Genomic DNA, 62,752 nt, shown 5'->3' on the forward strand with positions numbered 1-62,752 from the left:
ACCCTCACAGTATCCTGCATAAGGATTCCGAGGACTCTGAATCTGTGAATTTTCAGTTTTCTCCCCATTGAGAAAATAGTCTGCCTATTTTGTTTCTTGTACCAAAGTGCATGACTACACTTTTTGACATTTGCTACTTCTCTGCCCATTCTCTTAATCTAAGACCTGCAGCCTCCAGGACACGACCTGCAGCCTCCACCTAACTTCGTATCATTTGCAAACTTGGCCACAAAGCTTTCAAACTTTTTCTTTCCACTCACATACCGCAAGTAATCACTGACAACCTATGGGATAGGAATGACTTAAAGTGGTATGTGATTGAAAGAAAAAAAGTTTGAAAAACCCCTGATGTAAATAATTGATGCACTAGCTACTAGCAGCCAACCTGACTCTGCTTCCTGCTAATCATCTACCACCGCTCTATGTTTCATGGCCTCTTGCGTCGTGGCCCCCCTCTCGACGCAAGTGAAGGTGACGGTTGTCTAAAACATGGCGCGACCCAGATTAGCTTCAGCACCCATACACGTGGTCAGTGCCCCGCTCGCCATTGGACAATCGGCGAATGCGGATTCTGACGTTCAGTTGGCGCGCGATGTACAGCGCATGCGCAGGCGGCGCCGAAACAAAGGCGGCGGAAAGTCGGCATGGCGGATAAAGACGGTAATAGTGGCGGCTTCTTACCCCCGTCCTTGGGTCTGGTCATTCCCCCGGGCCTGGCCTCACCCCTGTCCCCCTCACCGGGCCTGGTCTCACCCCCTCCCCCCAACGGCCTGCATCTCAGCACCCTTCCCACGTCCCTCACCGCGACACCCCGACCCGGCGCCTCGGCCCAGGCCCCACCGCTGGCCCCAACTCGCCACCGCCTCGGTCTCGGGGCTCTGCTCCTCTCCGGAACCCCTGGATGATTACGTGCGACAGCGCGGCCCCAGGCTACAGTCTACCCCTGTCCCAGGAAGGGCCCTGCTCAGCTCACCTCGGTGGCAGTGGTGCAACTGTGGGCTAGAGCGGGTAGTTTTGGGGGGGGTGGGGGGCAGGTGCGGAGGTGCTCGGTGGGTGGCGGGAGAACACGGGCAGGTTGGGCCAGAACGAGGCAGGTCTTGGGCGAGGGCGTTGAGTGGTTTTGGGATAGGATGTGGAGGATGAAAGCACGTTCAATAGGGGATGTCAGGCAGTGAGGGCGGGAGATGGGAATGGGGTATAATTTGTTGGAATTGGTGTGTAGTTGGGGAGAAACGGGATTGCACAGGGGAATTGGTGAGATTATGATCGGAGGGATCGTGGATTTTGTCTTTGGAGGGTTGAAACGTGTGGATGGGTTAGAAGATGTTTTCAGAGTTGTTTCGTGTGATAAACAAGAAAAGAGGCTATTCCTTTTTGGCAGCGTGAAGAAGCTGGTGTTGAAACCAGCAGTGGTTCGTGTGGGTTGGTGATCTTGTTTACAGGTCAGGAATTAAGGAAGGTTAAACTTGACTAGCGGTGTGATGGAGGAATGATGTGTGCATGTTGGTGGGGTTAGGAAGGCCATGACTTCATAGGCTTTTAGGATAGTTGAAGCTGGGTATATGAGGAGTGTAATGAATGGTTAGGTCAGGGGCAGTAGGATGTGGATAAGGAACAATAAGGTGAGTTGGGAGAGGTTGTTATTTGGTTCCATAAGGACTGAGGCAGGATGAGGGTTGGGGAATTGGGCAGTGTGAGGTGTGGCCAGTTTATGGATTGGCATGGGGTGGAATGGGTTGGGCTGGGATTATGTGGGGTGGAGGGGCACATTGGGGTGGTCATTACTGAGGGTGTAGTGAAAGGCTGTGTGGGCAAGGTTGGAGCACCTGTTTGTAGAGATTGTTGAGCTAGGTTGGGGCTTCCTGCTTCATATTGGGGAATAATTTTGTATTACAGTAGTGGTGGCCTTCCAGTTACTCTCCTGTGTATTTGTGCAGAATATGAAGATTGTTCTTTTGTTTTAGATTTTACCTTTGGTTTGTGATTGGAAATTTGTTTGAGGCAAAACTGGGAAATGGGTCCACATTAGCTCTTCTGTCCTTAAGGCCCAGTATTAGTGTTTTTACTTTGAGCAGGAGACAGGGGCAGATGAAAATTGTTCACTGTCAAAGCTTGTATTTAGTCTGTTTATAAGAATATAATTTGCCTTTTAAAGCCACTTCCCAATGTTTTAATGTTGGTAACTATTGCTTTTATTTTAATTTCTCATTGTGAATAACTGTAAAATATGAAATTGCAGACTAGCTTGTGTGACAGTTTCAGAGTGAATTTTAATCTCCCCACTTTTTCCTCCTCAGTTGGGAGAGTGGCATGTTGCTGCTATTGATACTCAACTGTTTAAACCATCAGCATGGCTCTAAGAAATGTGGATAGGAATACCACTCCAGCAGTTCTCGTTTCTCTTGCTGAGATTGATCTAATCCCTGGTGAATACTGGTCTGTTCTGGTAGTGGATACTGGGCCATAGCAACACTCTATTTTAAGGGGATATGAGAATCCATGGAAATGGATATAATGTATGCAAGGTACTCTGTAAATTTGTATCCCTGTAAGCTGCATGTACTATTGTCAGAATGTTTAGATTATTTTTCTTTAATTTTGCACCTCTAGCATCAGATGCCCATTATGATGTTACACCTGTGACGTCACACACCCACTGTTCTTCATTACTGACGGCCGCCTCACCAGTGCAGTCCACTCATCTCGACACGACGCCAGCCATTTGTCATGAATGGAAACGAGGAAAAAAAAGTACCTTGTATATATTATACACAGTAACAGCGTGTCAGGAGATGAATTAGAGACGTGCATGGGAGGCTCCATTAAATTGTGATTTTTGTTGTGGCCATCATGAAATGCCCACACTAGTCCCATTCCAGTCAAGTCCCAATACACATCTATAATTCACCTCATGATCTTGATTTTAACATTGTAAAACGTTACAAGTGTGCATTAAATGTACTTAAAATGGTTTATATGTATAAATTTTACTATGTTGTGCATCTCCCCTTAAAATTAAGTGATTTGTAAATTTATTATATGGCCCTGTCTAATTTGACTTGGAATTGAGTCAGGGTAGTAGCTTTTTAGATGTGGCCTTTGCAGAAATTCTCATGTACAGGTGTTGATACATGTCCTGTTTAATCTTTCTAATGTATACACAGACACTCCAATAGGGTTCATAACCTGTTTCTATTGGAAGCTTTTAAACACCGTTCAGGTGGTGGGCATTATTTTCTAGTCTGACATTTGTGTGTCTAGATTTTCATGATGAACTACAAAGTTGGCTTGAACTCTGCCAGATGAACTGAGGGGAGGGTGAACAGGCAGAAATTTGTGACATGCAGGTACAAATGATGTAGATTGAAGGTTTAAGCTTCTGCAAAATCAGATTGCGATAGGTATACAGAGGGTAATGATGGATGTTCCACAATGATCGGAGCTGGCACCCTTCGTATTTGTAATATATATGAATGATTTTGATGTGAAAGGCATGATCAATGATGAAAGGATTTAACATTGTGGTATGTAGTCTTCGGCTGGAGATGAATACTTGTTGATGTAATCTGAAAATGCCAGATTGGATTTAATTTAGACAAATTAGTTGAAGCATTTTGGGACTGCTAATAAGACTGGGACATACACCATGAATAGTAGGGTCTTTGAATATTGAAGTTCTGTAGCAACTACAATACTGCAGAAAGTACATGATAGTGTTCAAGAGGGTGCAGGGAAGATTCACGAGGGATGGGGCAGTTCAATTTACAATGTCCAGAGCAAAAAAAATAAACAATTGGAGGAACGCTGCAGGACAGGCAGTATCTCTGTAGAGAAATGGACAGTGGGGATTTAAGTGAAATCCTGCTTTAGGTGTGGAAAAAGGAGGGGGGACGATTTAGTAGGTGAGGAGGGGTGGATGACCGAGGCAGGTGGGGGGGGATGTTGGAGTGGGAGATGGGTTGGAGCAGATGGAGCCAGGAGGGGAAGGGCAGGATGAATGTAGAGGCAGGTGATGAAAGGAGGAGATAGGTGGAACCATGCAAGGGAACAAAGGTAGCTAGATGGAAATAGTGGGGTAGGGCAAAGGAGTGTAGACCACAAGATGGTGGGGAAGGGGGAAATAAACTGGATAATGGGCTGGAAAGAATGGTGTGTGTTTTAAGATCAAGGTGGATAATGGGGAACAGGGAGAGCAGTTACTTGATATTAGAGGATTCATTGTTCATGCCATTGAGTTGTACACTACTCAGGCAGAATATAAGGTCCTGCTTTTCAACAAGATCTTCACCAAAATCACCAATCCAGGGAGCAAACATTAATGTTAAAGTGCAGTGGGGGGGAAGAATTTTTATTCAGAGGGGCTTGTTGAATTACTGTCCATCAGAGACAGCAGGAATTAGAGGAGCAAATGTGCAGAGAGGTTGCAGATAGACTGTGTGCATATTTGGTTGCCAAGTTGTAGGAAAGATGCAAAGTTGGAAGGGGTACAGAAAAAGGGGCTAGGATTTAGAAGGGACTTGATGGGATAGCTGATGGTCATGGAATGAGTTGTCAACAAAGTGGTGGGGGCAATATTTTAACTTCATTCAGATACATGGATTGGAGGGGTACCAGCCTAATGTGGGACTAAATCGGGTGGCCACATTGTTTGGTCTGAGGGCCTGTTTCCATATAGTAAGATTTTATAATGCTTTCATAGTATCGGAAAGAATCTGGAACAGGCCTTTTGGCCCACGATGTCTGCACTCAATATGATGCTCAAGTAAAACTAAAACTGCTGCTTTCACATGATGTGTATCCTGTGTTCCTTGCATATTTGTCTGTTTGGAAGCCTATTAAATGCTACTGTTGTATCTGCTTTCACCTGGGGGGATAATCTTGTTCCATAAATCTCCTTTACTTGCCCCCACCCACTCCCACTTTAAACACATCTTCAAGTCTGTGTTATTTTCACCTTGGACAAAAAAATTCTGACTGTCTCCCCTATCTATGCTTTTTATAATTTTGTAAGCAGGTTCCCCTCACCCTCTGCTCCAGAGAAAACAACTCATCTTTGTCCAATATCTCCCATTATCTAGGCAGCACCTTTTACAAAACTGTCACATTCTTACTGCAATGGAAGACTCAAAAGTATGGCTGTAACACAGAGAGTCACCCTACTGGTCTGACTGGAAGAGAAGTCGAAGGTCACTGCTCTCCCCGCCCCACCCATGTCATTGAATGTTAGGTCTGTCTACAGCTGATACCACCTTGTGGTTGGTCACCTGGAATCAAACTAACCAGTACTTGCATCAACCCCCAGGTGCCAGGGATAAAACCTAACCATGTGTTCCAGCCACTCTCTTTGTCGTCTTGTTGATGTAACTCCCAAACCACTCCTGACTGTGGATTGTGAACAATGCTGAAGAACTAACAATTTGTGAGGTGTGTAGATAGGTTGGAGCTGTCTCGTGTACATCCACAAAGCCTCCACATTCTTACTGTAATGGAATGGCCAGAATTGCATACAATACTCAAGTTAGGGCCTAACCTAAGTTTAATGCAGCTGCAACATAACTTCCTTGTTCTCATACTCAGTGCTCCAACCAATGAATGCAAGCATACTATATGTCTTCTTTAGTGCCCTATCTACTTGTGTGACCACTTTCAAGGAGCTATGGACTGGAGCCTCCATACTCCTCTGCACATCAATACTGCAAAGAGTTCTGACATTAATTCTGTTTACATTTCCCTTACATTTGATGTCCCAAAGTACAACACATCACTCTTGTCCAGATTAAACTCCATCTGCCATTTCTGTAACTAATCCATATCTGGTGTATTCTTTAATAATCTTCTACACTGTCCACAGCTCCTCCAATCTTTGTGTCATTTTCAAATGTATGAACACATCCATCTATTTTTTTTTCATGCAAATCATTTATGTATGTCACAACAAGAATACTAACATTGATTCCTGTGGAACACCATTGGTCACCGATCTCCATCCAGTCAGAATAAAACCCTCCCTTTTCTATGGGCATCAGTGTTTGACTCTAAACTATCAGTTCTCTGGATCCCATGCATCTTTATTTTATGAAACAGCCTACCGTGGGGAACCTTGAAATATAACTAAAGTCCATGCTGACCATGTCCAGTGCCCTACCTTCATCAATTGCCTTTGTCTCCTTTTAAAAATAAACTCTAGATTTGTAAGAAAAATTTTCATGGGATTTTGGAACCAACTGCCAGAAGCAATGGTGGAAGTGCATACAAGTGTAACATTTGGACAGATGCATGGATTAGAATGGTTCAGTGTGATATGGGTGGAACCCAGGCAAACACGGCTGACTTAGTGAAGACACCTGGATGGATGGCACAGCTCCTGGATCTGAGTGTATCCCCATCCTTGCTCCATTGCATTATGGATTAGTCTATGATACGACATGACTAATAAACCTAATCGATACTAATGTCCTTTATATAGACTTTCAGAAAACATTCAACAAGGTTTTCCACAAATGACATTAACAAAATTGAGGATGTATAACTGTAGAGAGCCTACTGATATTGATTCGGGGGCAATCTATGCACTGCAAGTAGATTTTGATGATTAGTGTCACGGAATCTGATTCAGGAACTGCGCTTTGTCACATGGGTGAAGAATTGCTGGAGCTTTTCTGCACATTTATTGCCAGCATTAAGTGCTGTATTAAAGCAACGGTGGTGAGAATATCGAATAGTTCTGCAGAGGAATGTGCCCTTTGGCCTACGATGTCTGTGCTAATCATGATTACACTTAATATAGTCCCAATGGCCTGCACATCATCATCTACATCTCCATTCTCTGTCTAAGTGTCTTTATAAATGCCTCTTAAATGGCATCATGTTCTAATTAACCACTGTATTGTGTGTGGTTTTATTTTCAAAAACAAGCTTTCTTCACAAATGGTACAAACTTTCCCCCTCTCACCTTAAATCTATGCCTGCTAGCCTGTGACAATTCCACTCTAGGATTCCAATTTACCAAGTGTGCGTGGATCGTAGTAAAAACCCAATGCTAGAGAAAAGTAGGTGGTCAAACAGTGTACTTTATATAGCAAACACAAAGATACATAACCAATGTGTCGGGTTTCAACCCTTCACCAAGGTATGAAAAAATGTAGGCAGATGCCCAAACAAAATGATCTGGTGGGGGGGGGGGTGGAGGAGAGGAATGTAGTCCCAAAGGCAGGAGGTTATGGGTGATAAAGGAGGAATGGGGAGGAGGGATTGCTCTGTGAGTGGAGAGCTGGAGGAAGGGCGACAAAGGGAACAGAAAGAGAGGGAGAATGGAGAGAAGGCTAGCAGAAACTGGAGGTCAATATTAATGCCATCCAGTTGGCAAGTGCCCAGATGGAAAATTGTGCTGCACCTTGTTCTAGTTCAGCCTACCTTGAGGGACCTTGTTGAATGCTTTACTCAAGACTCAAATCCATGTATGCAGCATCCACTGGATTACCCTCATCATCTTTATCACCTTAAATATAAAATCTCATGCTTGTCTGCTATTGTCTGGATTGGAACATTTCAATTGAAAGGAGAGATTGAATGACTCTCCCTGGAAAGTTTTCCCTGGAGTTGAGGCTGAGGGGTGAGCTGATAGAGATAAGTAAAATTGAAGTGGATAGGTAGGGTAGGTTGTTTTTTTAAAAAAAATCATAGGTTTGGGATGAGAAGTAGGACCTTTTGAGGGGATCAGAGGGGCAATGCGTTCATGAGTATAGTTGGAGCCTGGAATATCGAATAAACTGTTCAAGTTTATTATCATCTGATTATACAAGTACAACTGGACAAAAATGTGTTCTTTATTTCTTGGTGCAAACACAGACATAGAGCACCTACAGACAAACGATTCATATGCAGTGCATACAGTATATACATATAAAAATGAATAAATATTGTTAAATAGTTGAATTGCAGAGTTAATATGAGCAGTTCCTGTAGTTGTTCAGCATTCTCACTGCCCATGGGAAGATGCTGTATCTCAACCTGGTGGTTCTGGCTTTGAAATTCCTGCATCTCTTTCCCGACGGAAGTAGCTGGAAGATGCTGTGTGTAAGGTGGTAGGGTCCTTAATGATTTTGTGAACCCTCATTAAACGATCCTGATAGATCACCTCAATGGTGGGGGGAAGAGAGACACCAGTATCTGCTCTGCCACTCCATGGTCCTGTGATGCAGCCGGGCAGGATACCTCGATAGACTTCCTGCAGAAATTGACTGATGAAATAATGAAGGCAGAAACTGTCACATTTAAGAAGCATCTGTATAAGTACTTAAATTGCATGATCTAAAAGCTACATACATAATGTGGAGGAATGGAGTTGACGTAATAAATACAGATGGTGGCATAACTATGATGGGTTGGAAGGTCTGTTTCAGTGCTGTTCAACTGAATAGATGGAGCTAGCTATCATCTGCTATTGGAAGGTGCTAGAATATAATATGGTATTCGTCAGGTATTTGGGTAATCAAAATACAGAGGAGTTTAGTTAGCATAGTTTTATGAAAGAAATGCTGTTTGATCAAATGCAATAAGTAATATGAATCATTGGGAAGGCACTGATGAACAGTGATCAGACGATCAAAAGTCAATAAAGTGCTGCAGAAATTTTCACTGGATGTCTGCTGGGTTGATTCTTCAAATTCATAATTTCAAATTTATTGTCCAGATTACATAGATGATATCACACTCAATCTTGAGATTCTTTTTTTTCTGCCGAGGTTAACAATTTCTATACTAGTAACTGAACAAACTGCAAATGCAGATGTAAATATAAATATAAAGTAATAAATAATGAGCATATGAGTCCTCAACTGAATATAACTATCCCCTAATGTTCTGAAGGGTTGAATAATTAGGTTACTCATTCAAGCTTGGGTGATCTTGAGGAAGCAGCACTAGATACTGGGGGAATATCAGTGATAATTAAGCAAAGTTAACAACCAGTTGCCCCCAATAGTTGAAAATTGGGAGTAATATTATCTGTGGGTCTTGAATCTTTGGAATTCTGTACTAGAGGAAGCTGTGAAAGATACCTCATTGAATAGAGATACGAAAGACTGGAGATGCTGGAATGTTGAACACAGGATCAAGCAGCATCTGTGGGGAGAAAGGAATTGTCATTTCAGGTTGAAATTCTGCATCAGGACTGAGTGGAGGGGTTAGATAACCAGTAGAAAGAGGAGAGGGGGAAATTTCAAGTGAGCCTTGCTTCTATTCCCCATGCAGCCACCTCAGAACCTCTTTTTGTTTCCTTTCCCATGCACCTTGCCCCCTCCAGCTTCTATCACCCACTTTTGTCATCCTTGGTTCCATCTACCTACAATCCAACCTTTTCAACCACTGGGTTCCATTTCCCTATCTGATTCCATCTGCCTTTAATCTACCCATTAACAATTCCCATTACTTTTTACTTATTGGACTTTAACAATAGTTGTTTTGTGTCCTTTCTTATCACCCTCCAGTTGGTGTCCACTTTCACTGTCCACTGGCTCAAGCTGTCCTTTTTCCTCCTTGCATGCTTCCACCTGTGACCCTGTCTTCCAACCACCCTTCCCCACCTGGCTCTGCCCATCATCATTCATCACCACCTCAGTCCACCGACTAGCCCCCATCTCACCCTACCAGCCTCCATAAAGCTATCGAGCTAACTGCCCTCCTCACTCAGATATCAGATTCAGAATTTTTTGTCAAGAGTACATACATATACAATCTTGAGATTCTTTTTCCTGCAGACAAGGCAGAATTAACACTTTTTGGTAGTGCAAAAAAAAACTACACAAAGCTCACTCTGTTCTGATGCAAGTTTTTGACCCAAAATATCGACAATTCCTCTCTCCCTGTGCCCTCCTCCCTTACAGATGCTGCATCATTTGAGTTCCTCAACAGTTTTTTTTAAGTTATTGAATGTATTGTTTCAATGTGGTCTATGGATGGTTCTGGGGAACAGACAAAAGACTGAAGTTAGCAAGAATCAGATAATTACAACCTTGAATGACAGAGCAGCCCTGGCCAACAGTTACTATTTCTTATGGTCTTAGTTGAAAGTTCCAAAGTACTTTTGTCAGAACTAAATTGTATTTCATCTTGCACTGATTTTGAATTTTGCTACACTTTAAAGTATCCATCAGCTGGATGAAATGCAATATAAATATAAGCAAAACACTACCTTGAGAAAAAGTTGATAGGCAATTCTTGATGTAGCAACGTGAAGAACTCACTTTTATCTGAAAACGGTCTTTGAATGCATTAGGTTGGAAATATTTGTTATCCAGATGTTGGCTTGAACAGTTTCCCAATCTTCAATTGGGATGTTTTGTTTCTTTGCTCCCAGTTTCTGTTTTAGTGTAGACAGTTAATTCCTTGTCAAGATATTGTCTGGGCAATCTGTGACAGAGGTCTAAATTGCCACCTCGTTTAGGCCAACAAGCCAGTTCCACTTTGAACGTTTCATTTTAATCTTTTAGCTGACTAAAGTCTCTATTCTTTCCACACCGTGGCTCCTCCCTCAAATAGTACAACTATTGTAAGTTATTTAGTTGCAAGGAGTGCTGTTTTCTGTGGCCAAATTGAGATTTGCAACTTGGGGTTAAACTAATGAAAGGTATGCAACATCACAAGAGAATAAACTTAATTTCAACCTCTGCTTTTTATTATGTTCTCATTATAAGTATAATGCTTTGCTCAGTTGGAAATAAATTGTGGGCCAGTGGTAGAGTAGAGGTGACATAAAGCTATAAAGTTTTTGTGTTGAAGTTTTGTTTGCTGCTCTAATGACTAGCTGTGCATTTGCAGCAGCCTTTGATGACGCTGTGGAAGAACGTGTCATTAATGAAGAATACAAGATCTGGAAGAAAAACACTCCTTTCTTGTATGACCTGGTTATGACTCATGCTCTGGAATGGCCAAGCCTGACCGCGCAGTGGCTACCTGATGTCTCTAGGTAAGGATGTGGCTTAAGGAAGAATAATTGTGTAATTTGGTACTTTCATTAAACAGACATATATCTGCACTGTGTTAAAGTAAAAACAATGCAAGAGAAACCGTGTACTTTATATTACCAACAATATAGAAATACATACCACTCCGATTATTCAAAATCCTCAGTTATCCAAAATTTTTTTGGACCTGGAGTGACACAAATTCAGCTTTGACATTTTTTTTCTGTTTATTGAGGATTTCCTTTATCTGAAAAATTTCAAACTGAAATTATGTCATTTTGCTTCCAAAAAATTTTTTAGATATCTGAGACGATCCAAAATCCTCAGTTATCCAGGAAAAAAAATTTTTGGAGCCAAAGTGATGTCACAGGTTGTAAGAATTTTGGAACAATCTCTGGGTAGGATTTTGAGTTTTTGGTGTTAGATTTACCTTATTTTGTTCAGTTTGGTTTTTTTTTGGTGATAATTAAACATTATTTTCATGCTTAAAAAGCCTTCCATTGTTGTTTAAAAACTGTTACAAGTGATTTGCTCTTGTTACTGGACTGTTTTCAAAAAATGAGCAGTTATCTGAAAATATCATTTATCAGAAGTAGGCCCAGTCCAGACCATTTCAGATAATCGATGTTTTACTGTATAACCAATGTTTTGGGCTTGAGCCCTTTATCAAGATAGGACCAAAACGTAGGCAGGTGTCTTGTTACTCACTTTCAACCCTTTTAATTATGTTTGGGATTAAAGAGTTTTTGACAGCACTAACACAGGTATAGCGATGGAAAATTCACCAGACATGGCAAATTCAAAATAATAATGTTTTTTGTTAAACTATTAATAACTTAACATTGCTTACTTATCTCTAAACTTAACTCTAAACAACCCTACTATGTGCAAATCTAAAATGTAAATGTGGGTGATAATTCAAACCCCTATTATGAAAAGTCACTCTTTAAAAGTTCAGTATCATTTTAGTCTTGCTTGAAGGTCTTAAACCTTGAAGGTTCTCAGTTCAGAAATATCAATAAAGTGCTTTTAAACATTATATCCTTTTTTTTTGAGAACAAAGAACATTTGTTGTACAACAGTGCAAAGTCGGGTGCTTCCCCTTACCCTGGGAATACACACACATACTGGGGCTCACCCAATTAAACATTATATCTTCAGGTGTCTTTTAACTCACAATTACTCGCCATTAACAATGGCGTGAAGCAAGGCTGTGTTCTCGCACCAACCCTCTTTTCAATCTTCTTCAGCATGATGCTGAACCAAGCCATGAAAGACCCCAACAATGAAGACGCTGTTTACATCCGGTACCGCACGGATGGCAGTCTCTTCAATCTGAGGCGCCTGCAAGCTCACACCAAGACACAAGAGAAACTTGTCCGTGAACTACTCTTTGCAGACGATGCCGCTTTAGTTGCCCATTCAGAGCCAGCTCTTCAGCGCTTGACGTCCTGCTTTGCGGAAACTGCCAAAATGTTTGGCCTGGAAGTCAGCCTGAAGAAAACTGAGGTCCTCCATCAGCCAGCTCCCCACCATGATTACCAGCCCCCCCACATCTCCATCGGGCACACAAAACTCAAAACGGTCAACCAGTTTACCTATCTCGGCTGCACCATTTCATCAGATGCAAGGATCGACAATGAGATAGACAACAGACTCGCCAAGGCAAACAGCGCCTTTGGAAGACTACACAAAAGAGTCTGGGAAAACAACCAACTGAAAAACCTCACAAAGATAAGCGTATACAGAGCCGTTGTCATACCCACACTCCTGTTCGGCTCCGAATCATGGGTCATCTACCGGCACCACCTACGGCTCCTAGAACGCTTCCACCAGCGTTGTCTCCGCTCCATCCTCAACATCCATTGGAGCGCTTACATCCCTAACGTCGAAGTACTCGAGATGGCAGAGGTCGACAGCATCGAGTCCACGCTGCTGAAGATCCAGCTGCGCTGGATGGGTCACGTCTCCAGAATGGAGGACCATCGCCTTCCCAAGATCGTGTTATATGGCGAGCTCTCCACTGGCCACCGTGACAGAGGTGCACCAAAGAAAAGGTACAAGGACTGCCTAAAGAAATCTCTTGGTGCCTGCCACATTGACCACCGCCAGTGGGCTGATAACGCCTCAAACCGTGCATCTTGGCGCCTCACAGTTTGGCGGGCAGCAACCTCCTTTGAAGAAGACCGCAGAGCCCACCTCACTGACAAAAGGCAAAGGAGGAAAAACCCAACACCCAACCCCAACCAACCAATTTTCCCCTGCAACCGCTGCAATCGTGTCTGCCTGTCCCGCATCGGACTTGTCAGCCACAAACGAGCCTGCAGCTGACGTGGACTTTTTACCCCCTCCATAAATCTTCGTCCGCGAAGCCAAGCCAAAGATGTTTTCCACTTGAAGAATCTGCCCTCTTCTCAAAGACAGTGAATGTGGCTATTTTCTTCCACAATTAATTCACAAACCCAGGCAAGGGTTAAATACAAAAATAGACCCAGTAACATTCTGTACTCTTTTCCAAAGAAACAGCAAAATGGTCTTCATTATTTCAGTATCCACTGATTCTGTGTTCCCCTTCTTCCAAGAGTAGCACACAACAAACAGCACCAATTCTGGTTACTGTAACTCAACCCTGTTTTTCACAAGGTTTCAACCCCTGTATGTCACAGGGTTTTGATTTCTGTGAACTTCAAGCTGAAGTGTTCTAAAACTGAACTCAAAATGTCTGAATTTGATAATATATTTCTCCAAGACATGTGACAGTTACCTCATGGATGAGGTCATCCTTAATTCTTGGAAACCACATGACCATCAGATTTATTTCTACCAAAATTCTGTTCCTTTTTCAAAACCATTCCATATCCATAAGAACTTGACTTCATCTCTGAACAAGAGGCTTAAGTGGCTTTGATTAAAAACAGTTCTGAATGATTAAGACCCACTTGAAATCCATTAGCTGTCTGTCCAAAACACCACTCCAAGAATGAACACCCTTCTCTGGAAACAAAGATTCTCTATAAATGTGCTGTGACCTGTGTGTGACCCTGTACCAACCCACAGCTAACTTACTAAGAATATAGATACAATATTTTATCGATAATTTACTGACATTTTTATAATAAATATAATAATTTAGCATCATTTTAGTCTTGCTTGAAGGTCTTAAATTCTCAGTTCAGAAATAATTATAAAGTACTTTTAAACATATCTTCAGGCATCTTTTAACTCACATTTATGTAAGTTATATATGAATAATGAAAATATAGTTTAACATTTAAATTAAATATTAACATAAATCTGTTACAGCCAGAATTTTTTTTAAAAACTGAAGAAACTACATTTTTCCATCCCTTGATAAAGAGTTCAGCTCTTGGTCATAATGTTAATTATGAATCTTTATCTTTGCTATATAAAGTACATTGTTTGACCTGTTGAGTTTCTCCAGCATTGTGTTTTATTTCAATTACAGTGTCTGCAGACTTCGTGTTTTACTCATATTCTGCACTGAAAATCTGTCGATTCCACTTTCTGGTAAAAGGAATAGTAGCTCTGTACTAACATACCATATTCCCTTTTGGTGACCTTTAAGCAAGAGAACTTTTGATCCATTTAACCTATCTATCCATAGTGTGGCCAGCAGATGATATATCTTTGCTTTGTCTTAATCACCATTACACAAACCAATTTTCAATCAGTCTTGATATCAAGAAATGACTATATATCCCAGATATAATAAAAGCTATGGTCCATACAGCATCCCATGTGTCAGACTGATAATCTGTTCTTCCAACTAAGCTTTTTCAATACAGTTGCATTGCTGGCTGGCATCTATCCAACAGTGTATCACGTTGCACAGATATGTCCTGTTCATCTGAATCACGACATATTTAATGTGGACATTTACAGAACAATCAATTCTCAGCGTAACCTAGTTCCGCCAATTGAATTTGAGGATTCAAGAGAGGGAAATTATAAAAGCTGTTCAGGTGTCTTCTAATTCTTTGTCCGTCAACCAGATGAAAGCACAAACCTTTTGGGTTTACATGGAATACTTGGTTCCAGAATTCAGAACAGCATTTGTCATCTATATCAATAATCTGGATGATAATGTAGTAAATTGGATCAGCAAGTTTGCATACCATACTACAAATTTGGCCTCACCGATGTATTATACAGCTTTACCATAACATCAGTTTTCTTCAGGCTGACTTTCAGGCCAAACATTTTGACAGTTTCCGCAAAATAGGACGCCAAGCGCTGAAGAGCTAGCTCTGAATGGGCAACTAAAGCGGCATTGTCTGCAAAGAGTAGTTCACAGACAAGTTGTTCTTGTGTCTTGGTGTGAGCTTGCAGGCGCCTCAGATTGAAGAGACTGCCATCCGTGTAGTAGTCTTCATTGTTGAGGTCTTTCATGGCTTGTTTCAGCATCATGCTGAAGAAGATTGAAAAGAGGGTTGGTGCGAGAATGCAGCCTTGCTTCACACCGTTGTTAATGGAGAAGGGTTCAGAGAGCTCATTGCTGCATCTGACCCGACCTTGTTGGTTTTCGTGCAGTTGGATAACCATGTTGAGGAACTTTGGGGGGCATCCGAGGCACTCTAGTATTTGCCAAAGCCCTTTCCTGCTCACGGTGTCGAAGGCTTTGGTGAGGTCAACAAAGGTGATGTAGAGTCCTTTGTTTTGTTCTCTGCACTTTTCTTGGTGCTGTCTGAGGGCAAAGACCATGTCATTAGTTCCTCTGTTTGCGCGAAAGAAAGAAGAAGAACCATAACATCCCAACTCCTATACTCAATACTTTTATGAAGGCCATTATGCCAAAAGCTCTCTTTACAACCCTATCCACTTGTAACACCTCTTTCAGGGAATTATGCATCTGTAATCCCAAGTCCCTCTGTTCTACCACATTCCTCAATGCCCTACCATTCTCTGTGGATGCCCTTTCTTGGTTGTCCTTCCAAAATGCAATACCTCACACTTGTCTGCATTAAATTCCATCTTCCATTTTTCCAGCTGGTCCAACCTTCTTCGCTGTCCTCAACACCTCCAATCTTAGTGTCATCTGCAAACTTGCTGATCCAATTTACTACATTATCATCCAGATTATTGCTATAGATGACAAACAACAAAGGTCCCAGCACTGATCCCTAAGGCACACCACTAGTCACAGGTCTCCAGTCTGAGAAGCAATCATCCACCACTACTCTCTGGCTTCTCCCAACCAGCCATTGTCGAACTCAGTTCACTACTTCACCATGAATACCTAGCTTCTGAACATTCCTGACTAATTTCCCATGTGGGACCTTGTCAAAGGCCTTACTTAAATCCATGTAGCCAATGGGCACAGCCTTTCCTTTGCTAACTTTCCTGGTAACCTCCTAAAAAAAACTCTATAAAATTGGTTAAACACGACCTACCACACACAAAGCTATGTTGACTAACCCTAATCAGTTTCTGGCTATCCAAATAATTGTATATTCGATCTCTTTAGAATACCTTCCAATATTTCTCCCAGAACTGCAATTTCTATACTAGCCTCCCTCAAGGTCTGAGGGAATATCTTGACAGCAAGCACTTTCTCTTTAATCTGTTGCCAAAATTTTCTGTATTTTTATTTCAGATTTCCAGCATCTGCAGTTCTTTTGGATTTTTGCTGAGTTCTTCATTTAACCTATTGGGATTTTTTCCAATACAGGTACACAATCCTTTATCAGGAACCCTTGGAGGACAGTGTGTTCCGAATTTCAGATCTTTCCAGATTTCAGAACAAAAGCCAGCTGCCCCAGATTTAAGCCCACCCGAGTCATGCTGCCATCTCTCTTTCCCTCCCCCGCCCGCCTGAGTCGCACTGCCGTCTCTTCCCCCTCCCCGCCCGCCCGAGTCGCTCTGCTGTCTCTCCTTTCGCTGTTCCAGCTCCAGGAAAAAAATGCCAGATTTTGGAGCTTTCCAGATTTTAGATATCCGGATAAAGGATTGTGTACCTGTATTTGATCTGTTCTTCATTTAGTTTCCTTTTCTCAACTTCTACTTAAATTGGAAGTAGGCCACTCTGCTCCTTGAACATGCTCTACTAATTACTAAGACGGTGGCTGATCTGATTGTAACCGCAACACTGTGTCCCTGCATACCTGCGGTTTTCTATAGCTTCTTTGTTTTTCAAGAATTTATCTATCTCTGTCTTACAAATATTCAAAGTTCCTACACAGTTTTCAAGGAGAATTCCAGAAGACCTGGTATCTAAGATTATTAAATGCCCAGTCATGTCCATTTTCTCCAAACATTGTAACATTTACTGTCATTGTGTCATAATCCTCTTGTGTATCGTATCCTTACAGCTCACTCACCTTAAATGCTGCACTTTGTGCATTTTATAGGTATATGTAGACTCTTAAATAACTTTTGTATTCTTTGTAATTTGCTCCTGGCTGATAACATTACATTTTTTTATTACTATTTAACACCTCTTTCTCTTTTCAGTTACTGCAGACTGATGCTATTTCCTTCTCCAATCACACAAATGAATGACAAATGGCATTAGCCACAGTCACATTTAAAAGTGAAACTGTCCATTTTGAATATATTGGGCAGTATAGAGCAACTTCTGCCTTGCAGCTTCCCAGACCCAGATACAGCCCTGAATTTGGTGCTGTTTGTGTGGAATTTACAAGTTCTCCCTGTGACCCCATGGGTTTCCTTGTGGTGTGTTGGCTTCCTTCCACATCACAGGTTGATAGGTTCATTGGTGGCTACAAATTGCCCGTTGTGTGTTAGAATCTGAGGGGAGATTTTGGAAAATGGGATTACTGTTGAATGAGGGTGACTGGGTGATTGATGGTCAGCAAGGAGTTGATAGGATGAAGGGCTAATATCCATGATGTGTCTCTGAGATTTCTTCTGCCCAAGATATAGTTTGAGTGCTACAATAATCTGAAGCCTTTAGACATGAATTCAGCTGCCTGATTTTTCTATTTCTGTTTCTGCTAGGCATTAGGAACTCTCGACACCCATTCTATGATTTCCCCCACATCGTCCTGAGATGCAACTTCACCTCATTCTTAGATTCTCTTGCTGTTTGCTCCTGGAATACAAACATCATTGAGTGAGGGTCGATTCCTTGATTTGCTGGTAATGGTGAACCAAGTGGTATGTTTGACTCTGAGGTTCCACCTTGTGCAGAATACAAATCTGCTGCTGTGGGTGGCCAGCATCACCTCATGAATGTCCAGTCTCAACCTGCAGGAGCTGTTCAGAATCTATTTAGTGTACCCCTATGAAGGTGGCTTGAAAAATGTGTATTTATAAATTAAACTTGCCTGAGTCTCATTGTAGGCAGCAAAACTGTTGCAAGGGATGGTGTAAGTACATTGACTGCATGAGTTTTATTTTACAAGACATTTTTCTGTATTTTCTTGGATAATCTGACAATTTAAGATTTTATGATTTACAGACCTGAGGGGAAGGACTACAGTGTTCACAGGTTGGTCCTGGGAACCCATACATCTGATGAACAAAACCATTTAGTCATTGCCAGTGTTCAACTACCAAATGATGATGCACAGTTTGATGCTTCACATTATGACAGTGAGAAGGGAGGTAAGATTTTTTCCTTTCCCAAAAGGGTATTATTTTCGATGTGCACGGGTAGACTTGATTTTTCTTTATTGTTTGTGACATTGAAGTGCAGTATTCAAGATTCAAGATTTTTTATTGCTATGTAATAAAACAGAAAATGTGATATTATACCAAACTTCCTTTAGTCTACCATAAGGCAGATACAGATTTGCTCTCAGCAAAAAGACAGTCCCACCCAGAGTCACTGAGTGTCCATGGCTTCACCTCCACTGCTCCTGCAGTCTCTGCAGCTACTCAGCCTTCAGTCCAAACCATCAGCAACCTGGGCTCCAGATCCAAACCTCCGACACAATCAGGAAGCCTTCAGCACCCTCTCACATCTTGGTTCTGATACCTGGTACCTCTTCAGCCAGTCTCCAGCAGTCTGCAGCCTGGTCTGCAGCCTTTGACCACAGCTACCTGTAGCCCGGAGACTGCACAAGTTCCTTGTCACAAGTCATCAACAGCTATCGCCTGTGTTCTTCAGCCTCAGAACCCCTCACTGTCTCGTGGGTCGTCACCTCTGCTTCTCCTTCGCAACCTGGGGGTTTTCTCTCCGCTTTCTGGTGGTGGGAAAACGGAAAGAACACCTGGAGTATTTGTACAACTTGACTCTTAACAAAACAAGATAAATCAGATTCCTAATAAATTAGTTCCTCTGCATGCTATTCAATTACCAAACATAGCCAAAGACGTGTTATGTTTCCTCAAATTAAAGGTCTATTTAAGTGATTTTGCATATCTTTCTTGTCATGCCTTGGGTGGTGTTTCCCATGCTTGCACTTCACTGCTGCCAGTTTGGTTGTTCAAATGCAAGTCCAGAAATGTCAAGTTCAGACTAGTCTAATCTTGCCTTCACCTAATGTTCAAAATCATACACTATGAGTCGATGAGATGACTTGATGATGGCATTGGGAAGTTGAGGACTGGATATGGGGCTTTTCTTAATGTCTCAAGACCGGAAGACATGGGAGCAGAAATAGGCCATTCAACCCATCGAATTGGCTATGCTATTCAATCAAATTTCCATTTAGCCCCATGTCCATCCTTCTCCCCATAATCTTTGATACCCTGGCAAATCAAGAACCCATCAATTTCTGCCTTAAATACACCCAATGACCTGCATGTGGCAACATATTCCACAGATTTACCACCCTAAGGCTAAAGAAATTCCTCCACTTCTTTGGTGTAAGTCAGGGTTGGCGCCAAATGAGTGTTAGGGTAACCTGGGATAGAGGGTTCACAGTCAACAGTTGTAAACTCGTGGGGGGGTGGTGGGCGGTGCTGGTGGGCTATCTGCCAAGCGGACGTACACCTCCTCCATCCCTCTGATGTAGCAGCCAAAAGCACTGCTTTTATTGCGTGGAGAGTCACTAGTGACACTTGTCGCACTTTAGTGGCCGGGGTGGGTGGAGAGTCACTAGCATGCGTCAAGCTAGACGCTAGTGTTGCTTGAAGCACGCTGGTGATGGGGGTGGGTCTGACAGCGAGCATTGGCCGTGAGCATATGGGGCAGGCAATGCTCTAAATGGACACCCTTCAAACCTGAAGTTATGTCCTCTTGTCCTAGACTCTCCCACTATGGGAAACAGCCTTTCTACATCTACCGTGTACATCTTTCAACATTCAAAATTCTCTCATTCACAAAATTCCACTCATTCTCCTAAATTCCCATGAGTACAGGCCAAGAGCCATCAAGTGTTCCTCATATGATAAGCCTTTCATTCCCGAAATTCTTGTGAACCTCCTCTGAACTCTCACTAACGTCAGCACATTCTAACTTAAATTAGGAGTCCAAAACTGCTCACAGTTCCCCAAGTGGGGTCTCACCAGTGCCTCTTAGATCCTCAACATCACATCATTGCTCTTGTATTCCATTCATCTTGAAATGAATGTCAGCATTGAATTTGCCTGATTCACCACTGACTCAACCTGCAAGTTTGTCTTCAGGCTGTACTACAGGGGATCTCCACTGTCCTTTTGCTTCTGGGTGTTTTGTATTTTATCCCTGTTTTTAAAAAAATAATCGGCCTGTTTATTTTTTCCACCAATGTGCATGTCCGTACACTTTCTGTCATTGTAGTTCATCCTAATCTAAAACCTCCTGCAGCCTCTGAGTTTCCTCAACACTACCAGCTCCTCCACCTACCTTTGTATCATCTGCAAACTTAGCCACAATGCCATTCATTCCATAATCTAAATAATTGATGTGCAACGTAGAAAGAAGCTGCACCAACTTTGACCACTGTGGAGCACCACGAGCAGCCAACCAGAATATGATCCCTGTATTTCTGACTCTGCGTCCTGCTTATCAACCATTTGTCTACCCACCCTCAGTATGTTTCCTGTTATACCATGGCCTCTTACCTTGTTAAGTAGCCTCAGGTACAGCACCTTGTCAAAGGAATGAACAAAATCCAAATACCCAGCATCCACTGCATCTTCATTATCCATCCTGCTTGTCACTTCTTCAAAGAATTCTAATGGGTTTGTCAAACAAGATTTTCCCGTAAGGGCGGCACAGGTGGTGTTGTGTTTAGCACACTGCCTTTACAGCGCCAGTGATCGGAACCAGACTGGGGTTTGAGTCCTGTGCTTTCTATAAGGAGTTTGTATATTCTGCATGGGTTTTCCCTGGAAGGGAGTAGGCTAATAGGGTGTAAATTGGGTGGCATGGACTAGTGGGCTAAAATGACCTGTTACTGAGCTGTATATCTAAATTTTTTTTAAATTAAAAAGAACCATGCTGAACATTAGTGGCAGGGATCTCCTAGTGAATAACCACTTCAATTCTGTGCCCCATTTACATGCTCACATATCTGTCCATGGCTTCATGTACAATCCCATTGTATCAGCACTGATTTTCCAAAGCTAACAAACAAGTAAAGAATATGCTCACTCATTTATTTCAGCACATCGTGAAGTTGACTTTATTTTTTAACCACTAGACACAACATTGCATTCTTCAACTCCCAAACACCAGCCAGCCCAACCCCTCTGACCTTCTCATTGGTTCCTCGCCACACAGATGATCCTGACGCTCTTACTCTCCTGCGTCTGAGATCCATCACCCGTATACTGACTCTTAATACCTGTGCATGTGTGCTATTTCTCATGTGGGTTCCATTGCTTATGTCATCAGTGGTGACCACTCCCAAGGAAGGTAAGTATGCGACTGCCCACCCATCTCTCTTCTCCCCCCCCAAATCAGCCTCTGAGCCATGTAAAGCAACTGATTTGAACTGTCCCACTGCATAACGGTCGGGAGGGCTGACAGTTTGGCCTCATACGATAGTGCAAGTCAGACAATGCACAGTCTGACTGGCAGAGGTGGGACTGGTCCTCTGACTCTGGCTCCGACGCAGAGCATGGACCATCGATGTACGCCGGCTTCAACCCGTCGATGGAAATAGTGTCAGCTTCTCCATTCCTGTCGATCACAAAAGTCTTCAGGTGGCGTTGTACGACCTGAAAAGGACCATTATAAATGGACTGAAGTGGTTTGTGAACAGCATCGTGTTGAAGTTCTCTTTTTTAAAAATCATTTGGTACATACATTGCAGGTAACGCCTACTGTGTAGGAGTAGGTTAGTGTAATCTCATGTTTTCCCGAAGATGATCAACATAACTCGCTGGATCATAGAGCATTGTGCTTGGACTTGGATTCACAAATTTTCCTGGCAAGGTTAACGCAGTGCCATTTGGTAGCTCTGCAGCTGAACATCCAAGATCTGCCTTAACAGCATTACACGCTCCAAGGAGAACCATGGGCAAGCGTTCGCTCCACATAGATGCATCATCACCTACTGTTAATGCTGCCTTAAGTTATCGATGGAAATACTCATCAAGGCTGTTGGCCTTCAGATGGTAAGCCATAGTGCGAATATGGGTAGTGCCCAGAAGATCTGTGAGAGCTTAGAACAATGGCGACTCAACCTGAGACCCTCGATCTGATGTCTGGAACACCAAAAGGTAGAACTGTTGATCCATGAAAGCCCAACCAACTGTCTCCAAAGAGATGTCAGTGATAGGATTGGCCTCCTGCCATCTGGTAGTCTGGTCTATCACTGAGATGGCAGAAGTAGGCCTACCAGGACTGGATACACATGCTAGAAATGGGAATCCTAAACAATAAAATCCCCCAGCTTGAATTTCGTGTGTCTGGAGACTTTAGAGCTATATCATTTCTCACCTCTCTTCTACTCTGTGTACTCTTCGCAGAAAGTGTGTGGAGAAACATTTTCCAGTCAATACAAAGTCATACAAATTTAAATTTTTAACTTGTTAGTTTCAGCCAAATTTCATTGAAAGTTTTTAAAAAAATCTATAACAGTTTATTGATACACTTCAAAACTCAAAAGTTTGTGATGTTATTTTTATGTAAAAGTTTAATAATGTCTGCATTTGATATTCTGATGGTATTTTCTTTCAAAGAATCTTCAGTTTCATCTGTTAGATTTGTTATACTGGTGATGCTAGTCTTTTCTGATTGTAAATTGTTTCTTTTGCAGAATTTGGTGGATTTGGTTCTGTTAGTGGAAAAATAGAAATTGAAATAAAAATAAACCATGAAGGAGAAGTAAATCGTGCTCGCTACATGCCTCAGAATCCTTGTATCATTGCCACAAAGACTCCCTCCAGTGATGTATTGGTCTTTGATTACACAAAACATCCTTCCAAACCAGGTAAACAATATGAACTTAGAATAAGGCAGTGATGCCTTTTCATGCTATCAGCTTTTTTGAATTTATTTATGGCAGATTCTCTGGGAATGGACAGGGGTAAAAATACTGAGACAGAACATACTAATTTGAAAGATTTGAGTTTTGAGAGGTTTGTGTTTCAAGAGATTTTAAGTTAAATTTGTTGGCTTCAAGTTAGTAGTTTACTGTTCTTGTATCATACACAGTCTTCCATGACCCTTATTGACAGATCATCACTCCATTCAATGTCTACCTTTTTTAATTCTATCATGATCTTGGTCACCCCATGTAAAATTCCTCATCCCGGGAAACATTTCAGTATATAAAATTTTAGCATTTTATCTAAAATGTGCTGACTATAATTTGATATTCTGTTCAGCATAACCTACCTCTTTTACTTTATATCAAAGGTAAACTTTAATTCTCAGATTCTTGTGCTCATACACATACTTAATAAAGTCATATGTGAGACAAAAGAAGTTTTATGTTTTAGTATTGAATGATGGCCTGGGCTTGATGGTGAAAAGTGGCATTGGCCTGATATATGCTACCTACAAGGAGGCCAAAAGTGATTTCAATCATGTATTGGATAGCCACTCGAGGATGTAAACTTGTGCTGTGTGGAATCGGACTGACTGGATTGCTCCCTCTATATACTTGATTGTTCAAATGGCTGCCTTCTGTGCAGTAATAAAGAGAACTCCACCAATTTTTGTGTTTTCTGCACACTTATTAATTATACCACTGACATTAAGGGGGGGCAACTGTGGCCTATTTGGCATTTTTAAGTGGCCCAGGGTGAATTTTAAAAATAAAATGGAATATGGCTCATTAGAACATAGAGTGCAATTTATTGTTAAGAGTCTATGTACGTTGCGCTTCTTAGTTTCAACACTAGATGTCACTGCCATTTTGAACAACTGCTAAACCAACTGTTGCAATATTACATTGATGGAAATATTTACCTCTTTTTAAAAAAAAACATTTACCACAGTTGATTAAACATGGTAGAACCAAAAAGATGGGAAATAGTAAAGGGAGCGCTGACATGGGGAAATTAATAATTTTTCAAAGTCAAGGAGTAGTATGCTTGTTTTTATTGCAAGGAATCTGTTAACTTTAATAGCCTACCAATATCTACTCCTTTACACATTACATCATAATGATTAAGGTGGACACTTGGCCATAAACTGTATTCACAGAGTTGTGGAGGAATGTTGGAGACTGCCTTATCCCTTTCTTGATCTTTTCTGTTCTTATTTTGTACTGCTTTTTGAATGAAGAGTTTTATTATTTTCATTTAAATTAAATTTAAGAACAGCAGGTACAGAAATACCTACTGTAATATGAGCATATCAATAAACAACTAATTCCAATAGTTAAACTGATCAGTCGTTTCATAATTATTTTGATTTTTCGTTTAAATTAAATTTAAGAACAGCAGGTACAGAAATACCTACTATAATATGAGCATATCAATAAACAACTAATACCAATAGTTAAACTGATCAGTCGTTTCATAATTATTTTGATTGAAAATGAATTTTCAATGGCACAGGGGATTTCTGGTTTTAAAAACAGTTTTCTTGCAGTATAACTGGTTGGAAACTGCTGGACTTGATATTGTTTGGCCTGAGACTCCTTATACTTTTCTGTATATGGGCCATAACCAAAAATGTTTAGTCGCCCTTGGTTTACATCCTCATTCATGTCATTTATGTACATTACAAGGGGGTCCCAGCAATTATCCCTGCAGACGTGGTCGGATAAATGCCCATCCACAACCACCCTCTACTTCCTATCACCAAGCGAATTTTTGGTCTAATTTGACAATGCACCTTGATCACACGTGGCTTAACTTTCTGGACTAGTCAACCATGCAAGATCTTGTTGAAAGTCTTTTTTTCAAACTTTATTTAAAAGATAACAAAAAAAAACATAAAATATAGAAATAATCAAAAAAAAATTTGCATTAACACCCATCCCACCCTCCTGCCCCTACAGCCAACTCCCTTAAGGGGAGCAAAAAGAAAAATATATAGATATATAGAGGCCATGGTTTGAGATTGCAGGGGGAAAATTATCAGGGGAACATGAGGGGAAATTTCTTCATGCAAAGGGTGGTTGGGATGTGGAATAAGCTTCCGGCAGAGGTGGTTGAAGCAAGGATGTTATTTACATTTAAGGAAAGACTTGGATAATTACACGGAGGGGAGAGGATTGGAGGGGTATGGACCAGGTGCTGGTCAGTGGGACTAGGAGGGTGGGGATTTGTTCCAGCAAACTGGCCTGTTCTGTGCTGTATATGGTTATAGATTTTTTATAACATAACATAACAATTACAGCACGGAAACAGGCCATTAGGCCCTTCTAGTACGCACCGAACCAAAGACCCCTTTCTAGTCCCACCTCCCTGCACAATGCCCATAACCCTCCATCTTCTTCTCATCCATATACCTGTCCAACCTTTTCTTAAATAATACAATTGACTCCGCCGCCACTATTTCTCCCGGAAGCTCATTCCACACGGCTACCACTCTCTGAGTAAAGTTCCCCCTCATGTTACCTCTAAACCTCTGCCCCTTAATTCTTAACTCATGTTCTCTTGTTTTAATCTTTCCTCCTCTTAACGGAAATAGTCTATCCACATCCACTCTGTCTATCCCTTTCATAATCTTAAATACTTCTATCAAATCCCCTCTCAACCTTCTTCGCTCCAAAGAATAAAGACCTAATCTGTCCAATCTCTCCCTATACTCTAGATGCTTAAACCCAGGTAACATTCTGGTAAACCTTCTCTGCACTCTCTCCACTCTGTTTATATCCTTCCTATAATTAGACGACCAGAACTACACACAGAACTCCAAATTAGGCCGCACCAACGTCTTATACAATCTCAACATCACCTCCCAACTCCTATATTCCATGCAATGATTGATAAAGGCCAGCATACTAAAAGCCTTCTTCACCACCCTATTCACGTGAGTTTCTACCTTCAGGGAACGATGTACTGTCACTCCTAAATCTTTCTGCTCTTCTGTATTCCTCAATGCTCTCCCATTTACCACGTATGTCCTATTCTGATTCTTCTTACCAAAATGAAGCACCTCACACTTATCAGCATTAAATTCCATCTGCCATTTTTCAGCCCACTATTCTAAGCAGCCCAAATCCCTCAGCAATCCTTGAAAACCTTCTTCATTATCCACTATTCCACCTATCTTAGTATCGTCTGCATATTTACTAATCCAATTCACCACCCCATCATCTAGATCATTAATGTATATAATGAACAACAATGGGCCCAATACAGATCCTTGAGGCACACCACTGGTCACCGGCCTCCAACCTGACAGACAATTATCCACTACCACTCTCTGGCCTCTCCCTTTCAGCCAATGTTCAATCCATTTGACTATCTTAAAATTTATACCTAAAGACTGCACCTTCCTAACTAACCTTCCATGTGGTACCTTAACGAAGGCCTTACTGAAGTCCATATAGACAACATCCACTGTGCTACCCTCATCCACATTCCTAGTCACCTCTTCAAAAAATTCAGTCAGATTGGTCAAACATGACGTTCCTCCCACAAATCCATGTTGAGTGCTCCTGATCAGACCCTGTCTATCCAGATGTTTAGAAGTACTATCTCTAAGAATTTTCTCCATTAATTTACCTACCACAGACGTCAAACTTACAGGCCGATAGTTGCCAGGCTTCCTCCTTGAACCCTTTTTAAATAACGGAACCACATGCGCAATGCGCCAATCCTCCGGCACTATTCCCATATCTAATGACATTTGGAAAATTACCGCCAGAGCCTCTGCTATTTCCTCCTTCACTTCTCTCAATGTCCTGGGGAAGATCCCGTCTGGTCCCGGAGACTTATCCACCTTTATATTCTTCAAAAGCCTTAAAACTACACCTTTTGTAATCTCTATATTCCCCATATTTACCCAATTTGCTTTTTTTATCTCACATCTCCCAATATCCTTCTCCTTAGTGAATACCGAAGAAAAGAAACTGTTCAATATCTCCCCCATTTCTCTAGGCTCCACACACAGTTTCCCGCTCTGATTTTCTAAGGGACCAATTTTGTCTCTAGCTTTCCTCTTACCATTAACATATTTGTAGAGCTCTTTTGGATTAGTTTTCACCCTGCTTGCCATAGTTTTCTCGTACCTTCTTTTAGCTTTCCTAATTCCTCTCTTAAGATTCCTCTTACATTCAATGTATCTTTCAAACATCTCCTTAACTCCATGCTTCTTATATCTAATGTACACCTCCCTTTTTCTTCGAACCAAGTTTCCAATATTCTTTGAAAACCATGGCTCTCTCAAACCTTTTGCCCCTCCTTTTAACCTAACAGGAACATATATATATATATATATATATATATATATAAATAAAAGAAAATATTATAAATGTTGATAACATTTCAAAGTATATCTAAATGCATACATTTCAAATTCGGAGACCACTTAGTTACAAAAGAAGAATAATTATCATGTAAATTATAAGTAATTTTTTTCATAACAATACATACTTTCAATTCATTATGCCAACGTCATATATTAATCTCAGTATCACCTTTCCAAGTACTAGCAACACATTTACGCACTATTGATAACACCAAACGTACAAAAGCAATTTGGATTTTATCCTATCCCATTCCCCTTAATGAATACATATTTCCCAACAAGAAAATCATTTGATCTAATGGTAATATAAAATTATATAATTTCTCCAAAACTACTTTAATTCCTTGCCAAAAATGATTGAACTTAACACAATTCCAAACAGCATGTAGAAAAGTTCCAATACATGAGCCACATCTAAAACAAGAATCCAAATTACTAAACACATTTTTTTTTAAACTTTTCAGGGGTCAAATATAATTGATGTAAAAAATTATAATTAACCATTCCATATCTTACATTAGTCAATTTAATTACATTGTCCTGACACATATTCGCCCAATCATCTTCGGGAAAAATAAATACTAAATCACTCTCCCATTTAAGTTTAGATTTCTCCCAATCTGTCTTATCCATGCTATCTTGTAACAATTATACATAACTGAAATATTACCCTTTTTCGGTATAGAGGAAATCAAAGATTCAAATCTCGACAAAGTAGGTAAAATCACCTCTCTACCATAGTTATCTTTTATCAAAGCTCTAAGTTGATAATACGCAAACAAAGAATTTACAGGTATATCAAATCTCTCTCTTAATTGATTAAAAGAAAGAAATCGCCCCTCTACAAAACAATCTTGTATTGTCTTTATACCTTTAGAATTCCAAATCTTTAAATGATTATTAAACATTGAGAAAGGAATAAGCTGATTGTTATACAATGGAGTTAAAATTGATAATTTATCTTTCGACCCTATCACCCTGTTTTTTTTAATCCAGATCTTTAACAAATGTTTCAATATTGGCATATCATATTTCTGTAACAAAATCAAATTCCAACAAAATATAAATTCATGTATTTCAACCCTAGATATACAAGCCATTTCCACTTTAGCCCAGCTGGGAGGCTGATCTAAATCCATCAATCTACTAATAAACTTCAACTGGGCCGCTTCATAATCATTTTGAAAATGTGGCAGTTTATGCTTCCATATAAGTCTATGCAACGCCACTCGGGCTAATTTACCTTTCCATAAAACTCTCGCACTGTTTTATTCAAATCTTGAAAAAAGCCCTTAGTAAGTAAACAAGGTAGTGACTGAAATAAATATTGAATTCGAGGAAAAATATTCATTTTAGTACAATTAACCCGACCAATCAAAGTTAATGCAAGATCTTTCCACGTAATCAAATCTGCTTTAATCCATCTTAAACCTAATTTAATTGATATAATGATTGATAATTCGTATATCTATAAACACACCTAAATATTTAATTTTACTTGTCTACCTTAATTTTGTAATTGTTTTAAATTCAGAGTAACCTCCCACTCCAACTGGTAAAATTTCACTTTTATGCCAATTAACTTTATATCCCGATAGTTCTCCAAATTTCAGCAAACACTCTTGCAATTGTTTCAATGACCGTTTCGGTTCCGTCAAATATACCAACATATCATCCGCAAATAAGTTAATTTTATATTCTTCATTCTTAACCCTCATCCCTCTAATTTCTTCATTTTGTCTAATAGGCTGAGCTACTGGTTCAATAACCAAAGCAAATAAGGCTGGTGACAACGGGCAGCCCTGTTGAGTTGAACGAGTCAATTTAAATGGTAAAGAAATCTGTCCATTTGTCACCACCCTAGCAATTGGGTTCCTATATAAAGCCTTAACCCAACCAATAAAAGAAGGGCTGAATTTAAATTTCTCTAACACTTTAAATAAAAAATCCCACTCAACCCTATCAAAAGCCTTTTCTGCATCTAATGGTTGCTTTCGATATGCGTTGACCAAAGTAATTAATCGAAATATATTATCTGATGCATTTCTATTCTTAATAAAACCTGATCAATATGTACCAATTTAGGAAAATATTTAGCAAGTTTATTAGCTAATAATTTCACTATAATTTTTAATCTACATTTAATAAAGAAATAGGTCTATATGAAGACACTTTTAATAGATCTCTAACTTTTTTCTGGAATGACAATTATTAGAGCATTTGAACAGTAACTTGATTCAACACTTCTCCAAATACAATAGAGAGATTATCATAAAAATAATTATAACATTCCACAGGGATTTCCTGAATAGCTTCCTTAATTTCAAAATCCATAAAGGAAGATTCCAATTCCTGAACCTCATTTCCATCTAATACTGGTAACTTCAATCTAGATAAGTAAGAGTCAATAGAACCATTATCCTGTTTCCCCTCAGAAGTATATAATTTTAAATAAAATGAATAAAACTGGTCATTAATGTCCTGAGGTTTATAGGTAACTTTTGAATTCTTCTTAACTGCATTAATAATCCGAGATGTCCGTTCAGCTTTCAATTGCCAAGCAAGTACCTTATGAGCTCTTTCCCCCAACTCATAATAACATTGTTTAGATTGATTAATTAAGCGCTCAAACTGATAAGTCTGTAAAGTATTATAACGTAATTTCAACCTCGCTAATGCAACTTTTTTATCTTCTGTTACATCTTTCTGAAAATCTTTCTCTAACTCAGCAATTTTATATTCTAACTTTCTGCCATATATTGTTACTTAACTTTCGTAGAATAACTAATAATCTGCCCCCTCAAATAAGCTTTTAAAGCATCCCATATTACAAAATGACTATCCACAGACTTAATATTCTCAGTCAAAAATAAAGAGATATGTTCTTTTACAAAAGTAACAAACTCTGTTTTTTTCAATAACATTGCATTAAACCTCCATCTAAACGATGGATGTACTACCTCAGAACTTTCACAAGAAAAAAGTAATAATGAATGAATCTTGTTGAAAGTCTTGAAGTCCATGTAAACCACATCTACCACTCTGGCTTCATCAGTTTTCTTAAAAAAATACTTAGATTTGTGAGACATGATCTTCCCTCCACAAAACCATACTGATTCCCAATCACTCTATGCTTTACAATATTTTTAAAATTCATCTGGTTCACTTCAATGCTCTTAATTAGTCTAGCCATCTGGAATGTTGTCTGAAGTGACTCCGCACATTGTGAATTTGTACCATTGCCACAGTATTCAAATGATGAAAGAATTAAACCAAGCAGCTCTTCACATAGATTTGGGTATTGAATTTGACTTTGAAAAGTAATTATCAGCCCACTCCATCTTGCTTTTAACATCTGGGAACAAGTGCTGAATAGTTGATAATCTCTGCTTCCCTTGAGATTCCCACTATTGTGGGACCCAGACTTAACTAATTTGATTTACTATTGTGAAGATTTGTAGTGCAGAACGAGCTGATCCTCTAGCCAAGGACCGGACAAGGTGGAAAATTGCCCAGTTGCAGCTTATTCAAAAAAGTTCCAATCGAGATAATATTTGCCTAAACACTCGCCATGTAATAATCTGCCGACAACGCAAGAGTAGTAGTGTAACACAATCTTACTTGCCATTTTCAACTCCGAATTTCTTGTCTGCAGTAATACCTAGTAAACATTTAGGCAATGGTTGATAAGTGGCAAATAACATTTATACTATGAAATTGGCAAACAGAAAGAGGATTTAACTGGCATTTCCATTGCATAGTTCCTCAACATTAGCATTCGAGGGTGGGAGGGTGGGTGGTGTGGATCAGCCAGATAAATATTGTGGCGACAATAGCAATGTAAAGTCTGGGTTTCCAGCAGTGAGTGACTGATTGACACCAAGGCTCTTCCACCATCTTTAAAGAGTAGAGTTCTCTCTAATTAACTGTGTGCAGCTGCAGCAACACTCAAGAAGCTCAACAAAGCAGCCCATTCCATCCATTACCGTAAATATTTCATTGCCTTCACCAATGACACACACTACCTGCCTTGTGTACCATCCACAAGCTGCATTGTGAATACTCAGGATATTTTGATCGCTCCTCCTAAGATCATGTCACCCACCGTCAAAACTGACATGGGTCACAATTGCATGGGAACATTACCACCTGTCTGTTGCATGCTATCTTGACTTGAAAATTTATTGGTAATCTATCATTGCCACTGGGTCCAAATCATTGAACGACTTTCCCAAAACCATTTTAGGAGTAAGATCTTCATCGGTTTAAAGAAGCTGCTTCATAACCACTCGCACCTAGTGGACAGTAAATGCTGTCCTTGCTCGTAAATTTACATTCTTTTTCAAAAGATAATTCTGAAACCAAATTTAACAATCCATCTTTTCCTCTCAAAATTTGGAAACTTTGATATTTAAAGATACTAAAACAGGGTGCTGATAAACACATTTGTTTCAGTTACCATTCAATAGCTCCTTATTTATCTGATTATAATACCTGAATTGTGTGTTTTGACATGCTTACTTGGAGAATATCTGTGTTTTACCTTCACACAGATCCCTCAGGTGAATGCAACCCAGACCTTCGCTTGCGAGGGCATCAGAAGGAAGGCTATGGCCTATCGTGGAACCCAAATCTGAGTGGCCATTTACTTAGTGCTTCAGATGACCATGCAAGTATTGATTGTCACTTTGGTGATTTATGGAAAACCAAAGGGGTGTTCGTTTAACAATATTAGTTTGAGGAGCTGTTAGTAAAGATTGCTACCACAGGGAGTGTCTTATGCTAATACTGTGGTTTTCAAACTTTTTCTTTCCACTCACATACCACCTTAAGTAATCCCTATGCCATTGATGATCTGTGATTAAGGAATTACTTAAAATGGTGAGAAAAAAATTTGAAAACCATTCTTTTAATCACACCTAATTGACTTGTTATGTGCACATTTTCATAACTCCAAAGGTAATGAGCCAAAGACAATTTTTCTCAAGCACAATATTTCAGTAATAATTGGGCCTAGAGCAGTAGTTCTCAACTCTTTTTTTCTGTTACGAACCGCCCGTAACGAGCAGCAATGGGCAATGAACCAGTCAGTGTTTAATTTTAAAACAATAATTTTATTTCTATCTCTTAAACTATAGTCTTAACTTTTGAACTGTCCTTAACACTAAATCTATCCTCAGCTATGCGCAGGTGTCTAGTGAGTGTGTCTGTGTGTGATCTACCCAAGCCATTACAGTCCAGGCCAAAATCTAGAAATTTACTTCAAAGTTCAGTCTTTCAAATTCAGTGTTGAAAGCCGAGGCCTTTGAAATTTGATGTCCAGAATTAATGTGAAACTGATGGAAAAACTGGACTTGTGGCTGGTGCAGACTTAAGAATAATTCTTGTGTTGCCTTTGAAGAAATGTCCATCCACACGAGTTCTTGGGTGGCCTTCACAAAGCTTCCAAAACCCCTTTCACACCCGCAAATGATCTCAGGAATCAAACACCAGGAGGGAGTCACATGATGGAGTAGTGGCTGGTAGGGGAATACCAGCCCTCTCCAGAAAAGAAGAAATAAAGTTAAGAAAATACAAAGTTCAAGAAATATAAAACATAACAAATAAAAAATAAAATTATAGGAAAAAGAAAGAAAATGGCACCCAAGAAGGAAAAAGTAAAAACAGCGGGGAAAAAAGAAAAGACGCCGGAAGAGAAAGGAGAAGGCCTTAACTGCATGAAGAAACAGGGAGCCATCGTGGAGAAGAGAGCCCATTCTCCAAGGCTGGTGACAACCCCGCAGTGTTGCGACCCCCCGACCGCTGGACTGCAAAAATGGCTTGCTGAGCAAAACAAAAGTGCACAACTGCGCATGCGCGAGGAGTCATGCATGTGCAGTGCACTTTCTAAGGAGAAGGAGAACACTGACGGGAGGGGAGCTCAGCTGAGGAGCGGGCAAACACGACGCGACCAGCTGAGGGATGCCCAACACCAGGGCTATCAGCTGGAAGAAGAGGAAAGCGACAGGAAAGGGACTGAAAGGAAAGAAGAACAGCAGCAGGAGGCCCAACAGATGTGTAGCCCAGAAGAAAAGGACCAACAGCAAGAAGCCAAGCAAGAAGCCCAGCATGAAGAAGCCCAGCAAAGTGTGACAAGTAACTCATCAGGAAAGTCGGAAGATACAAACACAGGTGCAGACACAGAAGAAAAGGAAGAAGAAGACCAAGATCTGTACAGAGAAATAGAAGGTAAAACAGATGGACAGAATATAAAGTTTTTTTTCAAGAACAAATGAGAGCATTAAAAGAATGGTTGACATTAGAATTTAGTGAAATGAAAAGTACAGAAGAAAAAGTGAGTAGAATAAAGCTGGTCATGACAGAAATAGGGAAAAGATTAGAAAATGTGGAAGAACGAGAAACGGCCGTAGAAATGGACGTGAACAACTTAAGAAAATTGGAAGAAAGTGACAAAAAAGTTAGAGTCACAGGAGTTGTTCGCTCAGAAAATTGATATGATGGAAAATTATAGTAGGTGAAACAACATAAAAATAGTGGGCTTAAAGGAAGATGAAGAAGGCACAGATATGAAGGAATTTATAAAAGAATGGATCCCAAAGGTCCTGGGAATGACAGAAATACAGGAAGGAATGGAAATAGAAAGGGCACACAGAACACTAGCTCCAAAACCACGACAAATCAAAAACACAGATCTGTTTTCGTAAAATTTTTGAGATATACGACAAGAGAAAATATACTGGAGTGGGCAAGGAATAAAATTAGAGAAGATAAAAAACCATTGGAATACGAGAGTCAAAAAATATTTCTTTACCCAGACATAAGTTTTGAACTCTTAAAGAAGAGGAAGGAGTTTAATACAGCAAAATCAATCCTATGGAAAAAAAGGTTATAAATTTATGTTAAAACATCCAGCTCTGCTTAAAATATTTATCCCTGGGGAGCAAAACAGACTGTTCTCGGATCCGGAGGAAGCACGAGAATTTGGAGAATGCCTGCAGGACAGTAGGATAGATGAAGAGATGTAGCAAGAATGAAGATTGGCGATAAAATACATATAAAGATGTAAAAATAATGTATATGTAAGAACTAAAAAAGCGAAAGAGAAGGGAAGAAAGGAAGTAAGGGGGAAAAAAAGGGTGAGCTTCGTTATATGTGTAAAAAAAAGTTTTTTGGGGCGGTTGGATGGGAGAGAATAACTGTCACTGCGAAATCAGTTGATGCTTGCGAGTGGGTTCGCAATCCAAATGGAGAGGGGAGTTGTGGTTGCCCGGCAAGGGATAAGGGGCAACTCAGAGGGGGGGGGGGGGACATTTGGGGCTAAGGGAATATTGAATGTGGGAGTTGTGAAGTATTTTCTGTTTTAAATGTGTTGTCATACATTGCGTTTAAAAAGAGTAAACAGAGATTAAAAGGAGGATGGTGGTAGTGAGGAAGCGGAAATGAGGTGTAAACAGGGTATGAGATGGCCATGTTGAATTATGTGACTAAATATTAATGGAATACATAACCAAATTAAACGGAAGAGGCTATTAAATTTACTGAAAAAAGAAAAAAATAGACATAGCATTTGTGCAGGAAACGCGTCTAACTGAAGTGGAACACAATAAATTAAAGAGAGACTGGGTAGGGCACGTAGCGGCAGCATCATATAATTCAAAAGCTAGAGGTGTAGCTATATTAATTAATAAAAATGTACCAATCAAAATAGAGGAGGAAATAATAGATCCAGCAAGGAGGTATGTAATGATAAAGTGTCAGATATGTTCAGAATTCTGGAATTTGGTCAATATACATGCACCTAATGAAGAGGATCAAAAGTTTATGCAAGATGTTTTTTTGAACATTGTAGATACACAAGGAAATATATTAATAGCAGGGGATTTTAACCTTAATTTGGATCCAATGTTGGATAAAACTGGACAAAAGACTAGCAAAAAGAATAAAGTGGCCAAATTTATGGTTAAATCAATGCAGGAAATGAAACTTATGGATATATGAAGGAGGCAGCACCCAAGAGAGAAGGAATACTCATATTCAAGTAGGTATAAAACATACTCAAGGATTGATATGTTTTTGTTGTCGGCCTGTATTCAAGGGAGAGTTAGAAAAACTGAATATAAAACTGGATTGCTATCTGATCATTCACCCCTGTTATTAGCAATAGAACTGGAGGACATCCCACACCAAGAACATAGAGATGGAGGTTAAACTCCATGCTACATAAAAGGCAGGAATTTAGAGAGTTTATTGAATGCCAAGTTAACATATATTTTGAAATAAATATGGAATCAGTGAAAGACAAATTTATATGATGGGATGCAATGAAAGCTTTCATTAGAGGGCAGATAATAAGTTATGTAACTAAGATGAAAAAGGACTACAATCGGGAAATAGAGCATTTGGAAAGGGAGATAGTAAGTACAGAAAAGGAACTAGCAACAAGGGATGATATAACAAAAAGAAGAGAATTGGCAGACAAAAAAATAAAATGCGTAACATTACAAACGTATACAGAATTTTAAAAAGAATCACCATTTAAATGGCGAACACAAGCAATCCGATACCTAGGTTATTAGGTTAGATAATAATTTAAGCCACTTGTACAAATTAAATTATCAGCCACTAATAAAGAAATTGCAGGAAGACTTAGAACATTGGAAAGAATTTCCGCTAACGTTGATAGGAAGGGTAAATTGCATTAAAATGAATGTCTTCCCAAAGATACAATACTTATTTCAATCGTTAACAATTCCCTTAACAGAGAAATTCTTTAATGAACTAAAGAGAATAATAAGGAAATTTTTTTTGGAAAGGCGGGAAACTGAGGATAGCATTAGATAAATTAAAAGAGAGGTACAACCAATGTGGTTTGCGGTTACCAAACTTTAAAAATTATTATAGAGCAGCACAATTAAGGTATTTATCAGATCTTTATCAGACAAGGGAAAAATCAGATTGGACTAAGATAGAGCTTGATAAAATAGGGGAGAAGGTACTGGAACATATACTTTATAAGTGGATGAAAAGCTGGTCCAATATAAAAGCTCACCAGTATTGCATCATGTACTCAATATATGGAAGAAGATTCACTGAGAAAGGAAAACCAAATACCAAAATTATTATTGACGCAAAATCAGCTAATCCCTTTTACAATAGATAACCTTTCCTTTAGAGAATGGGAGAGAAAAGGAATTAAAAGAATAGAAAATTGTGTTTTGGGAAATAATTTATTAACATTTGAACAAATAAAGTTCAAATATGGAATAACTCATGGTACAATGTTTGCATACCATCAACTGAAAGCCTATTTAAAGGATAAATTGTGAAACAGACTGAGATTACCAGAAGGAAGCAGCTTTGAATATGATTACAGACACAATGATAATTAAAAGATTTATAATGAACATGTACATCAAGCTGCAAGAGAAAGAAAATGATGAAATAAGCTATAAACCCAAACAAAAGTGGGAAAAAGATTTAAACATAAAGATAAAAAATGAAACATGGGAAAAGTTATGTTCTGGAACTATGAGAAATATAATAAACACAAGGTTACACATTATACAGTATAATTGGTTACACAGGTTATATATCACGCCTCAAAAGTTAAAAATAAAATGCGATCCAACATTATCAGATAGATGTTTTCGCTGTAAGAAGGAAATGGGAACAACTACATGCAATTTGGGCATGTGAGAAAGTGAAAAATTTTTGGGAAGATCTAAATCAGGTATTAAATAAAATCACAAAAAACAACATACCAAAAAATCCAGAGACCACTCCTAACTTGGACACTGAATGTTTTCATACATGCAAGGAGCCATCCCCAGGGTTAGGACTGTTCTACCTTTTACTGGTGATGTCATGACGCATCGAGTGATTGTGGGCCTGCCCTAAATCCTGATCAATGTATTATGATCTTATGCAGTGTCCTATCCCAGGACACTGTACAGCCAATTTAGTGGGATCCAAGTGCGAAAGGGGCTCAAATAACTTCACTGCTAGTCACACTTAAAATGAAGCAGTCTCTCCAAGTGACCTCCACTGTTTGTCATAATCAAACTGAAGCACTTTGCTTCCCAAAAAGACCATCTTGGCACAGGTCAATCCATGAAAAGGCCCAGTTATTCACAGAAGCTTGCTTTGCCCTGAATTTCACAAAAGAGCTGCTTCAAAGAGTTATTTTCTCTCCAGCAATCAGCATGGTTCTACTTTGTAAAATCACAATGTCTTTCCAAATGTATCGAATTTTGGAACAATCTGTGACAAACCTTCCCTCAGTTCTTCCAATGTATCAAATTGTCACTGGGCTAATTATAATAGTGACCATTCAGTCTCCTGTCAATACTATCCCTTACAGTAATAATGCCATTTTACTAAAATGGGACCTTGCAATATTTTCCACTCACATATCACCTTAAGTAATCCCTTACTCATCACAGAACACCTATGGCATAGGGATTACTTAAAGTAGTATGTGAGTGGAAAGAAAATGTTTGAAAACCACTGCTCTAATAGGATAGATATGTTTGTGGAGTTCCACAGTTTTATTGGGGAAAAAAGAATGCAGATAGAGGTGACACAGATAGATAAAGAGTTTCAGGAGGAGGCTAAAGAGGAGCCTAATATTGACACGGGGGGGGGGGGGGGGGGGATACAGTTAGCTAGTAGTTAGCGCAACACCTTTCCAGCGCTAATGATCAGGACCGGGGTTGAAATCCCACTGTGTTTGTAAGAAGTTTGTACGTTCTCCCTGTGTCTGTGTGGGTTTTCCCCAGGAGCTCCAGTTTCCTTCCACCATTTGAAATGTACCGGGGGTTGTAGTAATTGGGCAGCATGGACTTGTGGGGTGAAATAGCCTGTTGTGTGCTGTATGTATATTTAAAAGGTTCATAAATATTCTGTTTTTGTTCTGTATGTTCTATATAATTCAAGATTCTTGTTATCAATTGCAAACTAAATAATGATGCCCTTTTTTTGTACAATTATAGAACTGAGGAACTAAAGATATTTATCATTGTAATTCTGAAATTGGTAGTTCATGTATTTAGTGATCGTGTGTTAATTTTGGCTCTCAAATGTGAATGTTATTGTTTGCTGCCAAAAGGATCTGTTCCTGAACTTCAGAAAAATCTACCTGCTTACTGTTATGTAGTTTGCTATTTAGTTCTCTGTTACCTTTTAAGAGAGATGAAAATGAAATTTGAATGCAACACCATGTGAAGAATATGTAGAACCAAAGAAATGGGCCCTTTGGTCCTTCTAGTCTGTGTTGAACTACTATTCTGCCTTGTCCCACTGATCTGGACCATATCCCTTCTGTTCATGTCCAAATATTTCTTAAATGCTGAAATTGACCCTACATTAACCAATTCAGCTGGCAACTCTTTTCACACTCCCACCACAATGTTCCCTTCCAGTGATTCTCAACCTCTTTCTTTCCGCTCACATACCACTTTAAGTAATCCTTATGGCATCAGTGCTCTGTGATTAGTAAGGGATTGCTTAAGGTGGTATGTGAGTGGGAAGGGAAGATTGAGAATCATTGCTCTTGACCCAATTGTTACTGAAATATTTTGCTTGAGAAAAATTGTCATTGGCCCATTTCCTTTGGAGTTGAGTCAATTAGGTACGATTAAAACAGTGGTTTCCAAACTTTTCTTTCCACTCACATACCACCTTAAGCAATCCCTTACTAATCACAGAGCACCTATAGGATAGGAATACTTAAAGTGGTATGTGAGTGGAAAGAAAAAAGGTTGAAAACCACTGCTTTAAACTTCCACTTTCACCCTTAACCTATCATCTAGTTATTTCCTCTATCCTCAGTGGAAAAAGCCTGCTTGCATTTACTCTATGCCCCTCAATTTTGTATACCTCCATCAAATCTCCCCTCATTCTTCTACGCTTCAGTGAATAAAGTCCTAGCCTGTCTAACATTTCCCTGTAACTCAGTTCTTCCAAAGTTCAACACCTCGCATTTATCTGCATTAAATTCATAAACAGTAAATAAAGTGATTTGTATGTTGAAGAATTAATCTGTGTCTGTTTTTCATTTTCAGACTATCTGTTTATGGGACATCAGTGCTGTGCCGAAAGAAGGAAAAATAGTCGATGCAAAAACTATCTTTACTGGTCACACAGCAGTAGTGGAAGATGTGTCATGGCACCTGCTACATGAGTCTCTGTTTGGTTCTGTAGCTGATGATCAAAAACTAATGATGTAAGTTCAAATTTTTTTGACTTAATTAAAATTTTCAAATTAAAAGACCATTTGCTGCAACTGTTAACATGTTGACTGGGTGAGTATGTTTTTAATTTTTAGTCTTATTCAAGATTAAATGAAATACTACATGCACAACTGCACCCAAATTGGGTATCTTGCAATTTTCTTTTCTGATTTTACAGTCATAATTCATGATGATTCTTAAGGTCAATTATTACTTGTGTGTCCTTGTTAGTGTAGTGTTTCGCACAAAGCTATTACAGTGCCAGCAACTGGGTTTGAATCCAGTGCTGTCTGGAAGGAGTTTGTTTTTCTCACCCTAATGTGTGGGTTTCCTCCAAGTGCTCCAGTTTCTTTCCATGCTCCAAAGATGTGCAAGGTTAGTAGGTTAATTGGCTGCTTGGGTATATTTGGGTGCTGTGGGCTCATGTACATGAAGGACCTCTTACAATGCTGTAACTAAATAAAAATCTAAAATAATCCCAATTTGGTTGTTCCAGTTTTCCTTTGCACCAACACAATGTACTGTAATGAATTCTCCTCTACTTTCTGAACATTTTCTAAATTCTTTTAATCAATTTGTATAGTGCGGTTTCAGAATTTTTCACCCAGGATAAATCTCTGTACAGAAAATGTCTGTAAACATTGTAACTTTCTAAACTTAATGTAGAACTCGGCCATTTGGGATAAATCATATTAAAACTAGCCAGTCATCCACCTGCATTATTAGCTCAGTTTTTCTTTCTCCACAAATGTGCCTTAACGTGCTAGGCATTTCTTGCAGCTCTGCATCTTGCAATCATTCTGTTCTGTTGTATTCTCCTCTTTCCTTAACCCCCTTATTAATGTACAGGCTGAGCATTTCCAACATTTTCTCTCTTTATTTAAATTGGTGCTCAATTGCTCCAAGTTCTTAATATCACATGGGTAAGAGCATTTCTGGTCAGGCACAGCTGCCAGCTGTCATTTGTATGAAAACTTTTTGATCTGAAACAGAATAAATACGGTTGTAGGAATTGAATGGGAATGGGCACATTATGGATGCTCTGCAATTCCACTCTTGGCCTTGAATCATTTCCCCAGTTCGTACCCATATATCCCTGAATTCCCATGCAATTTAACCATCTGCCAGTTATTGACCTGGATACATTCATAACTCTGGGGTCAATTACCCTCTGGGTTGGAGATTTCCAAACTGTCATAACATTCTGAGAGAAGCTATTTACTCTCTCGTGTCCATCTTAAATATGGTATTTTATTTACTAGCTCTGTAAGATGTATGAACATTTCTAATTTTATGGGATGCTGCAAAAAATATAAAATTTGACTTTTAACTTCAAGTTCAATTTTTTTCTCCAGTTGGGATACCAGATCTAACAACACATCCAAGCCAAGTCACTCAGTTGATGCACACACTGCAGAAGTTAACTGTCTCTCCTTCAATCCTTATAGCGAATTCATCTTGGCAACTGGTTCTGCTGATAAGGTGAGACTTTGAGGCTTGTTCTACCTAAAGTTCACATTATTATGAGATGAACATTTTTGTATTTTTCTCTGTACCTAATAATAATTTTCAAAAATAAATGGATGGTAAAGTAATCTTGTATCAATGAAGTCACCAAATGCATTTCCGTCTTTTTATTTGTTCATACAAATTATCTTCATAATGAAAGTGTGTCAAATTGTTTATCAGGAGTAATGGGAAAAATGAGCAAATCCTGGTTATTTAGTGGAGATTGAGGTAAACTATGATATGTGATGACCAAGGATGAGAACATTTTGGAGGAGTAAATGATAGCCAGCATATTCAGACCCATGGAGTTGTACAGCATGGAAATGGGACCTTTTGCCCAACTCATTCTTGCTAACCAATGCGTTTTTGAGCTGGTCCCATTTGCCCATAATCTCCCAAAACCTTTCCTATTATAAACCTGTCTAAATACCTTTCAAGCATTATATTTGTCCCTGCCTCTGCCATTTCCTTCAGCTACTTGTTCCATACATTATATCAACTGTCCTCTGTGTGAAAATTGTACCCCTTGGGTCATTTTTTAAATCTTTCCCCTCCCACATAAAATCTGTGCCCTCATGATTTTATAAACCTTTATAATAACACCCTTAGTCTTCTATGCTCAAGGGTGAAAAGCCCCAGCCTTTCCTTATATAGGTTGTGCTGACCTATATAAACCTGCTCAACAAACTAAACCTTCCCTATCTCACACCCATAAGCCTCTGTTTTTCTTGCATCTTGTGCCTAAGAGTCTTTTAAATGACCCTATTTTATTAGCCTTCACCACCACTGGCAATGCATTCTGTGTGTTAAAATTTAAAATGTTCCTAATGTCTCTCCTAACTTTCCTCCTCTCACCTTGTACAGATGTCCTATGGAGTTTGTTCATCTCGCCCCTGGAAACAGGTGCTGGCTGTCAACCATTTCTATGCCTCATAATCTTGTAGACCTCTCTATTAAGTCTTCTCTCATCCTTCACTCCAAGGAAAAAAGTCCTAGCTTTTTTAATATTGCCTCATAAGAATTCTCCAATCCAGGCAATGTCCTGGTAAATTTCCTGTACGCCCTCTCCACATCCTTCCTGTAATGAGGTGACCAGAACTAAACAATAGTCCAGGTGTGGTCTAATCCGAGTTTGATAGAACTGCCACATTAGCTCATGATTAATGAACTCAATCCCCTGACTATTGAAGATCAGCATTCCATAAGCCTTTTTAAATACTCTATCAACCTTGGGAAATCCATGGATTTGGACCCCGATTCCCTCTTCTTCCACACAAGAATCCTGCAATTAACTATGTTCTCTACATGGTTTAACCTTCCAAAACTCATCACTTCACATTTAACAGGATTGAGCTCAATCTGCCACTTTTCTGCTCTACTCTGCATCCTGTCTCTATCCTGTTGTAACCTACAACAAACTTCTATAATATTGTAATGGATTTGTTGACCTTTAATTGAATATAAACTATATTTCTTTTTTTTAAATGTCTTAGTAAAGTACAGAGTTAAAATATGGTATCTGTATTCTTAGTTAGCTGTGAGTTGGTACAGAGTCACTCACAGGTCACAGCACATTTATAGAGAATCATTGTTTTCAGAAAAGAGTGTTTATTCTCCAAGTAGATGTGTCTCATGGATTTGAAATGGATCTTAATTACTCAATAAGAACTGCTAAGGAAGCCATCTGTTTTTAAACTAAAACCGCTTAAGCCTCTTGAACACAGATGAGATCAGAGGTTGTTATCGATTATGGAGTGGGTTTGAAAAAGGAACAGAATTTTGGTAAAAATAAAACTGATGGTCATGTGGTTTCAAAGAATTTGAACTCTCCTCAGTGATGATGTAATGGTCACATGATTTGGAGCAATGTTTCCGAATTCGGACATTTTGAGTTCAGTTTTGGAAGAGTTCAATTTGGAGAGGGTAGAAGTCAAAACCCCTGTGACACAGGGGTTGAAACCTTGTGAAAGACAGGGTTGAATTACAGTAACCAGAATTGGTGGTGTTGTTGTATGGGGAAAGGGGAACACTGAATCAGTGGCTTTTGAAATAAGGAAGATTATTTCACTGTCTTTTTGGAAAAATGGGCAGATTTCTACTGGGTCTATTTTGGTATGGCCATTTCGTTTAACCCTTGTCTGGTTTATGACTTCATTGTCGAAGAAGATAACCACATTGTGAGTAAAGATGCCTGAAGATATGTTTAAAAGTGTTTTACAATTATTTCTGAACTGAGAATTTAAGACACACACACACACACAAATTTTGAGTTAAATAAGTTTAGAAATAAGTAAGAAATGTTAATAGTTTAATTAAATAGCAATTATTTTGAATTTAGCATTTTCGAATGAATTTTCCATTGTTGTTCTTGTGTTAGTGCTAACAAAGTCCCTTTAGTCCCAACAAAATTTAAAAGGGTTGTTAGTTCGTAACAATATCCACAACACGTCCAACTCTAGTTCATCCGCGAACTTTTTGACGCATCCCTCTACTTATTTGTCCACATAATTTATAGAAATCACAAATAGCAGGGGTCCTAGAACAGATCCTTGCAGAGTTCCACTTGCCCCTAACCAACAGGCAGAATACATTCTACAACCATCTACTACTATCCTCTGCTTTCTGCAGGCAAGCCAATTCCCAATCCACACACCCAAGGTTCTATGGATTCCATGCTTCATGATGTTCTTAATGAATCTACCATGGAAGACTGTGTCAAATGCTGTGCAAAAATCTATATAAAATGCTCTACCTTTAAAAAAAATTATTTTGTCACCTCCTAAAAAACTAAATTGGCCTTGTGAAGCATGACATTCCCCTCACAAAGCCATCCTGAGAAGACTGTCGTTTTCTAAATCCTGTGCCAAAAAATCCTCTCTAATAGTTTGCCCATGACTGATGTAATTCTTCCAAGATTTTCCATATTACCTTCTATAAACAAGGGAGGCACATATGCAATTTTATAATTCTGCGCTACCTCCCCTGTGGTTAGGGAGAATGCAACGATCATTGCTAAGGCCCCAGCAATCTTTTCTCGCACTTCCAGTTGCAACCTGGGGAGCATCTTGTTCAGTCCAGGGGACTTGTCGATCAGAATGTTTTTAAGAAGATCCATCTCTTCTTTCTTAATTTCAACATGCTCCAGCATATAAGCCTGTTTTATACTGACCTCACATTAACCAATATCTCTCTTTGGTGAACACTGAAGCAAAGTATTCATTTTAGGACCTTCTCTGGCACCAGGTACACATTCCTTTCTTTATCCTTAAGCTGCTCTACCTTCACTCTAGTATTCCTGTTCTGCATATGCAGAAAATGCCTTAGGGGTTTCCTGAATCCGACTTGCCGAGGCCTTCTCATGCCCTCTTCTTCCCATCCTTTCTTAAGTTCCTCTCTGCCTTCGATATAATTGTCAAGAGCCCTTCCTGAATTTTGCTTCCTAAGCCTTGTGTATGTTTCCTTTTAACTAGCTGTCTAACCTTTTCTGTCAACAACAGTTCCCTCATCCTACCATCTTTTCCCTAACTCAGTGGGACAACCTTATCCAGAACCCCACACAAGTGGTCACTTCTGTGGCAACTTCTGTTGCCAATATACTCTCCTCAGTTTCAGCCTGATCACATTGTTATTAGTCCTTCCCCAATTTAATGCTGTGCCATTTTGTCTACTACCCTTGTTCATAGCTGTGCAAAAGGTCAGGGAGTTGTGGTCACTGTCCCCAAAATTTAGTATGGGCTCTCATCTAGTCAGCTGGTCCACAATCTATGTCAGGAATCCCTCTTGAACACAACAGACAAATTTATCCCCATCTATCCCTCTTGCAGTAAGGAGGTGCCAGTCAATAATAGGGAAGTTGGAAGTCTCCTAACAACAACCCTATTTTGCATCATTTCAAAATCTGCCTGTGTCCCAAGGGCTATATAGACTACTCCCAATGGAGTGATTGTGTTTTCATCCCATTCATTAATATAGATGACAAACAGCAATGGACTCAGTGCCCATCCCCACTGCACACCATTGGTCACAGGCCTCCAATCTGAGGAATAGCCCCCACTACCACCCTCTGAATCTTTCCACTGTCAATTTTGTACATAATTTCTAGGAACTCTTGCTGTTACTGGAAATGTAACGAGAAATGTAAGATGATAATTTTACACATAGTAAGATTACCCAGTAAATCTGTCATTTACAGAACAAATTTGATCACTGCTAGATGAAAAACTGATTAGAGCACTATGATATTTAAGGAAATGTCTTAAAACTTCATGTGGCCTGGAAGCCCTAAGGATTGCACAACAGGAAAAAAAAGCTAGTATCTTCTGGTTACGTAGCAACATGATCGATATGAACTTGTTTTCTTCTATTTGGAAATGGAGGAGGAGCTAGTAATTATACATTTGGCAGCTAAATGTTTTTCACATTTATTCTTTTCCAGATCAACTAATGTATGTCACTTACCTGGGTTCCCATCATTATTACATTGAAGCTTGATGCATTAATTTTTATAGTTTTAAATTCTTATTTTTTCACAAAGATACTTTATTTAATTTTGTGATACCTTACTGTTGTTACTAATCCAAATGTGGGCTTGCTTTGTTTTTCAGACAGTTGCATTATGGGATTTGAGAAACCTGAAACTGAAATTGCATTCTTTTGAATCACACAAGGATGAGATTTTCCAGGTAAAACTGTTACTTGGACAGACAGGTTGGTGTGGGAATGGGAAATGAAAGCCATTCAATCAGAAACTTAGGATAGACAGAGTGCAGATGGTCTGCAAAACAGTCTCCAAGTCTGTATTTGTTGTCATTGATATAAGGATCAGTGATGTAAGGAAGGCTCACTGGGAGCACTGAATGCAGTAGATGAGGTTAGAGAAGATTTACAGAAATCTTTGCCTCACATGAAAGGTTAATAGGTGGAAATGAAAGGGGATGATCTATTGAATTCAGCTGCTGATGGGGTGAAAGGCAAGGACAAGAGGTACCCTGTCCCTGTTCTGCTTGGGTCAATGGTATGAGCATAAGAGTATTTTTCATTTCTGCCAATGTCCCCTCTTCTTTTGCACTTCTTTTTCCCTTTCCTACTCACTCCCTTTCTTTGGTTTAATCCTTGATCTCCTCTTCAATTCCATCTGGTCTCTCTTTATAGCACTTGTTCAGTTTCCAATACTGACAACCTTTGTCTTCTAATCAACCATACTCCCCTGTATGATTCATCTTCCTCAATCCCCTCTTTCTCTCGCGCTTCTCACTCATTCACCAATCCCAACCTTCCACCCTACACTTTTTGTACTTGTTCTCTCTACGTCCCCAGTCATGATAAAGGTCCTGGCCTGTTATTTCACCCATTTTTCTCTATTAATGCTGCTGGTCCTATTGAGTTGCTCCAGCAGATTGTTCAGCAGTCAAACACAATGTCTGCACTTTCCACCTGTGGTGCCCTGCATCTGCATTCATAGAACCACAGCACAGAAAGCAGGCCCTTCTGGGGCAAGTGCTGTGGATGAATGAGTCGACCCTCCAGATTTTTTGGGGGGTGGGGGGATGTAAATTAAAATTGGAAAGCTCACTGTTTCTACCATTGTGGTCTAGGCTGGAATACATTAGAAGACCATAAATAGAACATTACAGCATAGTACAGGCCCTTCATCCTACAATATTGTGCTAACCTACTCCACAATAATCTCATCCTTTCCAGGTCACACCCGTAACCCTTTGAATGTTCTTATTTTACCAGCCTTCACGACCACCCCCAGCAATGCATTCCAAGTCATTTATATGAAAATTGAAAAGAGCTGAGGTCCAAGAACAAATCCCTGCAGGTGCTTCTAAGTGATGATCTCCAGGCAGATTACATTCCATCTACTACTGCCCTCTGCTTTGTACAGGAAAGCCAATTCCGAATCCAAGTAGCCAAGGTTCCTTGGATTCTACTCCTCGTGACTTTCTTATTGAGCCAACTGTGGGGGCATTGTTTCTCAGGTTTATGTTTGGCCTCACCCTGGCAAAGGAAGAAGCTGAGGACAGTTGTCTGTGGAAATGGTGAAGCAAATTAAAATGGCTGGCAACCAGGAGATCAAAATCTTTGATATGCCTCTCTTGCATCCTCCACGAGCTCCTATGAAACAATGCAGGGCCATTACCAAATTAGAATATAAACCAGTTTTTAAAAATGAATGAAGTTAATGCTGAGGTTTCTATTAATACCAACAGGTTCAGTGGTCGCCTCACAATGAAACTATCCTGGCATCAAGTGGAACTGATCGCAGATTGAATGTATGGGATTTGAGGTAGGATTTATTTTTGCGATCACTGCTCTTGAAGTACCTCGTGTTCTTTGAGTTGTAAGTCCACATTCTCAGATACTGCTTGCTGAATGAAGTTTTATTTTAGTTCTGAGAAAATAGAATTTCCTTGTAAAAAATGCAACTGCTACTGGGAGTGCTGTGTCAGTGCTTTTTATCCTCTTCAGCAATTGAAGACATCTATTTCCCTTCAATAGGGTCATGATAGTTACAAAGAAAAGGGAAGTTTTGGTGAGTAAAGTCAGACAGGCCCCTTGAGGAATGTTGTTTGCTGAAAAGAGCTCAAGCCAGGCATTAGGGACCATGAAATGTTTGTGACGATACGAATTAAAGGCATTTTATTAAAAATGAGATAACCAGGAATGGATAGGACTGCTCAAGGGAATTTATGCATGGAATCTCAGGAAATAGGTAAAGTGTTAAATAAATGCAGTAAAATCCCTGTTATCTAGAATTCAAGCAACCGGCAACCTAACCAACCAGCAAATAAAATAAATAGGTAAAAAATACGAAAATGTGAAATTGGTGTCCCTAACAGTCAGTTCTCGAATGCACACAACACACAATCTCAAACAACTGGAAAATTCACTTTTTGGCATCTACCAATCCCCATAGGTGCAGGATACTGGGGGGGGGGGGTTTACTGTACTTTGCATTGATGTTCATGAAAGAGGGGGACATGAGGGATAGTGACAGAGAGCATAGTGTGGAGAATACTAATATCTTGAGGCATCTTGAGATCAAGAAAGATGGTGCTGGGTCTTTTGAAAAGCATTAGGATGTATGTCCTCATGACCTGATGGAAATATATCACAACTTATTGAAGGAGGGAAGATGCTTAGGTCTTGACTAAGAACTTTGATTCCTCACTAGCAACAGATGAGGTCCTAGAGGACTGGAGAGTAGCCAATGTTGTTCTTTTGTTCAAGAAGGAAAACAGTGATGATCCAAGAAATTATGGATCCTTGAGCCTCACATCAGTGAGAGGAAAGTTTTGAAGACAATTAGTATTGCATGAATTTGCAAAGGCATGGTCAGATTAGTGAGTTAGTACATGTTCGCTGGGCAGGGCATGTCTTGCCAATTTGATTATTTTTGAGGAGGTGGCAAAGGTTACTGAGGTTAGTAAAGTGAATTACTCACATGGACTTAAGTAAGGTATTTGGTAGACTGATCCAAACGTACAGATTCCCAGGAATTGATCTTTTGGATTCAGAATGGACTTACCCGAAGAAGACAGGGTGTAATAACAAGAGGTTGGAAGGATCCATGACCAGCACGATCAGTGTTAAGACTCCTGTTGTGCATAGGTGGGTGGGTTGGTAAGTTTGTAGATAAAACAAAGATCTGTGTTGTTGTGAATAGAATGTTTAAGTTTATTATCATCTGACAACACATGTACAACCAGTCATTTTCCAGACGAATCAGTATCTGTGGACCATTCATACATCATATTTGTATCCTCAGGCATTGTAGGAAGCAAAGGAAGAAGTTGCAAGAGCCCTGCTGGAGATGTTTGTATTATTGTTAGCCATAGATGAGGTGCCAAAAGGCCACAGGATGGCTAATGTTGTGCCTTTATTTAAGCGGGACTGCAAGGACAAACCAAGAAAGTTCAGATGAGGGGATAAAAAGGATAATTAAAGTGGTCGAGAAGATCACTAGGGACATTCTTTCCTCTATGTTCAACATTCACTAGGACTGTTGCTTCAATAAGGCTCAGAATTATTATGGATCCCTACCATCCAACACACAGTATCTTTGACCTTGGGACATCATGGGCTAGCCAACTGGGTTTAAAATTTGGTGGAAGGAGTCACAGGATAGAGGGTTGCTTTTCAAATTAAAGGTCTTTGATCAGTGGCGCGATGTTGCTTCCACAACTGTTTGGCATTTCTGTTAATAATTTGGATGGGTATGTAGGTGGCACAATTAGCATGTTTGGGGATGACACCAAAATTGGTGGAATAGTGGACAATGAGGAATTTTATCTAATATTACAATTGGATTTTGATGAAAATTCTTTTAATGATCCACTACCATCAGGAGGGAGGTACAGGACCATCAAAATTAGGACTCACCAGATACCCATTCTGAATTTTGTCATACTGTGTTGTTCATTATTATTTGTAATGTGTTGTTTGTTTTTAATTTTTGCTCTAGTAAAATTGGAGAGGAGCAATCACCGGAAGATGCAGAAGATGGTCCTCCAGAGCTGTTGGTTAGTCTCATGAATTTACCAACACAACCTTTTTTTTAATCATTTTTGGATTTCTGTAACCATTTCTAATTCTCCTCCAAATTGCCCACCCAGGAAGAGGTGGTAGGCAGCTGATGTTATGTAAAATTCTGGACAATGAGGCTGTCTGACTCTGGAACCCATCAGAGCTCAGCTCATTTCTGTTCCTCGAAGTCCTAAGAGTAGATGGTTCAACAGGGTCAGTATATTGACATTGTGGCAGATTTTCATTATTTTTCATTCCAATCTTGTATTCATTTTGAGAGGAATAGAATACAAAAGCAGGGATGTGATGCTGAGGCTTTATATGGCATTGGTGAGACCTCACATGAAATATTGTGAGCAGTTTTGGGCTCCTCACTGAAGAAAAGCTGTGCTGAGGTTCGAGAAAGTTCAAAGGAGGTTCACTGGGATGATGCTGGGAGTGAAAGGCTTGTTATATGAGGACCATTTGAGAGCTCTTGGCCTGCATTTGTAGAAAATTTAGGAGAATGAGGGGGGAATCTGTTGAAAGGCATGGACTGAGTAAATGTAGAAATCTTGATCTCCATGGTGGGAAAGTCTAGGACAAGAGGGCATAACTTCAGGGTTGAAGGGCATCCGCTTTGAACAGAGAGGCAGAGGAATCTCTTCAGCCGAGGGCTGGTAAATCTGTGGAACTATTGTCACAGGTGGTATGGAAGCTGGGTCGTTGCGTGTATTTAAGACAGATTGATAGATTCTTGATTAGCCAGGACATCAAAGGTGATGGGGAGAAGGCTAGGCAGTAGGGCTGATTGGGAAAATGGATCAGCTCATGTTTAAATGGTGGGGCAGACTTGATGAGCTGAATAACCTACTTCAGCTCCTATGTCTTATGGTCCTCTTACCTAAACAGTTTTCTTTTTGAAGTCAAGGAAATTGGTGTGTACTCGAGATCAATAACCAAGCATGAGAACTTCCTTGTCTATACATGAATCGGTCCCAGGGTGTTTGTCTACTACACATAATGGAACCTTCTGCACAATACTGTTTTAATACAGTTAGAAAATCCCTTCTGGGCATAAAGATGTCAACCAGAACTGGCAGCATGGTTGGTTTAGTGGTTAACATAATGCTGTTACAGTGCCAGTGATCGGGATCGGAGTTCTGATTGCGAGCTGTCTGTAAGAAATTTGTACGTTCTCCCTGTGTCTATATGGGTTTTCCTGGGGCCTCTGGTTTCCTCCCCCGGTTCGAAATGTACTGGAGGTTGTAGGTTAATTGGGTGTAATTGGACTGAAAGAACCATGCTGTATATCTTTTTCAATATTTTTATTGGTTTTATCAAATAAATGTTCCATAGGTATATAAGAATAAAATAAAGTGTTAACAAATCTCGTATAGCAATGCAAATAGAACTGAAACCTATTGTACATTAAAAAGAAAAACACTAAATATCTAATTCAATCGCCTCCCTTCATAGGCTACTAACACAAACAGTCCTCTACTAATAATTTTTAAAAAAGAAAGTAAACATTGGGTTCAAAAACCAAAAACTAGTTAATCTTATAAATCTTGAAAGTGACTAAGAAAAGAACCCCTGAAGAAACAAAGTTAAGATTCGTTTCAGTCATTTTCAAAAATGCTGTATGTATAAATTTAAACTTAAATTTAAAAAAATTTAAAGAACGCCAACCACTTTTTCTTTGCCATCTGAAAATCTGGTTACATTTTTTGTGCAGCAGTTTTATATGAAGATGTTGGGAAGGACTTGGATCTTTGGCTCTCATCCTTTTTAATTTGTTGATTTGTAAAGTACTTATCTGTTTAAAATTTACACTTTGATGAAAAGTTGAAACTGAATTTATAGAGTGCTGGCCTTACGGAGTGCATTTTTTTTGGTGGGCATTCATTATTCCTTTAGAACAAGACACTGAGCTGAAGGGAGCAAGCTGCAGGCTCCTTTAATTTAGCTCGACAGTGTAACGGCTGGTTTGACATCCCTCAAATGCTTTCAGTGCTTTAGGAAATGGAAGAACTTTGCTTGAGTATCAAAATAAGAGAAAATTATAAATTCAAAGTGAAATGAGGAGCATGAAAAAGAATCTGAGAAAGGAAAGATGTGCTGATTTAGGTTGGTGGAACCATGCAAATAATCTGTGTTTGTGTTTTAGTTTATTCATGGAGGACACACAGCTAAAATTTCGGACTTCTCTTGGAACCCAAATGAACCTTGGGTAATTTGCTCTGTATCTGAAGACAATATCATGCAAGTTTGGCAAATGGTGAGTGTTGATGCTTTGCTGCATCGGGGAGAATACTTTCTCTTTTATAAAACAAGAACACTTCAGTCTGATAAGATCATCGTAACCCGCCATGTTCACTCATCTGATATATTGAATATTGAATTGTTGATTGTAACAGATACAGTAAAAAGTGGCAAATATACAGTAATACAATAGCAATAATTAAATAGCAGTGTAAGGGGTAGCTTTGCCAATAGAGCAGGGTATAGATAAGAATGCAAACATGTTAGAGCAGGAAAGTACAGTTAACAACAGAACAAAGGTGTTGTCTTTTGACAATCAAAATCTGATGACAAGAAAGAAACTCTCTTTGAATGTGAAAGTAAGTGGGAGATGAGTATGGGTCCTCTCGCATGTTGGCAGATGGAGGTATAGATGAAGTTGGTGGAGAGGAGGTTGGTTTGTGTATGGCCTGAACTATTTTCACAACTGCAGTTTCTCGTGGGCAGAGCAGTTCCTGTATTGAGCTGTGATGTTTCTGGGCAATATTTTTTATGGTGCATCTGTAAAAGTTGGAAAAAGACCTTGGGGACATGATGAATTTCCTCAGGCCTCTGAGAAATTAGAATCTACAGTGTGCTTTCTTGGTTGTAATACTAATATGTTTGGACAAGGACAGGTTATTGATAGTTATTTGAAGAACGTAAAGCTCTAGTTTGTCACATGTACTAAGATGCAGTGAGAAAATTTGTTTTGTAAGCCAACCAGTTGGACATCTCATACATATTACATAAAATAATGCACAGTACAGAGTTAGAGAGACAGATCCATTGGTGCATAGCAAAACTAACAATTTTACGAGCTGGAGGTTCATTCTGAAGTCTGATAACAGCAAGAAAGGAACAGTCCTTGAGTCTGGTGATGCATGAACTCTTGCACGTTAGTCGTCTTCCTGAGGTGTTTGAGAGGCATTTGGACAAGCCCATGAATAAGGAGAGATATAAATCATGTTCAGGCAGTTGGGATTATAATTGTGTTCCTCTGAAGAACTTTTCAATGTTCTTTTTTCTTGACTAATGAATCTGCCTGCAGTGGCATTGACTACACTAATGTTTAGGTGAAACCATCCATCTTTAATGCATTGGCCACCCCAGGGTGCAACTTTGTTGAGCCAATTTCTCACGGCTCCACAGACCTGGGTACAGCTCTGATCTTGAGTGGTCTGTGTGGTGTTTGCAAGTTCTCTCTGTGAAGCTCTAGGCTCCCTCCATGCTTTACCTCTAAATCCCAAAGGTGTGCTGCTCGTGGGTGAATTAGTACCTTGGTTTTGCTAATGTTGAGAGCAAAGTTGTTGTTGTGGCACAACTCCACTCTCTCCCACCTGAATTCTTATTCATTTCCCATTTTGAATTGTGCTTCGCCACATAGTCTTGGATGTTGAGTGAGTAGAGCAGTGGGCTAAGTATGTGTCCTTGAGGTGTGCCTATGTTGATCCTCAGTGAGGAGGAGTTTCCAATTTGTACTGACTGGTCTTCTGATGAGGAAGTCAAGGATGCATTTGCAGAGGAGGGTGCAGAGGCCCAGGGTTTGGAGCTTGTTGACTAGCACTGAGGGAATGATGGTTTGAAGACTGAGCTGTAGTCAATGAAGAGTAGCCAGATGTATGTGTTGTTGTTATCCAGGTGATCCAGAGCTGAGTTGAGAGCCAATGACATTGCATCTGCTGTGGAACGATTATGATGATAGGCTTATTGCAGTGGGTCCAGATCTTTACTTAGGTACATGTTAACTGACCAAGACCAACCTCTCAAAGCATTTCATCATAGTAGATGTTGGTGCTACTGGGCAATAGTCATCGAGGCAGCTCACTCTGCTCTTCTTGGGCACCAGGATGATTGTTGCCCTTTTGAAGCAGGTGGGAACCTCTAACTGCAGAAATGAGAGACTGAAAAATGTGAGTTGGTTGGCACAGATTTTAAGTACCCTGTCAGGACCTGATGCCTTGCAAGGGTTTACTCTTTTACAAGATGTTCTGATGTTGACAGCAGAGACAGATACCGCAGGGTCCTCTGCCTCTGCAAGGATTTTTGTAGACACCACTGTGTTCTCAAACTGAGCGTAAAAGGTGTTCAGCTCATCAGGTAGTGAAGCATCACAGCTATTTATGGTGTTTGGCCTCTTGGTAGGATGTTGTGGCCTGTAATCCCTGCCATAGCTGGTGTGTTTCTGTCTCTAGCTTCTCTTAGATACCCTTCCGCAGGTCATACCTGGACTTTCTGTAGACAATTAAATCATCAGCCTTAAAAGCCCTAGACAGCTGTTTACGAATCTTTTGACACATCCATGGCTTCTGGTTGGGGAATTCCCAGTATGTGTGTGTGGGTATTCATTTGTCCATCCAGATCTTAATGAAACCTGCTCACCAAGAGGGTTTCCCTTAATCCTGCTCACCAAGGCCTTCTCATGGCCCTGTCTAGCTTTTCAAAGTCCTTGCTTAGGATCTTTCCTGGCAATCTTGTAATTCTCTAGAACACACATGTCAAACTCAGGGCCGCGGGCTAAATTTGGCCCATGATATAATTATATTTGGCCCGCAAAATCATATCAAATATGTATTAGAGCTGGCCGCTGCGCCAGTATAGCGCATGCACAGCTAATACTACAAATCCCAGAATGCTTTGCAAATGCGTTGGAGTCAGCCCGCTAATCGCCCCCACCTCCTCTCTTTACTTTCATTAGCATCTGCGACCTGTCGCCCAACTCACATGTGATAAACCCCTTACGAAAAATGGCCAAACGAAAGACAGAAAACAGGACCTTTCAAGACAGGTGGGAGACAAACTCTGACCCCAGAGTTTGATGAACTTGCATCTAAGAAGAGATGCCAAGTATCTGGTTTAGACCCAGGTGCATCAGAGTAAATCACAGTGTAGCAAGCTAAGTTTGGATTAAGTTTGAAAGATTGGATTTTCATTGAAGCAAGTTGTTATTTTTTTGACTTGTTGGCTTGTGAAAAAAAATACATTTAAAAGGAGCTTAAAGGCTATATCGTGTTATATGGCGAGCTCTCCACTGGCCATCGTGTCAGAGGTGCACCAAAGAAGAGGTACAAGGACTGCCTAAAGAAATCTCTTGGTGCCTGCCACATTGACCACCGCCAGTGGGCTGATATCGCCTCAAACCGTGCATCTTGGCGCCTCACAGTTTGGCGGGCAGCAACCTCCTTTGAAGAAGACCGCAGAGCCCACCTCACTGACAAAAGACAAAGGAGGAAAAACCCAACACCCAACCCCAACCCACCAATTTTCCCCTGCAACCGCTGCAACCGTGTCTGCCTGTCCCGCATCGGACTTGTCAGCCACAAACGAGCCTGCAGCTGACGTGGACATTTACCCCTCCATAAATCTTAGTATGCGAAGCCAAACCAAAGAAAGGCTATAGTGGAATATTATTTATTGAATATTTTATTTCTCATTTGTTAATGTTTCTTCTGGAAAGAGTTTAACCAAAACTATTATTAAACATTTATTTTAATAAGAAAAAGTTTAACATTACTTATGTTGAAAGAAGAGAAAACATGCAGATGTTGTTGAAAATTTTCAATAAATATTTAGTTTGGCCCACAACTTAGTCCAAGTTTTTAATTTTGGCCCTCTGTGAATTTGAGTTTGACACCCCTGCTCTAGAACTCCATCAGTTCCTATCTTCTGAAGCTTCTCATAAGCTTTTCTTAACTCTATTTTTCTACATCCCTTGAACACCATGGTTCTTCCGCCTCACTATCCTTTCCCTGCTTCAATGAAATGCACTTGTGCAAAGCATCATGCAAATATTCTCTGATGTTTGTCACATTTCTGCCACACCTTTCCCCAAGTATATCTCCCATTTTTATGCTGCCAAGCTCCTGCCCAATAGCATTGTATTTTCCCCTACTTCAATTAAATGATTTCCCAAATTGCCTATTTCTGTCCTTTTCCAATGCTATGGTAAAGGAGAGAGAGTTGTGATCACTTTCTCTGAAATGTTTACCCATTGAGAGATCTAACACCCGACCTGGTGCATTTCCCAATACTAGGTCATGTCTCCTCTGTTTGACCTGATGGTACACAATGTGCTAAGTTCATCAGGGAGAGGTTCTTCGAGTAACATGTTAATAACCAACTGGGAGGGTGGGGGCATATAACAACCTTGTTTTGGAAAATGTTCCATTGGGGAACATTTGGAAATAGTAATCCCACTTCCTTCAGTGTTCCACAAGAGGGCACAACTTCAAGAGAGAAGAGCAGCTGCTTAAATCAGGGATGCAGAGGAATTCCTTTAGCCAGAGAGGGGTGAACCTCTGGAATTTGCTACCACGGGCAGCTGTGGAGGCCAGGTCATTGGGTAGATTTAAGGCAGATTGACGAATATCTGAATAGTCAGGGCATCAAGGATTATGAGGAGAAGCCAGGGGAGTAGGGATGAGTGGGAGAAATGGATCAGCTCGTGATGGAATGGCAGAGCAGACTTGCCAGGCAAAATGGCCTAATTCTGCTCCTATATCTTATGGTCTAAGTTTCAAGATTATTAGGAACAAAGATAAAATTGGGCCTTGTAGAAAAGAATGATGTGGGGGAGGACAAATTCTGACATGATTTAGACAGGAGATAAGGGGAGTAAGCTGAGAGCAACTGTTATTAGGCAAGCTCACAAGTGATGTGTAGGAATTTTTAAGGACTGGCATGTTCCACTGCAAAGAAAGGGTAAAGGAAGGAGACTGAGTTGATAAAGGTTTATAAAATCATGACAGTGAGACTCTTTTCTCCAGGGTAAATGCATCACTGCAGGACAGGTGTATAACGTGAGGGGAAGGAAGTTTAAGGGAGATTGGCAGGGTAAATAGTTTCCACAGAGAGTGGTGGGTGCCAGGAATAGTTGTGCAAGCAGAAACACCAGTTATATTTAAGAAGCATCTTGGATAGATATAGGAATATGAAGGGGTTGGAGTGATATCTACCAGGTGCAAGCAGCAGGCTTTTAATTGAATTTTAAACAGAAAAACTGCACAGTAACAGGCCCGTGAACCCATGCATCCCAAATACACATGACCAATTATCAACCCTGTACTTTGGAATGTGGGCAGAAACTGCAGCACCTGGAGGAAACCTGGGGATAACGTGCAAACTCATTACAGACAGCGCCAGATTTGAATTAAAGTTGCTGGAATTATAATAGTGGTGTGCTAACCACTGCATTTACGGTGTTTGATTTGGACATCATGTTCAGAACACACATACTGGCTGAAAGGCCTTTTCCTGTGCTACACAGTTCTATTTCCATGCATAAGGATTTGAAAACAAGGAAGCCCCTTAAGATGTATAGATAATGTAGTTGGGTGTGGGGATACATAAAAAGTAATTAGGTCAAGGCTGAACATCACTTTCCAGAGTGTTTTGCTCACTGACCATTTTGGCTGTCTTTCTGATTGGAAGAAAGAGACAAAATAGACATACAATATTTATTGCTGTAATGTTTATTTAGTTCATGGCATTTTGAAACTATACCTAACAGTCAGTACTGTATATATTAATGCTTTCATAATTTGAGTGCTATTTTAATTTTTCAACAAGATTATTTTTCAAACAGGCTGAAAATATTTACAATGATGAAGATCCAGAAGGTGCTCCTGATCCAGAAGGCCAAGGCTCGTAGTTGGTTCTAGCTTTGAAACACATTTTTCTATACAATCGCGCTATTCTGCTAATGCTTTTTGGATGAGCTGTCGGTATCTAACCACCATCTCCAAAGGCAGGAGCTGGGATAGAAGTCTGTCCTCCAGTAAGGACCTTTTTTAAGAAAAATGTTTGCTTCTACCCCACAAGCCTAATGTCTTATTTTGCAGCCATTTGAGTAATATGCTAACACGTCTGCTTTTCTATTTGGCCAATAGAAAGTGAAGCAGCTTGTTTTCCTTGTGTACAATATGTATTTAAAGGCTTGTCCCTGGATGCTGCAGTGTTTTCATTGTTTCCTTTGAGATAAGAGTTGAACCAATTAAATATTCTCTGTGAGAGGATCTTACTAAATATAATGTGCATCAATCCCAATAAAAATATGTTTTTCTACATAAACTATTCTCTTGAATATTGTGTAAAGTTCTGGTCATGTAATGGGAGAAAAAATGTTATCAAGCTGTGATGATGTAATGAGGGGGAGGGTTATTATACTGACTGCTTGCTATTGGCTGTGGCTGTAGAGATGCTCCACCCTATTGGTATAACAGATGGAGATGCTTTCCCTCTGGTCTGTTCAGGAATGGTTATAGTCTGTTAATAAAAGCCCAGTATTAGTATAACGCTTGTCTATGGCATATCAATTTGATTAACAGTCTATAACCACTACTGAACTGGCCAGTGGGAAAGCATCTCCATCTGTTATACCAATAGGGTGGAGTATCTCTACAGTCACAGCCAAAAGCAAGCAGTCAGTATAAACCCCCCACCCCCCACCATTACATCATCAAAGCTGCAGAAAAGGTTTGTAAGGATTTAACCATGACTTGAGGATGACTTATGAGAGGCTGGGACTTTTCCTGCATTGAGGAGACTGAGTGGGGTGGGGGGGACCTTATAGAAAATCTAAAATCATGTGGAGCATTGGTAAGGAAAATAGTCCCGAGTCAGTAGTGTCTAAAATTAGAATGCATAGATTTAAGGTGAGATCAGAAAGATAGAAGAGACTTTTTAACACACGGTTTCTAAAGATCCAAAAAAAATGTTAGCCCCAACAGGATTAAAAAAAAGTTCAACACCTAACTTGCCCATGTTGAGCTCTGATGCTCCGTTGGCACCAGTTTGATGCAATAACAGTTTTTAAAAAAACCCAAAATATTTGCTTCTGGCTGGGAAGATGCCAACATATCTGGGTCTAAGTCTTCAGCATCAGCTGCATCCGGAGTCTGTGACAGCGACTCCATTCTCAACATTGGGTGTAGTGCCATCTGCATCAATGAAGTTGTCTCGGGCTCCCAGGTAGGAATGAGGACTGTAGTCAGGTACTGGTGGTGGTGGTGTGAAGGTTTCAGGACAGACGGGGAAGTGTCAGGGACCAGCAGCAGTGGGGATGATCGTTGAGGTGGTCTTTTGTCAGCAGCGATTGTTTTTTTTGTAAGTACTAAACATTATTTCATGCAAATTTTCCACTTGTCGGTGCTCAAAAAGCCTGGCATTGTTGTTGCTGTTTAACCTCTGATACAGGTATTCTACTGATGATACTGTGCTACTTAGTTCCATTATTCTAAAATCCGAAAATCTTCAATCCCAAGCATTTTGGATAAGGGGTACTCGACCTGTATATGAATAGAGGTGCTAGAGAAGGTTGTAGAGACAGATACAATAGTAATGTTGAAAAGACATTTCAACGGGTGCATAGATAGGAGAGATTTAGAGGGACCAGTGCTAAATGCAGGCAAATGGAACTAGCTTAGACAACTTAGTTGGCATGGACAAGTTGGTGAAAAGGCCTTATTTCTGTGCTGTTACAGTATATGCCCATATGTGCATCTTAACTTCATCTACCAGTCTTTTTTGTAATTCCTAAAATTATGCCAATCAGTATCAGTCTTGAAGTTTTTTTTAAATCAATTCCATCTGTCTTCCCAAGCACAGGTACGTTTTCACTACCCTGTGTCAAGTTATAAGGATGTGCTTCCTTGTTCTGCATTCACATTCCAGTGAAGATCACATTATTTACTTTACCAACTTTAATGTTTTCTAAGATCTGTAATCTTCTAATGGCATTGTGCTTATTCGCACGCCTCGAGGATGGTTCAAGAAGGCTGCTCACCACTTCTCAAGGGCAATCAGGAATTGGCAAATTAATGCTGATTCACCTTGCAAAGCCCTCATCACTTGAATTAATTAATTTTTAAAAAATCAATAATGCATGTAAGCTGTCCTCAAAAATATGTTCTGGAGAATTGTTTTGCTGGTTATTCTGCTATGATTTCTTGTTTTTAATAGAAATGTGAAGTTCAGAGTTACTTATATATTAACATCAGGAGAGTGGGTGTGTGAGCAGCACACGGATGGTATTAAAAGGCCTCCACCACAGGTAAATTCAAATCCCACTAAGGTGGCTGGAGAATTTAAATTTATGTAATTGACTGGACTGCTTAAAGAAATCTCTTGGTGCCTGCCACATTGACCACCGCTAGTGGGCTGATCTCGCCTACAACCTTGGCGCCTCACAGTTCGGCGGGCAGCAACCTCCTTTGAAGAAGACCGCAGAGCCCACCTCACTGACAAAAGACAAAGGAGGAAAAACCCAACACCCAACCCCAACCAACCAATTTTCCCTTGCAACCATTGCAACCGTGCCTGCCTGTCCCGCATCGGGCTTGTCAGTCACCAACGAGCCTGCAGCAGACGTGGACGTACCCCTCCATAAATCTTCGTCCGCGATGCCAAGCCAAAGGAATTGAATAAATGGGAATGTAAAGGTCATGGTGACCTCTGAATCTACTGGATTATTGTAATCCACCATTCTTCACTGGCCTGTACAACTGACTCTGAACTGTTGTCTGAAGTGGACTTGAATCACTCAAGCCATTTGGTGGTGGAACCTGGCTCTCTCTTAACAGCTATATCTATAGAATCAGAGAACATTACAGCACAGAAAACAGGGGTGCCAAACTATTATTCTGACTAGTTTCACTGACCTCCACCCAGTCCATATCTCACTCATCCAAGAACCTGTCCAATTTTTTCTCAATATTAAATTTGTGCCTCCATTTACCACTTTACCTTGCAACTTGTAAAGAGAGCTTTTGGCATATTGGTACTGAGTATAGGAGTTGGGATGTTATGGTAAAGTTAATGGGTGCAGTTTTGATCACCTAACTACAGGAAGGATATCAATAAGATTGAATGAGTGCAGAGAAGATTTACTAGGATGTTGCTGGGACTTTAGGAATTGAGTTATAGGGAAAGGTTAATCAGGTTAAGACTTCATTCCCTGGAGCATAGAAGAATGAGAGGAGATTTGATGGAGATACTTAAAGTTATGAGGGGGATAGACAGAGTAAATGTAGGTAGGCTATTTCCACTGAGAGGGTAGGTGAGATACAAGCCAGATGACGTGGGCTAAGAGTGAAAGGGGAAACGTTTAGGGGGAACTTCACACAGAGACTGGTGGGATTGTGGAACGAGCTGCCAGCTGAAGTGGTGAATGCAGGCTCAATTTTAACATTTAGGAAAAATTTGGACATGTACATGGATGGGGAGGTATGGAAGGCTATGGACTGGGTACAGGTCAGTGGGACTAGGCAAAAAGAAATGGTTAGGTACAGACTAGAAGGGCTGAAGGGGCCTGTTTCTGTGCTGCAGTGTTCTATGGTTCCATCTAAATTTCTCCCATTTCACAATTAAACCACATCCTCTGGTTTTTAATCTCACCTAACCTTAATGGAAAAAGCCTACTTGCATTTACTCTATCTATACCTATCATAATTTTGTATACGTCTATCAAATTTCCTTTTATTTTTTTATGATCCAGGGAATAAACTTTTAACCTATTTAACCTTTCCTTCTAACTCAGTTCCTCAAGACACAGCAGCATCCTAGTAAATTTTCTCTGCACTCTTAACTAACCAAAACTGCATACAATACTCCAAATTTGGCCTCACCAATGCCTTGTTCATCTTTACCATAACATCTCAACTTCTGTACTCAATACTTTAACGGAAAGCAGTGTGCCAAAAGTTCTCTTTGCAACCCTACCTACCTGTGACACCACTTTCAGTGTATCTGTATTCCCTAGATCCCTCTGCAATCCTCAGTGCCTTACCATTTGCTGTGTGTGTCCTACCTTGGTTTGTCCTTTCAAAATGCAACACTTCACACTCGTCTATATTAAATTCCACCTGCAAATTTTCAGCCCATTTTTCCAGCTGGTCCAGATCACTTTGCAAGCTTTGAAAGCCTTCCTCACTGTCCACAACACCTCCAATCTTAGTATCGTCTGCAAACTTTCTGATCCAATTTATCATATGAAGTCCACCTAGACAACATCTACAGCCTTTCCTTTGTCAACTTTCCTGGTAACTTCCTCAAAAAACTCAAAAATTTGTTAAACATCTTCGAAGGACAAAGCCCATGTTGACCTGTTGCTGACTTGAAATTAGTACCTTGTACATCCAATCTATTAGGACACCTTTCAATAACTTACCTACTACTAACGTCAAGCTCACTGGCCTATAATTTTCTGGGTTATTTTTGGAGCCTTTTTCAAACAACGGACAATATAAGCTACTCTCCAAATTAAACAAAATTGAAGAATGGCATTAAATATACAAAAATACTGCAGAATCCTTGAAGAAGGGCTCAGGCCCAAACTACGGGTTGTATATACAGTGTCCTCCATTGTGTTTTGCGACAGACCTTTTTGCTTTATTTGCTCCTGTGCTCCAACTTGTAATCAAATAATTCACATGTAATTAAAGTGCACGTTCCAGATTTATTTCAGGGTTATTTGTATAAATTTTGCTTTAACCATGTAGAAATTACAATACTTTTTTATATCTAGT

At 39.9% G+C, this 62,752-nt stretch overlaps 1 protein-coding gene across 3 annotated transcripts; it reads left to right on the plus strand.

Annotated features, from left to right (window-relative positions):
- The first annotated feature begins 584 nt into the window (after positions 1 to 584).
- Positions 585 to 58,298, plus strand: LOC138741257 (histone-binding protein RBBP4). Of its 3 annotated transcripts, XM_069895046.1 has the most exons (13): positions 585 to 660; positions 2,611 to 2,751; positions 10,819 to 10,966; positions 18,406 to 18,551; positions 23,081 to 23,254; positions 32,250 to 32,365; positions 39,759 to 39,919; positions 41,282 to 41,408; positions 46,040 to 46,117; positions 47,651 to 47,727; positions 49,906 to 49,963; positions 52,117 to 52,227; positions 57,814 to 58,298. In XM_069895046.1, the coding sequence occupies exons 1-13, from the start codon at positions 645 to 647 to the stop codon at positions 57,877 to 57,879; spliced, it is 1,419 nt and encodes a 472-aa protein (XP_069751147.1). In that variant the 5' UTR covers positions 585 to 644; the 3' UTR covers positions 57,880 to 58,298. The 3 variants fall into 3 exon arrangements, with proteins under 3 accessions (XP_069751147.1, XP_069751149.1, XP_069751148.1); XM_069895048.1 differs by lacking the exon at positions 2,611 to 2,751 and having other exon boundaries at positions 596 to 660; XM_069895047.1 differs by lacking the exons at positions 585 to 660; positions 2,611 to 2,751 and adding an exon at positions 2,408 to 2,426.
- Positions 58,299 to 62,752: the final 4,454 nt, after the last annotated feature.

This window comes from Narcine bancroftii, chromosome 8 (genome assembly GCF_036971445.1).
Source record: "Narcine bancroftii isolate sNarBan1 chromosome 8, sNarBan1.hap1, whole genome shotgun sequence".
Classification (NCBI taxonomy): Eukaryota; Metazoa; Chordata; class Chondrichthyes; order Torpediniformes; family Narcinidae; genus Narcine; species Narcine bancroftii.

Bases quoted from the DNA above. Each gene is read 5' to 3' on its own strand.
- LOC138741257 (XM_069895046.1), top strand. The intron at 32,366-39,758 runs GCAAGTATTGAT...TTTCATTTTCAG, and splicing joins TTAGTGCTTCAGATGACCAT to ACTATCTGTTTATGGGACAT. The intron at 52,228-57,813 runs GTGAGTGTTGAT...TTTTTCAAACAG, and splicing joins TCATGCAAGTTTGGCAAATG to GCTGAAAATATTTACAATGA.